Source organism: Budorcas taxicolor, chromosome 3 (genome assembly GCF_023091745.1).
Source record: "Budorcas taxicolor isolate Tak-1 chromosome 3, Takin1.1, whole genome shotgun sequence".
In the NCBI taxonomy this organism is placed as follows: domain Eukaryota; kingdom Metazoa; phylum Chordata; class Mammalia; order Artiodactyla; family Bovidae; genus Budorcas; species Budorcas taxicolor.
This window is the reverse complement of record NC_068912.1, coordinates 33602111-33669521: the sequence shown is the minus strand read 5'-3', so window position 1 is coordinate 33669521 and position 67411 is coordinate 33602111. Positions and strand designations below refer to the sequence as shown.

At 50.3% G+C, this 67411-nt stretch overlaps 1 protein-coding gene across 1 annotated transcript; it reads left to right on the top strand.

Annotated features, from left to right (window-relative positions):
• Nucleotides 1–13152: 13152 nt before the first annotated feature.
• Nucleotides 13153–65344, top strand: SLC6A17 (solute carrier family 6 member 17). The gene is made up of 12 exons (XM_052637379.1): nt 13153–13278; nt 29589–29962; nt 35034–35191; nt 36847–36973; nt 37944–38125; nt 39714–39824; nt 59117–59358; nt 59648–59840; nt 61718–61910; nt 62484–62643; nt 63869–64031; nt 64504–65344. Exons 2-12 carry the CDS (start codon nt 29677–29679, stop codon nt 64870–64872), a joined length of 2184 nt encoding a protein of 727 aa, XP_052493339.1. The 5' UTR covers nt 13153–13278; nt 29589–29676; the 3' UTR covers nt 64873–65344.
• The last annotated feature ends 2067 nt before the right edge of the window (nt 65345–67411 follow it).

Sequence of the window (67411 nt, the reverse complement as noted above, 5' to 3'; positions counted from 1 at the left end):
GGGGTGGGGCCAGGCAGACAGTGGCAGTCTGGAGGAGCAAGGAGAAATGCGTTTTGGTATTTAAATAAGCAAGTAAGACACGCCCATGGTCAAGAAAAATTAAAACGGAGCTCATAGGGCTCAGTGCCAAGTTTCTGATTCCAGGGCCCTCCAGCGCTCATTTTCCTTCCGTAAAGGCAGATTCAGATGTCCCCTTTCTAGAGACCTCAGATGCGTCACAGAGGCAGATATGGCTATACTGAATCGACATGGCACAGACATAAGGTATACCAAAATTCAAAAGATGAAAAGTAAATCTTTCTCCCATGCCTTCCCCCAGCCATGCTTGCCCTAGCATTATGCACTATTGTCAGTTTCTTATGTATCATTCCAGAAATATTTTATGCCTCTACAAGTATGTGCAGTATGTACAAACGGTCACACAGCCCTGCATCCTTTTTCATTTAACAACATATTTTGCAGATGTGTTCACATCAGAACATATAGAGCAGATTTGTTCATTTGCATGGCTGCAAAAAATTTGATTGTGTGGCGGTACCATAAATTATGTAAACAATTCCCTGTTGATAGACATCTAAACTGTTTCCATTTTTTAGTGACAAATACTGCTGAGGGAGTATCTTTGGATGATTGTCTTTAGACGAATGAGTGTGTGCCTTCGTAATTTTGACAGATATGGCCTAATGAGCCATGGGATGCACCTCTGCAATTTTTATAAATGCTGTCTAATTATCTTTTGCAGAGACTGTACGGTTTAACTCTTTTCCTACTAGCAACATGTGTTATCAGCCTTTTTTTTAAAGAAAAGTTATTTGTCAACATAATAGGTAAAATATGGTATCTCACTTGTCAATGTGCATTTCTTCTGCTGTGAACGAAACTAAACATCTTTTTATATGTGTAGGAGTTACTTGCATTTTCTATGAACTTTCTATTCATATCCTTTTATCTTTTTCTTACTGGTTTTTAGGAACTCTTTATATATTAAGGAAATACCTTCCCCACTTTCTGAACAGTCACTCCAGATAGCCCTCAACACCCATTATATGGCAGGACTGCCTTAGTCTCTATTCCAGGGAATACAGAGCTTGTCTGTCTTGTTGAGAGCAGACAGGAAGCAAACAAACATGATTGTGAATTGAGTGCCAGATGTGAAAAGTGATCTGGAGACCAATAAATAAAACAGGAGGAGGAACAGGAAGTGCCCGTGGTTGTATATCAGACTTAGAAAGGTCTTCCCCACCCAGGCTGTGACAATTGTTCTTCCATGCTTTCTTTTAGTACTTTTAGGTTTCATTTTTTTAAAAACTCAGACTTCTCAAAGGACAAACTTCTGACTTTGATGATCCTCTCAATTGTATATATGCTTTTCTAGTTTATCAACTGTACCAAAAAGATCTTCAAGACCAAGATAATCAGGATGGTGTGATCACTCACCTAGAGCCAGACATCCTGGAATGTGAAGTTAAGTGAGCCTTAGAAAGCATCACTGCGAACAAAGCTAGTGGAGGTGATGAAATTCCAGTTGAGCTGTTTCAAATCCTGAAAGATGATGCTGTGAAAGTGCTGCACTCAGTATGCCAGCAAATTTGGAAAACTCAGCAGTGGCCACAGGACTGGAAAAGGTCAGTTTTCATTCCAGTCCCAAAGAAAGGCAATGCCAAGGAATCCTCTAACTACCACACAATTGGACTCATCTCACATGCTAGTAAAGTAATGCTCAAAATTCTCGAAGTCAGGCTTCAGCAATATGTGAATCGCAAACTTCCAGATGTTCAAGCTGGTTTTAGAAAAGGCAGAGGAACCAGATATCAAATTGCCAACATCCACTGGATCATGGAAAAAGCAAGAGAGTTCCAGAAAAACATCTATTTCTGCTTTATTGACTATGGCAAAGCCTTTGACTGTGTGGATCACAATAAACTGTGGAAAATTCTGAAAGAGACGGGAATACCAGACCACATGACCTGCCTCTTGAGAAACCTATATGCAGGTCAGGAAGCAACAGTTAGAACAACAGACTGGTTCCAAATAGGAAAAGGAGTACGTCAAGTCTGTATATTGTCACCCTGCTTATTTAACTTATATGCAGAGTACATCATGAGAAACGCTGGGCTGGAAGAAGCACAAGCTGGAATCAAGATTGCTGGGAGAAATATCAATAACCTCAGATATGCACATGACACCACCCTTATGGCAGAAAGTGAAGAGGAACTAAAAAGCCTCTTGATGAAAGTGAAAGAGGAGAGTGAAAAAGTTGGCTTAAAGCTCAACATTCAGAAAATGAAGATCATGGGATCTGGTCCCATCACTTCATTGGAAATAGATGGGGAAACTGTGTCAGACTTTATTTTGTGGGGCTCCAAAATCACTGCAGATGGTGACTGCAGCCATGAAATTAAAAGACTCTTCCTCCTTGGAAGGAAAGTTATGACCAACCTAGATAGCACATTAAAAAGCAGAGACATTACTTTGCCAACAAAGGTCTGTCTAGTCAAGGCTATGGTTTTTCCAGTGGTCGTGTATGGATGTGAGAGTTGGACTGTGAAGAAAGCTGAGCACTGAAGAATTGATGCTTTTGAACTGTGGTGTTGGAGAAGACTCTTGAGAGTGCCTTGGACTGCAAGGAGATCCAACCAGTCCATTCTGAAGGAGATCAGCCCTGGGATTTCTTTGGAGGGAATGATGCTGAAGCTGAAACTCCAGTACTTTGGCCACCTCATGCGAAGAGTTGATTCATTGGAAAAGACTCTGATGCTGGGAGGGATTGGGGGCAGAAGGAGAAGGGGACAACAGAGGATGGGATGGCTGGATGGCATCACTGACTCGATGGACAGGAGTCTGAGTGAACTCCGGGAGTTGGTGATGAACAGGGAGGCCTGGCGTGCTGCGATTCATGGGGTCGCAAAGAGTCAGACACGACTGAGCCAGTGAACTGACTGACTGACTGACTGATCCTTCTAAGTACCACTTTTGATACTTTCTATGGCTTATTTTTTCTTTCATTTATTAATCTCAATACATCTACAATGTATACGGGTATAAGAATACTGTCGGTTCTATTAAAAATCCATCTTCCCCCTACTCATTTGAAGTGTAATCTTTATTGTATTCTAAATGACTGAATCTGGGTTTCTTTCTGGACTATATTCTGCTTCATGTCTTTCTCATAAGTAGGACTACATTAATTTAAACTCATAACTTCATACCATGCTTTATCACTTGGTAAATTCTCACACCATGCCCATTACTCTCCTTTATGATTTCCCTGAATATTTTTGCTGATTTCTTTTTCCAGATGAAGCTTAGTATCAGCTTGTTTAGTTAAAAATACAAATAAAATATTTTGTTATTTTCATGGAGGTCATTTTAAAACATAGATTGATTCAGAGAGAATTAACATGTTCATTGGGCTTCCTGGGTAGCTCACCTGGTAAAGGATTTGCCTGCAATGCAGGAGACCTCAGTTTGATTCCTGGGTCAGGAAGTTCCCCTGGAGAAGGGATAGACTACCCACTCCAGTATTCTTAGGCTTCCTTGGTGGCTCAGAAGGTAAAGAATCTGTCTGCAATGCACGAGACCTGGGTTCATTCCTTGGGTAGGGAAGATCCCCTGGAGGAGGGCATGGCAACCCACTCAAGTATTCTTGCCTGGAGAATCCCTATGGACAGAGAAGCCTAGCAGACTACAGTCCATGGGGCCACAAAGAGTCGGGCACAACTGAGCAACTAAGCACAGCACATTCATTATGTTTTGTCTTCCAGTCTAAGAACATGCTGTTTCTTATGCTCAAATGTCCTTTTGGAGCTCTCAGTGGCATTCAGGAATTTTCTACACATCTTTTAAAGTTTATTTCTATGTATTTTTCCTTTTTGTTATTGCTATTGTAGCTGAAGCATTTCTAATATCTTCTTACTGGTTGCTGTATATTTGAAGGTTATAGCTATCGTACATGTTAATTTTGCAACCAATCACTTACTGAATTGTATTAAGTTTTTTAGTGCTGAAGTTTTAAAATTTATTATTTATTTATTGGGCTGTGCTGGGTCTTAGTTGTGATATGTGGGATCTTTAATTGCAGTATGTGGGATCTAGTTCCCTGACCAGGGATAGAACCCAGGACCCATGCATTGAGATCAAAGAGCCTTAACCTCTGGACCACTAGGGTAGTCTGGTTGAGTTATTTTTTAAATGAAGTTTTCAACTTTTAAGGAAAAAAAGTACTTTATATTTTATAACATCCTAGGTAAATGGTTATGTAAACATTCAATGAATTAATATGTGTAAGGTGCTTAAAGTAGCATTGGGCACATCTTCAGAGCTAATAGCAACAGTGGGAACATTGCCTTGACTTTTGAAAAAAAAGGGTTTTATCTCATTTAATCCTTCCAACGACCCCATGAGGTTAGAGAACAGATTATTTCCATTTTCCAGATAAAGACTCTGAAGATCAGATATACTATGTGATTTCTCAAAGGTCATCTGGCAAGAGAGTGTGGGATTGGAACCTGAGTTTATCTGACCATATACATCTCACCATCTTGGAGGAAGAGAACATGGCAAGTCCTTTTGTCACGTGAAAGACCCTTAAGAATCACTCATCCCACAGGGGAGTTTTGATTTGTATTCTGGATGTTTGTGCAGGAGTGTGTTTAGTTGGGGCACCCACCTTGCTGGATAAAGGTCCTATGGAGTCAGATGCCCCAGCGCCAGCATTCCAGGGCACTGAGTCCCAATAAACAGAAGGTTGGGCTGTCTTTGGAGCTGGGCAGTGGGGCCTGGTCTGCCCTTGCGAGGTGCCTCTTGTTCCTGTGAAGAGCTGTCCATTCCTCTTTTCCAGCACCACAAGGACAACCTCAAGATGCTGATATCAGGTGAGGGTGGTGACGAACCAAGTGGTCCGTGGGCTCACCTGAGTCACACCTGGGGACAATGAGGTGGCTGCTGCTGCTACTGCTGCCAAGTCACTTCAGTCGTGTCCGACTCTGCACGACCCCATAGATGGCAGCCCACCGGGCTCCCCCATCCCTGGGATTCTCCAGGCAAGAACACTGGAGTGGGTTGCCATTTCCTTCGCCAATGCATGAAAGTGAAAAGTGAAAGTGAAGTCGCTCAGTCGTGTCTGACTCTCAGTGACCCCATGGACTGCAGCCCACCAGGCTCCTCTGTCCATGGGATTTTCCAGGCAAGAGTTCTGGAGTGGGGTGCCATTGCCTTCTCCGAATGAGGTGGCAGGTACAGGAAAATATCTGGAGGCCCCCTCTGGTCCTCTTGAACCTCTGACTTCTTGCTGTCTCTCTCTCTCTCCTGGCATTTCCCCAACTTGCTCACCACTGGGGTTCTCTCAGACATAAAAGTAAGGCTTCCATTTTTCAGCCTGGGGAGTTAAGGTCAAGAACAGAGAGACTCTCAGGGCTCCTGCAGGGTAGAACCTGGGTACAGAAATTGCTGTCTCCTCTCTGGGAGCAGAGATGCTTCTGAGGGACTCTGGGGTTGCCATCTCCCATTTAAGTCTAAATAGAAAGTCATCACTATAATGTCACTATCATACTCTAAAACTTTCAGTGACTCCCTATTACTTTCTGACATAATTAGAGGCATTTTAGTCTAGCATGTCAGGCCTCCACATTAGCAAATCCAACTTGCTTTCTGGCTTTATCTCTCATTTGTCTCCTAGAGCCACAACTACTAAATGGCCTGCCTGGCTGTATCCAGACCTAGGTCTGTGAGGCTGGGGACATGGTAAATTCCTTCACAAGCTTGTCCTTGATTGCTTTCTATTTCTTTAGAGTGAACCTCTAACTTCAGAGAGGAAGCTCAATAGACTGGTTACATCTATCCTTTCATTTGAAAATAATTCTATTAGTGAAACTCAAACTTACTTTAGCTCCTTTAGCAGAATTTCACGTTGCTGCTTCATATTTATAGCTTAAATTAAAATTCCAGTTATTTTTCCTATGAACTCTGATAGAACTGAGAAGGATAGATTTTGAGAAGAAACATAGAACAGAAATGTAATAGGGAATAAAATCATCTGTGCCGTTTTTACAAAGATTCTTACATGAATCATATATATATATATATATGGCACATACCTGCACAGAGAAAACTGGGGAGAAGATTCTCTTCTCCAAGCAACAGAACACTCAGAGCAAAACTGAACTGAACACAAACCCCTAGGTGCTAGCAAAGTCCCTTTTTCAGTGCTTCAGGAAGCATTTGCTTCCTCTTACAGACATAAGATAGAGTTCAGCCTTGACTTCTCCTATCTGGGGCTACTTTGGGGCTTTTGTTAGGCTCTGGCCAAGGCAGAGGAATGTTGTTTAGCTCCTAACACCTTCCAAGTTGTCCTTGACCTACTGTATAAACCCTGCCTCTGAATTCAGCCACAGACTATTGAGGTTAGCACAGTGCCTGACACAGACTGCTGCTGCTGCTAAGTCACTTCAGTCGTGTCCAACTCTGTGTGACCCCATAGATGGCAGCCCACCAGGCTCCCCCATCCCTGGGATGCTCCAGGCAAGAACACTGGAGTGGGTTGCCATTTCCTTCTCCAATACATGAAAGTGAAAAGTCAAAGTGAACTCGCTCAGTCGTGTCCGACTGTTAGCGACCCCATGGACTGCAGCCCACCAGCCTCCTCCATCCATGGGATTTTCCAGGCAAGAGTACTGGAGTGGGGTGCCATTGCCTTCTCTAGCTCTCCCCAAATAGATGTAGTTGGATTTGAAGTCCAGATCACTGCCTGTAGACAGGAGCAGGTGTGCTCAGAGCTGTATGAAGGGCTGCCGTCCTCTAAGGTTGGCACCAGGTGAGCTAGGAAAGAAGGGACTGCTGCCTGCAAGCCCAGGGAAGCCCCTTCCCCATTCAGGTTTCTGTTGCTCCCTCCTTAAAACATGACTCATTTGGACAGATGATCTCCTAGATGGCCTGATTTGCAAGGCAGAGTTCCAGGTGCTGTTCCATCTGCACGGGACCCCAGGACAAAGACCTCTGGCCTGAAGTCTCCCTTCCAAGCCCCTGGCCCAGCTCCTCACTATGTATCATCACCACCACCACCATCATCCTCATCACTACCACCATCATCATCACCACAGCAACAGTTACATGTACAAAGTCTTTACTGTACACCAGGCTGCTGTTAGAAAGGTAATACTTGGGGGGAAAAAACTCAATTATTCTCCCCATTGTGCAGATGAGAACAATTGGCCCTGAGGGTTCCTCAGTTCAGTTCAGTTCAGTCGCTCAGTCATGTCCAGCTCTTTGCGGCCCTATGGACTGCAGCACTTCGGGCTTCCTTGTCCATCACCAACTCCCAGAGCTTACTCAAACTCATGTCCATAGAATCGGTGATGCCATCCAACCATCTCATCCTCTGTTGTCCCCTTATCCTCCTGCCTTCTATCTTTCCCAGCATCAGGGTCTTCTCCAGTGAGTCAGTTCTTCGCATTAGGTGGCTAAAGTATTGGAGTTTCAGCTTTAGCATCAGTCCTTCCAATGAATATCCAGTCTGACTTCCTTTAGGATGGTCTGGTTGGATCTCCTTGCATCCAAGGTACTCTCAAGAGTCTTCTCCAACACCAGAGTTCTAAACCATCAATTCTTCAGCATTCAGCTTTCTTTTTAGTACAACCCTCACATCCATACATGACTACTGGAAAAACCATAGCCTTGACTAGACGGACCTTTGCCAGTAAAGTAATCTCTCTGCTTTTTAATATGCCGTATAGGTTAGTCATAACTTTTCTTCCAAGGAGCAAGCGTCTTTTAACTTCATGGCTACAGTTGCCATCTGCAGTGATTTTGGAGCCCAAGAAAATTAAGTCTGCCACTGTTTCCACTGTTTCCCCATCTATTTGCCTTGAAGTGATAGGACCGGATGCCATGATGTTAGTTTTCTGAATGTTGAGCTTTAAGCCGACTTTTTTACTCTCTTTCACTTTCATCAAGAGGCTTTTTAGTTCTTCTTTGCTTTCTGCCATAATGGTGGTGTCATCTGCATATCTGAGGTTATTGCTATTTCTCCCAACAATCTTGATTCCAGCTTTTGTTTCATCCATCCCAGCATTTCTCATGATGTACTCTGCATATAAGTTAAATAAGCAGGGTGACAATACACAGCTTTGATGTACTCCTTTCCCAATTTGGAACCAGTCTGTTGTTCCATGTCCAGTTCTAACTGTTGCTTCTTGACCTGCATACAGATTTCTCAGGAGGCAGGTCAGCTGGTCTGGTATTTCCAACTCATGAAGAATTTTCCACAGTTTGTTGTGATCCACATAGTCAAAGCTCTGGTATAGTCAATAAAACAGATATTTTTCTGGAACTCTTTTGCTTTTTTGATGATCCAATGGATGTTGGCAATTTCATGTCTCATTCCTCTGCCTTTTCTAAATCCAGCTTGAACATCTGGAAGTTCACGGTTTATGTACTGTTGAAGCCTGGCTTGGAGAATTTTGAGCATTACTTTGCTAGCGTGTGAGATAAGTGCAATTGTGTGGTAGTTTGAACAGTCTTTGGCATTGGAATGAAAACTGACCTTTTCCAGTCCTGTGGCCACTGCTGAGTTTTCCAAATTTGCTGGGATATTGAGTGCAACACTTTAACAGCATCATCTTTTACAATTTGAAATAGTTCAACTAGAATTCCATCATCCCCACTAGCTGTGTTTGTAGTGATGCTTCTTAAGGCCTACTTGACTTCACATTCCAGGATGTCTGGCTCTAGGTGAGTGACCACACCATCATGGTTATCTGGGTCATAAAGATCTCTTTTGTATAGTTCTTCTGTGTATTCTGGACTTCCCTGGTGGCTCAGATGGTAAAGTGTCTTCCTACAATGTGGGAGACCCGGCTTCAATCCTTGGGTTGGGAAGATCCCCTGGAGAAAGAAATGGCAACCCACTCCCGTATGCTTGCCTGGAAAATCCCACGGACAGAGGAGCCTAGCAGGCTACAGTCCATGGGGTGGGAAAGAGTTGGACATGACTGAGCTACTTCTCTTTCACTTTCTGTGTATTCTTGCCACCTCTTCTTAATATCTTCTGCTTCTGTTAGGCCCATACTATTTCTGTCCTTAATTGCGCCTATCTTTGCATAAAATGTTCCCTTGGTATCTCTAATTTTCTTAAAGAGATCTCTAGTCTTTCCCATTCTATTGTTTTCCTCTATTTCTTTGCATTAATCACTGAGGAAGGCTTTCTCATCTCTCCTTGCTATTCTTTGGAACTCTGCGTTCAAATGCATTTCTCCTTTGCCTTTGGCATCTTTTCTTTATCAGCTATTTGTAAGGCCTCCTCAGACAGCCATTTTGCCTTTTTGCATTTCTTTTTCTTGGGGATGGTCTACATCACTGCCTCCTGCACCATGTCTTCAGGCACTCTGTCAGATCTAATCCCTTGAATTTATCTGTCACTTCCACTGTATAATTGTAAGGGATTTGATTTAGGTCATACCTGAATGGTCTAATGGTTTTCCCTACTTTCTTCAATTTAAGTCTGAATTTGGCAATAAGAAGTTCATGATCTGAGCCACAGTCAGCTCCCGGTCTTGTTTTTGCTGACTGTATAGAGCTTCTTCATCTTTGACTGCAAAGAATATAATCAAGCTGATTTTGGTATTGACCATCTGGTGATGTCCATGTGTAGAGTCTTCTCTTGTGTTGTTGGAAGAGGGTTCCTAGGTTAGTCAAAATGGGGTGAATTATGAACACTGGCACCTCTACTGCAGGGGCCAATTTTTCCAGCTCAGATTTCGTTCTCCTGTGATAGGCATTGTCCTCTCACTCCTGACTTCTCTTTCTCTTCTATCTTCTTTCTTGACCCTCTTGTTCCTCCTGCCCCTTAGACGTAAGCAATGCCCTGCACCCCTCAGATTCTGTCTGATTGACTTTTATGTACTTCCTCTGCCATCGTTTCCTCCACTTAACGACCCCTTTTATGCTTATCACTCCCCAGTTGCATCTCCACCCTCTTTCCTGGACTTTATGCTCATATTTGAAATCACACCTTACCTTTTCAGCAAATCCTTATGGAGCGTCTACTCTGTGTTGAAGGTGGTCTCTGCTGCGTGGAGCTTACACCCAAGCCACGGAGACTGTGCCTCAGCCCCAGCCACACCAGCAGGCCCTCATTCACAAGCATGATGAGGGCCGCAAGGAAGAAGCTATGTCCACCTGGGAGATGCACTGGACTCTTCTCTAGGTCAGGAGAGGCTCGTGAGGAAGTAGGGTTTAAGTGAACTCTGTGAGGGAGTAGGTGGGGAACGGGGGAACAGGAGGAGACTTAGTGGCTTTGGGCAGAGAGGGCATAAGGCCTGGAGGCTGAGTCAGGAGAGAGTGGGTGAGCAGGAGAGCTGAGAAGGTTGTGGAGATAGTGGGCTGCAGAGAAGGCCGTGGGGAGAAGGGTGTGAAATAAGGCTGGAGATGACGAGGGGCCTTGAAGGACCTGTTAAAGATGTGGGCAAGAGTCTGCAAGCTGGCAATGAGGGTGAGCATATCTGTGCTTCTAAAAGATCACGCTCACTGCTGCGTGGAGAAAAGGGCACGGGACTGAAGTCAGAGTCAGGAGGTGAGAGTGAGAGTTAATGTGGCCAGTGATTATTGCCTGGCCTAGGGTTGTAGCAGCAGAGTTCAAGAGAACTGGCAAGATCCTAGAGGTATTTAGGAGAAAAAGTCTCCAGGATTTAGGGATAGATTTCGTGAGGGAGTGAGAAAGCAGCAGCAGGTCTCAAAGATCCCCAACAACGAAACCGTGTCTCTTACATCTACCTGCACTGGCAAGCAGGTTCTTTACTACTAGTGTCATATGGGAAATCTGCTTCATTCCCGACATGGCTTATTATCTCATGACTTTCTTCCCCAATGCTCCTCCAATCTGCTCCTGTTTCTAGATTCTTTACTGTGGTTAGTAACAATACAATTACCCAATAAATAATGCCACTAACAACTGTAATTTATTAAGCACATGTTTTATCAGATGTGATACCAGATATTTTAAAGGAATAATCTTCTCTGATCACCATAACAACTTTATGGGGTGTGTGTTATTCATTTTACAGATGGGGAAACTGAGGCTCAGAAAGGTTATGTAACTTCTTCAAGGTTTCTAGTAAATGGCAGCCATGATGAAAATGTCAGTCTGTACGACTGCAAAGTCCTTCTCCTTACCCCTCACCACACCACCTTCAAGTTCTCTGCCTTACAACCACCCTTCTCAGACTCTTTCCTTCCCTCTCCCACACCAGGTCAGTCATCACAGGTTTACCTTCTCCAGGGTCTGGGTTCCTTGGACGGGGGCTTCAGGAGGCTGCTCCCAGGCAGACCCCTCCCTCTCCTGGCCCACTCCGCCTACGTCTGCCATCAGAGGCCCCAGAACCTCGCAGTGACGCGGGGCTGTGCGTCAAGCCTGCTGTATCACTTGCTACTGCCTGCCATGCCCCTCCACCCCCTATGCATGGCTGGCTGGATCCACCAGAGTGGAAGCTCCAGGAGGGCAGGGATCATTATCTGTCTTGTTCTCTGCCTTATCCTCAGGGCCTAGAATGGAGTCAGGCAAACAGCAGGGTAGCACTAATTAGTGGTTGAGTGAAAAGATAAATGTCTATCAGAAGATAATTTATGGGGGACTCAAGTTTTCACAGGTCTCACGGGTAGAGGCACTGAAGGCTTTTTGTTCCAGATCATCTTTTTGGAGGAGATTCACACAGCAAACAGCCTTGAAAGGTAGAGATAGTGTCTCCCCCAGTGGAGGGCAGTTTTGTTTGTCCTCCAGTATAACAAATATAAGGTCTCCCTTGGGGGCAAAGATTGGCAGGTTTGCAGCTGATTGTAAAAGACTGGGGAGTCTTCACATTAGATCCAAGGGTAAAATCTCAGAACCCTCAGAATTCATGACAATGGTCCTATTGCCTTTCAGTAGAACAACTGATAACAGCCTCCACCTCCCATTACTCCCAGACACCTGCCTCTAGTGCCAACGTCCCCTTAGTGTCCTCTAGAGCTGAGTTAATTCATCCAGGCTGCCCACACAGCCTTCCAAGTCCCCGAGGAATGGCTCCCACCTCCCTAACTGCACCTGCTCTCAGCCCGCCCCTGCTCCATATCAGGCAGTCATCCCAACTGCATACCTTTTCCACTCCCTTGCATCTTTGCCCTTATCATGCTGTCCCCTCCACAAGGGTCATCCTTACCCCTTTCCACTGAAATCCTGTCACTGCTTGTGGCCAGGATCCTGTCTCATCTCCTCCATAAGTCCTCACTTTACTCATCTTGTCGGGTTCTCCCATCCTTCTGTCTTGAATTAAGGGTTCCTAGGTAAACCCCACTCTGTCTCTCCCAGAGGTTCCACACCCTCATCTCCCAGAGCAGTGATCTTCGCACCTCCTGCAGCCTCCCCCTTACATAGGAGCTCAGGAGATGAGTGACGTCTTGAGAAGCTGAACCACACACGGAAGGATCTTGAGGAGTGGTAAGATGGAAGGACAGTGGAGTGGGGAATTGACAAGAGAGTGAACAGAAGCATGGAGGTGGAAGTGGCCAGGACAAGGGAATAACCAGGTTTGGTTGGTGCTGAGTTCATACCAGACAGCCGAAAGAGATGGGCCTGGAAAGATGAAGGACGTGAGGCCCAGGCTCAGGAGGGCCTTGGCCATGGGGGTCCCATTTCTCTTTTAGGGCAGAATCTGGTACTGCTTCTCCAGGGTCTGGGTTCCTTGGCCGGGGGCTTCAGGAGGCTGCTCCCATGCAGACCCCTCCCTCTCCTGGCCCACTCCGCCTACGTCTGCCATCAGAGGCCCCAGAACCTCGCAGTGACGCGGTGCCGCGCGTGAGTCAAGCCTGCGTCACGGCGCCCCGCCGTCAGGGTGGCCTTTCGCAAAGCGAGGGAACAGTGCGCGCAGCGCTGCGCTCCGCCCCGCTCCGTTCCGCTCCGCAGAGCCGGCGCGGCCCGAGTGCAGGGAGGTTGGCACTGGGCTCCGGCGCCTGCAGCCTCACGCGCTCCCTCCGCCGCGGTACCTGGGTTCCCGGACCGCTCCCCCGAGGCCCGAGCACGCCGCGGGCGGGAGACCGACCGGGACCGGCGGCGAGGGAGGGAGCGAGGAGTGCTCAGAGTCGCGTGCGCCCGTGCGCGGCGCCGGGTCTCCTCCCAGCCCCGGCTGGGGCCCGTCGCCGCCACACTCGGACTGCTCGTGGGAGGGGCTGTGCGCCCGCCACCCGTCGGGGACCGAAGCTGCTCGGTCCGAGTGCAGGAGCCGAGACCGCGCTACGACCCACGCGGGACAGGTGAGTCGCTGTCCGCGCCCCGCCTGGCTTTATGGGACCAGCCGCCGCAACTTCAGCTGTTCCGGCCCCGCCCCAGCCCGGGAGGCCTAAGGACTGAGGTGCGAGGCGGCGCTGCCCGGGTATCCGCCTGGCTGTGCGAGGGCCCCAGCCACTTGATCCGCCGTTGCCTGGCGACGGAACCTTGAGGCCCGAGCTTCTCCGGCGCTTCGCGGGTGCCCTGCGCCCCGCTCACGGGGTGGACACCCGGCTTCACCTTCCCGGGCTCAGGAGGGCCGAAGAACTCCAGAGGTAATCGGGCAGAGCTGCCGAGGCAAGCGCGCGCGGAGGACCGGGGAGGAGGCCCGGCAAGAACCGCCGCCTAGAGCTGCGCGCCTAGGGTGCAGTTCTCACCGGGAGTCTCCTGCGCGGCTGGGGACCCCAGCCCCAGCCACTCGGCTTCAGGCCCATGACCTTGACAGTAACATTGGCAAGAGAAGCAGAGCGCTCGCGCCTGAGATAAATATTTAATTCCCAGTCTTGGGGCTGGTCCTGGCTGAAGTCGAAGCTAGATAGCGGAGAGCCCATGCTCCCTCCAGGGAAGCGCGTCTGGGAACAGAATGGCGGAGACGCGGACGTAGGTGCGCGAGGTGCAGGTCTGGAGGGGGCGCCGCTTCGGGAGCGAGGCCTCTGCCACGTTTATTCCTGTGCACACCGTGCTCTCCAGCGGCGCGCGATGCTTGTAGTGCTCCAGGGAGGATCGCTCCCGCAGGGGCGCGGCCACCTGCTCTTTCCTTTTAAGGCTCAGACAGCCCCATTAAGGCTGCAAGTGTTCAGAAATCCCGAGGCCACTCACCTTACAGAATCCAGTCGCTGTCAAGGAGAGTTAAAAAAAAAAAAATGTTCCCTTTCCTCTTTCGTTCTTTGAGAAAATTTTTATCGGATCGTTTAGATTAAGGAATTTCTAGCCGGAGCTACCTTTGGGCAATTCAACTGTGAACACGAGGCAAGTGGGTTTGGGTTAGGGAGATAGGTCAGGGGTGTAGAGAAGGAAGCTTGTTTTGAGGGCATTGCTCCTGTTAATGGGAACTTTCAGGAACCAAAAAAATCCTGAAATGCTCCCCCTGACCCAATTCAACCAAAACTTTAGTTATGCTGTATTGGACTGATGTCTGAAGAACAAGGTCAGAGTGAGTGGAGGTTAGCAGAGGGCTTCTTGTGTCTCATGCTGTGCTTGCATTATCGCCAGATAGGCTGAGGTGGACCTGGGCAGGAGGAGCTTTGAGGTCATACCTGCTTGTCCTTGGCCGTGGCCCATCCATGGGTACCATCAGAGGCTCAGCTCCTCTGCTGGCTTTTTCTCTAATGGAGCAGCTGTGGCTAAGTAGGTGGTGAGTTTCAGCAAATCCTTGCAGCTCAGCCTGGAGGGTGACTCAGTGCAGAAGGCAGATTGTGCCCACCAGCCTGATTGGAGTGAGTGTTTGGCCTGAGTCACATGCAGAGTTGTGTGTCAGCTATGTGTGAGTTGAATGAAGCTCTTTACTGGGACTTGTGAGTGACAAGGACCTGAGCTTCCAGTGTTTTGATGTCACCAACCGAAGGTGAGCAAGTCTCCAGAGTGAGCTAAGCAGAGATCTGGCTACTGGGCAAGTGTCCTGGAGCTGTGAGCCCGTGGGAAAGGTGAGCAGGGCCGGATTAGGTGGGGGGGAGAGTGGAGGAGAGGGTTGGGGTTTGGGGGGAGGAGACCCGGTGATTTCAGTGAGAACTGGGCCCAGTGCTCTGCCATGTGCCAGTGTGGGGTGACCTTGGGCAAGTCCCTCACCTCCCGAGGCTCGATCTCCTCCACTGTAGAGCAGGGAGGCCAGTAGTACCTTTTCTGCAGGCTTATTTTTAAGCCCAGTGCTAGACACCTAGCAGATGCTCATTAAATGTTAGTTCCGCACCCCTTTCCTCATGGATCTTAATCAGAAGTGAGTCTTTCTCTTCCTGTCCTTGTTTCTTGGTGTGAGAGGGATGAAAATGACAGGGCTTTCCATGTGGTTGAGAAGGACCTATAGTGCAGCTTCAAATTGACCTATTTCCAACCCTCAAGTGTCCCCTGGGAGATCTTGAGTGGGGAAGCCTGAGTAAGAGCAGGGCTGTGGAATGTGGAGTCGGGTGGGGGGAGGGTAGGGGGTGGGCAGAGCTGTGCTGGGGCCGCTGGGTGCTGACCTAAGATGTGTGCACCTCAAGAGCAAAGAAAATCAGGGGACCCCCCAGGACAGCAAGAAAGAAGCCATGCTGACTCAGGGAACTCTAGTTTGCGACTGGAAATGTATGTATGTGAGTGAGTGTGTGTGTGTATGTGCCCACGTGCATGTGCACGTGTGTGCATGCTCATGAGAGTGAGTGGTACATGCACCCTGGAATCACTGCCCTCCCAGTTGGATCTGGGAGCAAATTCCAAGGATGATATAATAAATACAGAGAGGAGAGGAGAGGAATCCTAAGAAGCAAGTTCTTTCTGTCTGTGCAGCTTCCTTTTCCTCGTGCTCCTTCCTGTCCAGATTTGCTGCAGCAGAACGATGCATCATTAATCCCTTCAAAGCTGCTAAGATAAGCAGCAGAACAGTTTAAAAGGAAGATGGATTTTGTCTTTTCCTAAACCAGGTCTGAGTTATTGCTCACTCTCAGGCTGGGCTGCAAGAAATCCTTACAAAAATTTCTGGAGCACCAGGATGGGGAAAAATTCTGTTATTATAGATTCCTTTTACATCAGCCTTCTTTAGTCTGGCATCCCCTCTGACTTCCAGAGGTCAGAAGCACAGTACCACGGGTAGCTCTGTGGTAGTGCATGCCCCGTGATCGCAGGTGGGATGGTCATCTGTGGGGAAATGCCTGCTTGGCCTGCTTTTAGGAGGGCTGAGTGCTGGATCTTTTCACTTTCATGCATTGGAGAAGGAAATGCCAACCCACTCCAGCGTTCTTGCCTGGAGAATCCCAGGGATGGTGGAGCCTGGTGGGCTGCCGTCGGACACGACTGAAGCGACTTAGCAGCAGCAGCAGCAGCAGCAGCAGCAGAGTGCTGGGTGCTTACCACACAGTGATAATATCTAAGTTTTTATTGAAGCTTCTGAGCTGTGCTAAATGCTTCATTCATATACTATCTCATTTAACCTTCATTACAGTCCCAGGAGGCATATTATTGCTCTCAGCAGTTTACAGATGTGGGGCGTGAATTCAGAGAGGTTAAATAATTTGCTCAAGGTCACATGGTAGTGGCTGGCAACCTGAGAATTTGCACTCAGGTCTGTTAGTTTCCAGACTTCATGTTCTTGATGTCTATGTGATGTGAATCCATAATAAGTTCTTAATAAATTTTTGCTGACAACATAGGTATTTACCCAAACAAGGTTGTCTAAACCTGTGAGTTTGTTTCTTTAAGCTGTTGCTCTGAGAAGAGGGACATGAGCCTCCACTAATGGGAAATTGATAGAGAAGGAGCATACCCCAGTTTCTAAGGGGGAATACAGTATGTGGTCCCAGGTTGGTTGGAATCCAGAAGAACATCCCAGGCGCTGTCTCGATGCTTTACTGTCCTGTCCACCTTTCTCTTCCTGATCGCTACCACCCCAACCTCATTCCTATAAAGTCTGTCCCAGTCTGGGGTTGTTTCTAGGAGCAGTGAAGGAAAAGTCAGAACAAATGTGAGGATGCCTGAGGATTTTTGCTTCTGCAGTACAAAGGGCAGCCAGTCACTGGTGGACTCTGATGTGTCAGGTCTCTCTGCTGGAGAGTGTGTGCCAGGGACCTGCAGCAGTTTCTGGTGAGGCCCCAGACCCCAGAGTGAAACTGCTAACCCTCCAAGGTCATTGGCAGCAGTGGCGGCAAGGGCTGCCCAGGGGGATGCTGCTTGCTTCCTGGTCCCGTCCCATGGAGCCTGTGCCCCTCACCCTTGGGGTCCTTGACTCTTCTGGGAAACTTGGTCTCTGATTCCTTCTGCTTCTCCATCTCTTCTCTCTCTGAGAAATCACCTGGAAGAATAGGTCCCTACTCTCCTAGCCTGCCTCGCATCTTTGAGCCCTCTTTGCTCACGATGGGGAAGTTTCTGAAAGTGAGGGTGAATTGTTGAAAGGTAAGTGCCCCCAGGGGACAAAGAAGTCTTCTTGGAAGCCCTTGCTCCATAGACAGCCATTTTGAGGAGATACAGTCTTTGGGTAATTCTCTCTCCCATCACCCATCCCCCATGAGTAATTTTAAAAATTAAGATATGGTCCATCTCTGGATAAATTCAGTTATTAAAAAATATAGTTAAATATTCACTGTGCACAGAAAATTCACATGTGAAAACGTGAGCTCAGGTGTAAGATGCATTACTGTACCAAATTATTCTCATGTTTAAAACCAGGTACGTTTTGTTAGAGATCAATCCTGTGTCAGATGAGGCTTGGGCAGCCTGAGTCCCCAGCTTGGGAGCTGAGACTGAAAATGCTTCTGCTCTGAGCCCACTTGTGGAGTGAGGATGGGGCAAGCGTGGGGCCAGAGGAAGTAACACCCCAGCTTCCAGGCCTGGAAGTCATTGAATCGACTGCATCTGACCCACTGAGTTGCCACTCTGTCTTCCACAGCCTACTCACAGTTCATTTGAAGATAAGTTTCCTTTTGCTGTATTCCATCATTTCTAATTACGGGTTTAATTGGAACTTCTGTTGGATTCTGTACACCACTAATTTGCCACCTATTATTTCACTTGCAAATAGAATCTATTGGTCCACACCCCAAATTCCTGCTGGCTGCATTTTCTCTTTAGTTATTGACTTCTGGGCTCCTGTGGTTTTAAATCCAACTCCAGGCCAGCAGTGCTGTTTGGTAAAGCTACCATTCAGGGGATGTGAACAGTCATCTGATGGGATGGCTCCAGCAGGTGCTGCCATGTGAGTGCTCAGGGAAGACATGGATCTCCTCTTCCTGGGGGTCTACAGGGAGGAGAGCATGCTCCTGTAACCGGCAGCCAGCGCTGGCTTTCAGAATGGCCTGATGGGTGCTGTCCACGGTCCTGGCACACCTCTGAGACAACCTGCCTGCTAGTAGTTTGGGGACTCCTTTAGAACCACTGGAAGGAATCTCCTTGACCAGTCCCCCAGTTTGCATTATGCTTTTAGCTTTGGGAATGGACCTGGCCAAGTGAGAAAGCTCCTGAACTCCAGGAGGAATGATGGTAGATGGACTTGTTCCATTGTTGACTTGCTGAATGAGATTCACGTGTGTCGCTTTGCAGTGTGGCACAGTGCATTGGAGAACTTCCTAACCAGGGCCCCAGATGGGGGGGCATGTGGCCCAGAGATAATGACACCTTCATCCCCTGAAATAGCCTTGAAGGGCCTAGGATGGAGAAGCCTCTCCATTTACCCAATGTGCCGTGGCAGTATTCTCTTCTCCGTGCGTCATCACGTGTGGAAGACTGGAAAGCACCAAAGTCTGGAAGAGTGCAGACTACTGAGTGAGGCGGACCACAGCTTGGATTGTCTCATCTGTTTCATGGCTGGGTAATCTAGTACATGGTAGCTATCTAGTATACGGTAGTTATCTTCCCTTAGCTTAGGCTTCTTCATCTGTAAAATGAGCATTCCATCTTACCCCAAGTTGGTTTGGAGATAAATAACATATGGAAGGACAGTAGGTCTTCAAACGTGTGCTCCCTCCGCTGCGATCTCAGGTGGCTGGTGACTTGCTCCTGATGGGGGTGCCTTTCTGCCCACCCCTCCGCAAAGCCGTGCTGAAGGCTGCTGGGGAAAGAGACACAAACGTTTCTGGTCCTCAGGAAGGAGACATCATGTTGGGACTGTAATTAAGAGTTTCTGATCACTATTCTTTCAAGTGCTCTTCGGCAGTCTGGTGGGTAATTTCGGTAATTGGACACCCGTGATTCCTTCTGTCTTTCTCTGGAACAAGAGGAAATAGTGGCTGTAAGAAAATCCAGCTCAGAGGATTAGGGCAGAGGTTGTAAGGACCCATCTGTTGCCACTGTGGGCCTCCCACAAATAAGAAAAGCAGGGAATCAGGCTTTTGCTTGTCACTCTTGGACTTTTTGTTTTCACAACTGACTTAAAAAATTTTTTTGTTCTAAATCAGGACATTTTCATGGGTCTTCTGTTCGGGGCCTGTGTACATTTCAGTACCCTGGGTCCTCTGTTTTCCTCTCTTTAAAACCTCAACCTTATCCAATAGCCTGGCCCAAGTCACTACCATCTCTAACCTACCTGCTTTTCTTGTTGAGATTTATGTAGTTGATGTGCAACACTGTGTTAATTTCTGCTGCATAGCAATGCGATTCAGTTATTCCTATGTATACATACTTTTTCATATTCTCTTCCGTTATGGTCTATCACGGGTTACTGAGCATAGTTCCCTGTGCTGTGCAGCAGAACCTTGCCATTTACGCATCCTATATGTGATAGTTTGCATCTGCTAATCCCAGACTCCTAACCCATGTGCTTTTTAACTTGTACTCTATCCATCCCTTTAAAAACAGTCTTCTGTTCGAGGGAAGACCCAAACTCCTTTCCATGGTTGATGAGTCCTGCCTGCTCAGGCTGCCAGCTAGTCTCCTGTCTCAGCATATCCTACTCTACCCTGGCGTAGGATGCTCTAAGCATAGGGCCTGTGTGGCTCCTGCCTTGGGACCTTTGCACTTTCTGGTCCCCCTGTCATGATTGCTTCCCCACGATACCCTGGCTTGTGCTCTCACATTTTCAGGTCTTTAGCAGAGTTGCTTTCCAATACCCCCTATACATTATAGCATCCCTACCTCACTCTATCCCCTGTATATATTTATTTGATGTCACTATGGATATAGTTTATGCCTATATACGATATTCCCTGGTAACTCAGCTGGTAAAGAATCCCCACCTGCAATACAGGGGACCCTGGTTCGATTCCTGGGTTGGGAAGATCTGCTGGAGAAGGGATAGACTACCCACTCCAGTATTCTTGGGCTTCCCTGGTGGCTTGGCTGGTAAAGAATCCACCTGCAAGGCGGGAGACCTGGGTTCAATCCCTGGGTTGGGAAGATCCCCTGGAGGAGGACATGGCAACCCACTCCAATATTATGACCTGGAGAATTCCATGGACTGTATAGTCCATGGGGTTGCAAAGAGTTGGATACGATGAGCGACTTTCACTTTTCATTTTCATGTGATATTAATTTGTATTATATATGATTTTTATTTGTCCTCTAAATCCCCCAGAGCAGGGACATTGTTTTCTCTGTTCTCTGCTATACTAGGACAGGGCTTGATGCTCAGTTACTGTTCAGTAAATATCTGTTGAAGGAAATAAAAGACAGGAAGGAGGGAAAGAGAGAGGGAAAATATAGAGAAGTTTTTAAATCCCATATTTCAGTAGTATCTCTAGTTCATCAGAGTCTCTGGGCTCCGTTCTCCTTCAGTTCAAGAGAGAAGTGGAAATAAGTTGGAGCTCCAAACACCTGCATCCCCCACTAGCCCCACACGTCCTCAGGTACCATGTGCTTGTTCCAGGCTGGTTCCTGGATGCTGCAAGCGCATGGGTGAACGGGCCTCTGGTTGAGCCCATTTCCCTCATGTGCGCATGTGGAGGGGCAGCTGATGGGGTTTATGGTGTGCTCCCTGTGCTATTTCATTTTATCCTCATGACAGTCCTACGAGGTCAGAGCCTCATCCCCTTCTTTTCAGGTCCAGAAGCTGAAACCAAAAGAGGCTGTAAACCCTCCCAAAGACTCATGACTTGCAGGTGGCTGCGGGACTCAGGCCCAGGTTTCCCTGACTCCAAATCCCATGATCTTCCTGGGACAGTGTGGTGGCTGAGAGATTCTGGAGTCACTTTATGTTGGTGGTTGGAACTCCAGGCCTCCACTTTTGGACTGTGTGCTATATTTCATCGATCCCAAGATGTGTAATTTTGCACAGTGTCACATCTTAAAATCAGAATGTGCAGTCAACAATGTCTCAGATGGGCTGTTGGTCAAGCGGAGTGGTGACCTAGTTGGGTGAAAACCTTCCAGGGACCCTTTCTGGTAAGTTCAAGAAAGTACCAGCACTGAAAAGTCTTAAGTTCAATGAAATTACAAGTAATGTATCCCCTCTGAGCCTCTACTTCTTCATCTGTAAAATGGGGATAAGAGTGGCACCAGCCTCATACAGCTTTTGGTTGGGTTAAAGGAAATAATGTCTATTCAACACAATGGCTGCTATGGATAGTCAGCCCTCAAGAAGGATAGCCAGCCCTCAAGAAGGATAGCCTATGTGCTGCTGGTCTTTTGAAAACTATTTATTTATTTATATGGTTGCGCTGGGTTTCAGCTGTGGCAGTCAGGGTCGTTGGTTGGGGCAGATGGGATCTAGTTCCCTGACCAGGGACCCACCTGGGCCCTGCATTGGGAGCATGGCGTCTTAGCCACTGGGCTCACGAGAGGAGTCCCCGTGCTGCTGCTGAAACTGTCATGATCACCACAGTCCACTTTGCCCTCAGCGCCTAAATTCTAGTGGGAGGCTCAGGCGTCTGGGGGGCAACCACGGTGCTGCTCTTGCTTTCACACTCACTGGGCGTGCATTCCCCCTCACATGACTTGGTAGAACTGAACCAAAAGCTTTTGTTGGCACTGGCCTCTCCCATATTTTCCAGTGCCAGTTCCTCCCCCCGTGGACCATCTGCCCCTTTTCTTGCTTTCCTTCCTCCTTGACTAAGAAAATAAAATATCAGCTGCAGAGAACCTGCTCAGTAAATGCAACAGGACGGTGAGACGAGGTGTAGAAGATTCCACTGGCTCCTTTGCCTGTGTGTTAGCCTCTGGAAGGCTCCACGCCAAGACCATGCCATCCAGTGATTACTTCTCTGTGGTATGGATGAATCCTGCCTGCAAAGTGGAGACAAGGAGGCACGGATCATAGCTCCTGTATGAAAGGCAAAATGTCTTTGAGCGATGGCCAGACTTCTTCTTAGTTTAGGTTAGCTTCAAACAGCTGCTTGGGGCATCACATGCTCCCGGGATCAGAGTATCATGTCAGAAGATGGGAAAATTTGAAGCTGAGAAATAACATCAGATTCTGGAAATTTTGAGGAGTTCAAAATACATCAACTCACTGATTTGCTCACTCAGTTCATTCATATCGTATTTATTGAGCACATGTAGTGGTTGGTCACCAGAATTTGGCCTTGGAGAAGCAATGATGCGGTCAGTTGGGATAACGACTGGGGACCACAGCACAAAGCTGGAAAATCTGTGAAATGGAGTCAGAAGTGGCCGTTCTGTTGACTCGATGTTTCAGGAAGCTTTTCTTTCTCTTTCTCCTTCTATCCATGTGATAACCAGATGCAGTTAGTAGGTAAGAGCTGTTCCCTATTTTCCAGAAGAGTCAGGGCTAGAAATCTGTCTTCCAAGGCCTAGGGTCCTCCCCACATGTGCTGCAAGGCTGCGTCAGATTAGAGCCCCTGGCTGGGCAGACGACTTCTGGTAGGTTTACCACGTCTCTGCTCAGAGCTGTTAGCTTTCCGCCGTCACATCTTTGTTTTGAAGTATAAGGCTGAAGTTCCGATTTAACATAGGAAGCAGGGAAGCATGCTGTTCCTGGAGGGTGTGCAGGCAGAGACCTCGGAGCATCTGTGAATACCATGTCCTGTCCTGTGTGCCAGGCCCTGCTGGGTGTGGGGCAATGGGGAGGGGCACAGAGCTGATCCATCTTGGGTCCTGCCCTCAGGGAGCCCTGTGGTTCAAAAAGGAATCAGGCCTTAAATAACTAGCTATACTGGAAAGCCAGATGGTAAAAGTAGCAAATAGTCTTATAAGAAGTGTGCTGAGGAAGGGAGAAAAGGGATGTTCTTTCTCACTAGACAGTTGTGGAAGGCGTCACGTCATTGCTGGGCTTTGAGCTGGACCTTCAAAGACTAGAAGGTCGAAGAGGCAGAGGATGAGGGGTGGTGAGTGGGCCAGGGAGGAGGGGGGAGCCAGGGCCAGGGAGGTGGAAGGGGGCCCGTGGGAGGAGCTGCCACGGTGATGCGACGGCAGTGGGTGTGGGGAGACATGGTATCTCCTCCAAAGGCCTGGAGAAGCTGTGAGCTGGGCGCCTGGTGCTGGCCTTCCATGGAGAGAAGGCCTGAGTTAGAGCACGAGGCTGGGAGAGGACAGATCTGAACCCACTGACGGGACTTTGCGATGTGGGGATGGAGGGTGGAGGAGGGAGAGGCCAGGAATGTGCTGGCGCCTGGCTGTGCCTCCTGGGCGAGAAAACCCAAGTTGAGTGGCCGCCCCAGGCCAGGGCCTGCCTGGAGCAGTGTGTATCAGTTGACTGCCAGAGGTTCCAATAAGATAGTTAAAAATAATTCGGAGGACAACTTGGGTCTCTTAACAGTCTGATCTGTATTGGGCTCAGTGGAAGCCCAGAGGCTCTGAGGTAATTAGGAAAAGTGTGTGGACCACCACGGCTTGTCACCTGGAAATCAGGGAGCTGTTAAGTTCCCTGTGAGGAAGGGACCTGACCTCGCTTCCTTCTCACCACTGCTTAGTCCTGAGTTGGCCTTGGCTGTATGGCCCAGGAAGCTGGGCGTTCTCCACTGCGCTTCTCTTCTGGGGGCCCACGGCTTCCCTGTGCTGTGGCGGTGGTTTAGTAGCCAAGTCATGTCCAACTCTTTGTGACCCCATGGACTGCAGTCTGCCAGGCTTCTCTGTTCATGGGAGCTTTCAGGCAAGAATACTGGAGTGGAATACGTTTCCTTCTACAGGGGATCTTCCTGATCCAGGGATCTAACCCAGGTCTCCTGTGTTGCAGGCGGATTCTTTACCACTGAGCCACCAGGAAGCCCTGTGATAGAGGTTTGCGTTTACAGACTTGTAAAACTCTCTCCAGAGTACCCACCCACCCAAGGCAGCAACACTGAGCACCCCCAGGGTTTCAGTGAAGTCAGTCCCCAGGGTCTGAGGTCCTCTTGGCTCCTCTTTCCCCAAGATAGCAGCTTGTCCACTCAGTTCACCTGGGAGGCTTAGGTTGAAACTGACTCCTTTGAGTTTGTCCATTGAGTTACCAGGTACCACCTTACTGACCTCAGGAGGCAGGTGCTCAGAGGGTCCCCCTTCCCCAGCTCCTGTGGGGTGGAGAGGCCCCTGGCTTGGCCTTGGTTGCAGGGTGAGCAGCCATCCCCCCGCCCAGCCCCCTTCCCAGGGGTAATTACTGAGTGAGTGCTGTGCTTGAAAGGTTGTTGTGGAGCCATCAGCCCTCTGGCCCCGAGATATTTTTACCTGTCTGCCTCCTAGTCACACTATTTTTTTCTCTTTTTAAGAAGATTCACAGTTCACTCTCCCGGCCTGCTTCTCTCACATGCGCTATTCTGAGCTGTAAGCTGCATCTGTTGCTAAGTGACAGATCTGGCAACCGATGGCTTTCTCGGCATCGTGTTTTAAGCAGCTGAGGCATCCTTCCGGGGTGTACCATGGCACTGCATCGTCTGATGTGCCTCTTGGGAAAGCACCTTTACAACCCACCCCATTTACTATGGGGGGCGGTGTTTTGAGAACAGAGGGCTGGTGGTCAAAGCATCATCACAGCACCCCAGTGAGCTCTCATCTGGAAGAGCGTGGCCTGACAGACAAGCCCAAGGGCCTGCAGTGTCTGGTCCCTGGGGCAGGTCACACCTTGCTCACATGCATGTGCGGGAGGAGCACTCCCTGGATATACGCAGAGCTGAAAGGGCCTCCGGGATCATCCAGACCTACCCATTGCACACATAGGGAAAGCAAGGTGCAGAGAGGTCAGGTAATGGTGCCACTTTGCACAGTTGGCTGGTGGTTGGTCAAGCAAGACCAGCACTGAATTGGCCTCCCATTGCCTGGATCACCTCTGGCTCCATGAGCAGCAAAGGCAGGGCAGAGAGGAATCTACCTGCCTGCACCTTCTCTGATCCTGGTGCTTGTCCCCGGCTGAGCTTCAAGGTCGCTGGGTACACGTCGGATTCCCGGGCCCTGGGCTCAAAGCTCACCTTTTGCGGCACAGGGTCTCCAGGCTTCAGGGACCTGGAGGGCTGTGGAGAGGGCAGGTTCTTTGAAGTCACTGCTGCTGCCTCCCCTTTAGACATGGAGAGAGCCCAGGAGTGAGGAGGCGTGGGTGCTGACAGCTGTGTGATGATGGCCATGCCCTGTCCCACCCGGGGGCACACCCCTGTGTCACAGAGCTGACATCTGTGAGCACTTGCTGGGGGCCAGGCCTGCTCCTGAGACCTGTACAACCTGTCCTCCCCTCGCCATTACCAGGTGGCCGTGCTCCATTCACTGGCACTGAGGGAATCAGCTCAGTGAGGGGAAGAACCTGGCCAGGCTGGTGGCTGGTGAGGAGGGAAACTGGGATTCGAACCCAGTCAGTTTGGCTTCGGAGCAGAATCACCACCTCATACTGGGCCCATGGACTGTCTAAAACATGTTTTTAAATGATTTCAAACTATTCCAAATATGAGCCATAGTTCTATTCATAATATTGCCAGGCTTTACTGTGAGGCCATGCTTTTTTTTTTTTTTTTTTAATCAGCAATAACATTGCTGATCTTCAGGCCTGGGGCCTGGCCCTGTATGGCCCTTACCTGCTTCCCTTTGACCCCGGGGCCAGGTGGGTGGGCCTGGACCTCGCAGGGTGCTGCCCCACCAGCTTCAGGGTGCTGCTACGTCTCGCTAGCGAAAGAGGACATCTCTGCTCTGGTGGTGCTTCACAACGCTCTCCGCCCTCTACCCAATTCCACCCACAAACTCATTTTGGCTTTTCCTGAGGAGAAACAGGGCATTTATGTAATGAAATATAAATAGGGGGACTTACATATTTTTAAATGAATTCATTTTAAATGAATAAAGACAAACAAGACCAGAATTCCAGATTGTGGCCTCCACCCTCGGGGTCCTTCCTAGCCCCAAGCCCCGTGTCAGGCACTCTGCGTACATCTGCTCATGGAATCCTCACACAGCCCTCCCTGGGACGCAGGAGCTGTCATCAGATAGAAGCTTTTCACCCAGCAAGGGCCCGACACTTGCATAATTCAAGCAAGGTGGCTGCCCACCTCTTTCAGGGCACCAGCCAGTGTCTTTAGAGTTGGCGGAGCAGGGGGGTGGGGAGGGGGTAGAGGGGTGGAGGTGAGAGGTGGGGGAGGAGTGGGGTGGAGGGCAGGGGCTTTGAAGTCACACAGGCACTTCATTCGCTCACTCAGGCACTTCACGTACCTTTCCTGAGTGCCTCTGCCCCAGTGTCCCCTCCTCAGGGATGCCTTTCCAGATCCTAACATTGCAGCCCTCCAGCTTGCCGGTGACCTCACTCTCCATCCCATGATATTTGTCATTGTAGTGAAAATCACCACTGGTTATTTTGTGTGTCTATTTCTTTGAGTGTCTGGCCTGTCTGCCAGAAACAGAACCTCCACAAGGGGAAGCTCTGGATTCTTTTGCTTGCTGCCGTATCCCTCACACTTAGAGTCTGCTACAGAGAAAATGAAAGTGTTAGTTGATCGGTTGTGTCCAACTCTTTGCGACCCCATAGACTGTAGCCCGCCAGGCTCCCCTGTCCATGGAATTTTCCAGGCAAGAATACTGGAGTGGGTAGCCATTCCCTTCTCTAGAGGTTCTTTCCAACCCAGGGATCGAACTCAGGTCTCCCTCATTGCAGGTAGATTCTTCGCTGTCTAAGCCACCAGAAGAAGGCACTTAGTAAATATTTGTCAACTCAATGGAATGAGTGAAATGGGCTCTCCAATCCAGGCCTTTCTGACTTCAAAGCCCCCAAAGAAGATACTGTCTTCCTCCTGTGTTCCACCCCGCTGCTGGGTCTGACCCAGTGGCTTTGGGCAATTATTTCTCTCTCTCTGGGCCTCAGTTTCCTCATATATAAAATGAGAATGTTCCTAGGATCCCTCAAACTTTAGTATTCCGAACATTGGACTCCTGTAATGCGAGCAGATTCGTGGATGCAGAAGGTTCCAGTCCTGATGGCAGCCTGGCCCAGTGTCTGAGCTTGCAAGTTTGCAGCAGCACTTTGCTAATGGCCCAGAGGACCCCAGGCCCCATCCTGTGGTGCAGGATGTTCATGCGCATCAGTGATGTCTTGGGAAGAAGGAAGAAGCTCATATTGAGCTGATGCCTGTGGTTTCCGTGATGCTGTTGTGGGTACCCTTCTCTGGATTTATTAGAATGTGCCAGTTTTGTCCTTGAGCCCTCTCAGTTTACAATGGTGCCTTATCCCCCTACCCCTCTTCTTGTGCTGGTGACCAGAGCTGCCACTCACTAATCTATTTATGGGAAAATGTGTTGTTGAATTGGCCAGCCTCAAGGTAAATTCTGCTGACTTGCAGGAATCCCTGTTTTCTCCAGTTGTGACAAGATGAACAGTATATCATATCTAATGCATTCCAGATTGTTCTGATCTAATACTGCTGCAGGCTGGGTACCTGCAGGGAGGCTCTGAGTTCAGGTGCCCTGGTGACTGCGCTCATAGGAAGGACCTGCCTGACCCTCCTCCCCAGCGCTAGCTTTTTATAAAACTCCTAAGGGAGCTGAGGAATGACGGACGAGTTGGACAAGCCGCCATCACGTGTGCCTTAGGTTTTGTTCTCCATTTGAGGGCCTGGGGACCACGATCTGATGACTGCGGAGAGGGAGGGGCTCATCCTGGCAGCCTAGGCAGGAACACAGGCCTCCCCCGGCACAACTCCTAGGGGTACCATTTGCTTCTGTAGCACAGGCACCATAGCAGCTTGCGGGGAGGCTGAGGGCTTGAGGGCCCACAGACATACAATCCCACCTTGGGGCACCCTCCAGGCCATGATGGAGTGTTCAGCTGACCCACTGTGAAGCAGAGTCCCAACCGAGAGCTGTGTTTCTTATAGGGAATTCTGAGGTCTTTCAGGCAGTCTGGCTCTGTCCCAAGACCCTGACTGTGCCTAGAGTAGAAGGGGACAGTCACTGCAGAATCACTGTCCCCCTTGGATGAAGAGGACAAGAAAGTGTCACTTGCTTGTGTGATCCAAAACCTGGCCTGGGGAGGGCTGGCTAGCCCGCAGACCAGGGAGGACAGTTGTCCCCACCTGCCAGGTCTCCTAGCTTCATTACATGTATAATAGGATTTGGCTGGCCAGGTCTCTGCAAAGGTCAGGTGCTGGGTGGAGTCAGCCAGGAGGTCTGGGTCAAGGCCAGCAGGAGGGGCAGGTGTGCACACTTCTGCTACACAGAGCTCTTGCCCGAGTGTTGAGATGGCGCATGCAGGGGGAACAGAGGCAGCCCCTTCGCTTCGTGGAGTAATGACAGAACAGGATGATTTACATCCCTAGAAAGATGCAAGGCAACTGCTGGCCGGGGTGTACGTGGTTTAATTTTAAATCCTCCAACCTTCCCTTAATGAGGAGGTGCTTTGATACAAGCAGAGTGTTGAGATCCTTCAAAGGACTCGTTTCCTTGGTGCTCTATTTGTTTAAGGGAAAGCAGGAAAGATGGATGGGGAATGGCAGAGGCAGGGGAGAGTTCTGCCTCCCCCGCCTGCCTTGTGCAGACATTATCTGCTGTAAAACTGTCACAGAAGGATGGAGAACTGGCTCTTGGCTGCGGTGGCCTTCAGATAATGTCACTGCTGAGCGATGACCCAGGATTTGTTGGCACTGAGCAAGCATCTCTAGGTCTCTGCTGCCAGAATCTTTAGCTGAGCCTGGTCAGTACTCTTGCCTGGGGAATGCTGGTGTCCAGGGCCTCCATGTAAGAGCGTTAGCCTTTTTTTTTTTTTTTTTTCTTTTTTGCAAACATGAATGTCCCTCTGAATCACTTGGAGTTTCTGTAGAAATACGTTATTCATTGGTCTGGGGTGGGACTGAGAGTTGTGTTACTGATGAGCATGTTGATGCCACTGGTCCCCAACTGCATTTGGAATGCAGGTGCTGGTTTCCCTGAGTCCCACCAGGTGGTTTGGCTACATAGAACACAAGAGGGCTAGGACTTGGCTCCACCTTGTGCTGCCCTAGGAGGGGAAGGCAGTGGAGCCCTCCAAATGTTCTTGAACATTCTAGGATCTATGATGGTGAAAGATGGCCATGTTGTGATGGATGACTTTATTTGGGTTTGGTGTATGGTGTTACCCTTTCCATCAGGCTTGCGTTTCTGATGATGCTCAGCTGAGAAGGCCCATGGGGAAACTGAGGGTGCAGACCTTGAGGCCCTCAGTGGCCCTCACTGGAGAAGAAGGCAAGCTTGAAGTTCAAGGCCACTGACCAGCTTCTGAGTGTGCGAGAGGGAGTTGATTGGGTCGTGTCCACTCGGGCTCCCCACCTGTCTGGTGTGGTCAGCAAACCCTCTCCTGCTCTTCTGGTTTCAGAGGTCCCTGGATGAGAAGGAGCTGACGGCAGCCAAGTCCCACCTTCTCCACGTGCTGGGAAGCAGGGCTGCGCCACCCAGGGGGCCCAATGCCGAAGAACAGCAAGGTGACCCAGCGCGAGCACAGCAATGAGCACGTCACGGAGTCGGTGGCCGACCTGCTGGCCCTGGAGGAGCCCGTGGACTACAAGCAGAGTGTTTTGAATGTGGCTGGCGAGGCAGGCGGCAAGCAGAAGGTGGCGGAGGAGGAGCTGGACGCGGAGGACCGGCCGGCCTGGAACAGCAAGCTGCAGTACATCCTGGCCCAGATTGGGTTCTCTGTGGGCCTTGGCAACATCTGGAGGTTCCCTTACCTGTGCCAGAAAAACGGAGGAGGTAAGGGGCAGCCCTGCTTGTCCCAGAGTGCCCTGCATGTGGGCTGGGCTGAGGGGAGAAAAAAAACATCCCTTTATGAGGCAGAGCCAAGGCCCCTGTAGCCTGGAACTCAGGACTCCACAGTGAGACTGAAACTCTTCCCCAGGAATGGCTAACAGCTCTCAAGAGGCTGCAGGAGAGAATGTGGGCTCTGGCCCTGGACAGCCTGGATTCAAGTCCCAGGGGGGCCAGTTGGCTCTGGGACCCTGTGCAAGTTGCTTCATTTCTCTGTGCCTCGCTATCCTGCATCTGTAAGATGAGAATAATAGTGGTTCCTGCCTCACAGGATAGTTGGGAGAATTAAATGAGCTTTATATTTATTAATAGAATGCTTACCATTATAGCTGACGGGGCTTCCCAGGTGGTGCTAGTGGTAAAGAATCCACCTGCTAATGCAGAAGACATAAGGGACGTGAGCTCAGTCCCTGGATCAGAAGGATCCCCTGGAGGAGGGCATGGCAGTTCACTCCAGTATTCTTGCCTGGAAAATCCCATGGCGGGAGGAGCCTGGTGGGCTACAGTCTATAGGGTTGTAGAGAGTTGGACACGACTGAAGTGACCGAGCACATATCTGACACACAGTAGTGAGCAGCTGTTGGCCATTACTATTAAATGCTTATAGATGCCAGGCACTGTGATAAGCTCTTCCTGGATATTAGGTTGAAATGCATGAAGCTGCATCTTGGAACAGCCAAAGCACCAATTTCATATGGTTCATACGGTATTGTCCCCAAAAACCTATGTGAGGTAACACGTAGGTTAACTCATATTAGAGGCTGTTACTTGAGGCACAGAGAGGTTAGATCACTTATTCAAGGTCACACAGCTGGTGATAAAGTCAGGATTCAAACCTGGACAGCTTGGCCCCAGAGCCTGAACCCTTAATCACTACACCTGCTGCCTCGCAGGTTGGAGAGGCCCTCGTGCTGCCCCTCCAGAGGGGGATTCACTCCCCGCAGAGGATCTTGCCCCTGGTTTCAGACCATTTCTACTCACTATTCTAGCTCCTGGGGTGGGTAGAAGCCCCCAGGCCTTATCCCTTAGCACCTCTGAGGTGGGCTGGAATGTTCCAAAGGCAATTTGCTTTGAAACCAGGGGGAAATGAACCAAAAATAAGCAAAAAAAAAAAAAAAAAAATACCCAATGGGCTTTGACAATTCCAAGCTCAGACCTCTGGTCCTGGGAAAGTGATGGAGCCAGCAAAGAACTTCCTTGCCCCTGGGTCCCTGTGCCCTGGGACTGCCACGCTCCAGCCTGAAGGTGTGGCCCCAGCTCTACAGGCATTTTAGCCCTGTCACTTCCCTCCCTGCCCCATGGATCTGCCATGTGGGCTCCCCCAGAGATGCAGCCCTATTCAGAGTCCCTCCCTCCCCTCCGGGATGCTTTCCCTGGTCCAGAAGGCAGAGCCTGGCTGGAGACTTCTCCTCCTTTGCCAGTTCTGTTGAAGGGCAGGGAGTGAGAATGCCCACCTGACTTAGGGCCAGAAACTTCCATCTTGCCACCAGGGCACAGTCTCTTCCTTCTGTACTCTCCTTGCTTTGAAGATCTTTATTTTTACTCAACCTAGTAAATAGCTGCGATCAGAGCTTTCAATCTGTATGGCATGCCGTGTTGTGCTCTGCTTAGTTGCTCAGTCGTGTCCAAATCTTTGCGACCCCATGGACTGTAACCCACCAGGCTCCTCTGTCCATGGGGATTCTCCAGGTAAGAACACTGGAGTGGGTTGCCCTGCCCTCCTCCAGGGGATCTTCTCAAACCAGGGATCGAACCAAGGTCTCCCACATTGCAGGAGAATTTTTACGGTCTGAGCCACCAGGGAAGCCCAAGAATACTGGAGTGGGTAGCCTATCCCTTCTCCAGGGGATCTTCCTGACCCAAGAATCGAACCAGAGTCTCCTGCATTGCAGACAGATTCTTTACCAGCTGAGCTACCAGGAAAGCCCCCTGTATGACAATGGCCAGGCCCAAGTCACTGAGTTGATATAAGGCCAGCCCGAAGCAACGTTACAAAGGGAAGTGTGTGATTCCCTCAAGTGCTGTGAGATGTTAAAAGCTCAAAGTACCCAAAATGACTTCATAGGGCACATTGCATTAGGGGCTCTGGCTGGCAGCCTCCAACCGCATCCCTCATGGCTGAGATAATCAGTCTGCCTGAGCATTCAGTGCTGAATCCCAGAGTCCTTCTCCCCGCCACACATTCCACCACCGCCCTGCCCCCAGGCTGCATTCTTGCCAAAGTCTGTTAGTTCCCAGTGTCGTCAGACCGTTGCCACGGCACTAGACATCACGAACAACCCCCGAAGAAAAGCATTATCAGGTCTCAGGACTCTGAGCTCCCCATGCCATGCTCCTGCCTTCATTTCCCATCCTTTCTAATTCCTGGAATCCTTCTTTATCTCTACCTTTAACTCCTACATTTTACTGGTTTTTATAGCCATCTTAAACATTTTAGTCATCTTAAATGTATTTTGGAAGGAGGCAGATTGTCATAGGAGATGGTTGGTCTGAGAGTCAAAACTCTGGTTTTGAGCCCTGAGTGATCCAGTGAGGACTGCTTAATTTTGAATGGAAACTCCAAAACTCCGCCTAGCTCCGCCAGATGTTGACAGTGTCTTTATTCCTCATCCTCGCAGTTTGCTTGTTTTTCCCTTTATTTTTGTGAGAAGTAGGCAAATGGTCACCAAGTGCTTACTGTGGGTAAGTCACTCATTTAATCCTCATGGCAGCCCTGTGCAATAGATGTACAGTGGAAGCATATGAACTGGGCATTTTAAGTAAAAAAGGATCGAATATCAGCAATTTCATATGATTCTACCTAATATTTTCATCCTCTACATAGATAAGAAAACAATGGCACAGAGAGATCAAGCAATTTGCCCAAAGTCACAGAACCAGTAAGTGGTGAAACCAGGACTCAGGCCCAGAAGGTCTGACTTCAGGGTCTGGATCTCAACCCCCCACTCAGCATGCATCTCAACAGGCTGAGATCAAGGTGGTCTTTCAAAGCCCACCTTGGGGCTTGCTATTAATAGCGAGACATGCTAGAGATCCAGGAAGCCTCAGAGATCCCAGAATCTAACTCTCTGTAGCCATGTTCTCCTAAATTTTATAACTCCCTGAACAGTGCTCCCAGCTGTTTAGACTGATGACCTGAGGCCCCGAAAGCCACTGAACCATCAAAGTAAATTCAGATGTGTCCCCACTTGTATTTTCTAAGGTAGAGGAGGGTGCATGTCCAAATGACTTTAATAAGGGTTGATATGAAAAAGCACCTGTGAACCCAGGCAGCATGCTGCTCATCCAGCCTGCAGTCCCCTGAGCCCTGTGGTTAGCTAGACCTCAGTGTGGTGAAGAAGCCTCCAGTCCAGTCAGAGTCCTGGGGCCTGAGTGGTGGCTGGTGGGGGCCAAGTCTTTGCAGCAGGACCTGTCTTTGGATAGCAATTACCTGGAGACTCTCCCTAGTTCCCTGGGAAGAGGAGAAAAGCATCCACAGAAGATGCCATCCTACTTCTCTGACCCTTGAGACCTGTCTCCCTGCACGTCTTCCCCGACCTGAGGACTCGTGGGTGAAATACAACACCAGGGAGCCTGTGTCCCTCTGCTGTCCTTCAGATCACTCCTCTCCTCTTCCGTTTCCCAGAGCTGGAGACCACGAGACAGAGCTGGGTTAAAAGACAGAACTGGGGGTCCTTCAGGTCCCTCTCCTTTTATAATATGATGCAGAGGCTCTTTAGTGACAAGTTAAATGTGTGCGTTCATGTGACCGTGTGCACGTGTGTGTTGCATGAATTAGATGCTCTTATATAAGTTGCAGGGGGTTGTTCCCTTGGGCGCCTTTTCTGACTAGCTCCATTGGACCCGTGGCCCTCTCTCAGCATGTATGTGCTCAGTTGATCGTGTGTGATGTGTGTGTGCATGCTGATAGTGCTCAGGTGAACCCGAGGGTCCCACCAGCTCTCCTGGGATAGTGTCTGTGCCTTCCGTGGCCCAGATAGCCCCACTGCACACCCTGGGATAGAATAGCTAACGATGGGCTGTTGCCAAGTGCCGAGTCGTGGGCCCCAGAGGTGCCTGACTCCTGGGTTTATTACACATGTTGGGATGTTGCATTATGGGGAACAAAGCAGTGTGGCTGGGGGGTCTTCTGGAGGCTCCCAGTTTGCAGGGCTTGGTCTGGGAATGGTGGGCACTGGAGACACCTTTAACAGACAGGCAGGGCTGTGCCAATAGCACTGCTCACAGGACTGGGTTGTTGGCACAGCTCGCCACCAGGGTCAATTGTCTGTGTCCAGACATAGCTTTAATTCCTCTGCTAAATGCCCTGTCACTTGGAATCGAGATTGTGTCTGCAGTGAGACCTGGGACAGCAAGCTAAATTTATTGTCTGGAATCTTTAGTGAGATCCATTCTATCCTTTCTGATCCTCCTGGCTATGCTTTCCTAAACTGCTAATTTCTCTTCCGTTCCTCCCAATTAGCTATAGATTAATGGCGATGCTTGTCAGACCCTGTGTCCCTGGAGAGCTTCCAAGCTCTGCTTCGCTGGAGCTGTCCAGTCTGCTGTGTCAGCATCTGGTCCCCCCAGACTTGGGGAGGATGGCGCCCCAGGGTCTGTGCCTCTGAGGGGCCAGTGGGTGGGGGCTGCTCCTCTGTGGGTGGGAGGGGGTGTGAACAGGTGTCCACAGAATGCGCAGGGAGGTGGGGCTGTCTGCCTCTGAATCCAGCCTTGTGAATAGTAGGCACTGACATCCATCTGGCTCCTCTCTTAGTGTTTTGGGTCAGTGGAGCCAAGGGGGAGAAGGAGGTCTGGGCAGCCAGTGTGTGGCAGGTTGCATGTGTAAGCCGGAGCATTCCTGGAGGAGCACAGGGCCTGGAGACAGTTTGAGGATGTTTGGAGATGTGGCTGAGGCTGTAGGACCTGGCTGCCACCCCTCCCTTCCCTGGCTGCCACCCCTCCCTTAGCTGGCTGCCACCCCTCCCTTACCTGGCTGCCATGCTCCAGACATCCTCTCACATCCCTGTCTCTTCCTCAGGTGCCTACCTGGTGCCCTACCTGGTGCTGCTGATCATCATCGGGATCCCGCTCTTCTTCCTGGAGCTGGCTGTGGGCCAGAGGATCCGCCGCGGCAGCATCGGCGTGTGGCACTATGTGTGCCCCCGCCTGGGCGGCATCGGCTTCTCCAGCTGCATAGTAAGTTGGGGGCTGGTGGCGGGCACAGGCCGGGAGGCAGAGGGGCTGCTCTGGGGCACAGGGCTTACAGCCCAGAGTCCTGGGAGGGGTGAAGGGCAGGGAGGGAGACCCTCATCCTGAGTATTGCATCCAGCTGGTGTCTCAGGACCACATACTTCCTAAACTGGAAATCGGCACCACTGCCTGAATGATGTAATATTTGAGACTGTTATGAAGGAGGAAAGGCCTGGGACATCTCAGCCAGAGTTCTCTGGGGACAAGTGGACCATCCCAGATACCCGCTCTGCTTACCAGCCCATCAGTACTCTGTGAGGGAGGTCCATCCTTTCTCCTGGGTTAGAGAGTATTTATTTGGGTGAGAAAAGGCAGCCTTGGGGTATGGTGTCTCCTTTCCAGTTTGCTGTGCACATGAATGGAGCTGAAGAAGGCCTCAGGGATCTGTGGCCGACCCAGGAGGGGTGTGGCTTTGGAGCAGTGGGAGATGGGGAGACCCCACTGGCCTGGTTGGGAATGCTCCATGAGGGTTACAGGCTGGTCCACAGGGCTGCAGATGAAGCCCTGCTTAGCTCTCCAGGTGGGGAAACCGAGCCTCACTTAAGAGCAAAGTCTGCAGGTGCCCATGCACACACCCAGGATAAAAACTGGAATCTGCCTCTGGAAGGATCTGTCAGACCTGGCAACAGGGCCAGCCCAAACCTGCCTCAGGCAGAGACTGGGAGAGATCACCTCTGCACAGGTTGACAGGACCGAATACAGCACCCTCTGCTGGGGCTGGCTGTGTATATGTGCATGAGTGTGAGTGGGGCCTCCTCCTTGGACTGTGAGCATTCCAGTAAAGGCAGTGGGTATGTCTCCCGCTATATTCCCACACATGTAAGGTATGCTATGGGAGTGTCTGCTCATGCATACCAGGGCTCAGACAAAATTGATGAAGCCAGGGTCTCTCAGCCTTCACACTGCCCAGCAGTGTCACATACATCAGATAGCCAGGCCCGTGGAAAGAGAGGGGGTCTCTGGCTATAGGCAGGGGTCTGCATCCCAAGTGGATGCAGAAAATCTCTACATGTAGAAGCATTGCTTTCAAAGGAAACCCCTTTGAGCCTCAGTCAGGATCCATGTGCTTTTGTTTTAAATACAGTTCTACCAAGGTTGGTTATCATGTTCCAAAAAATGAGAAGTCATGTCTTTCTAGAGGCAGGCTTCTGACAGTACCAAAGAGAAAGCAGCATCCTGAGAGAATGGAGGACATGGGAAGCCAATATGAAGCATCTACAGGACCTCAATAAGCACAGCTGTCTGGGGCCATTTACTGTGGCAGCGATAACTGGGCATGCCTCCATAGCCCCCCAGGGCAGTTCTGGAATTATAATCCTGAGTCATCAGGAAATGATGGGGAAGTGCTTCAAGCATCTTAGAGGAATTTCAAACTGGAAAGGATTAACATTTTAAGACTTCATTGCTTAAAGGAGAGAACTTTAATATCTGAAACATTCCTTTGTGGATTCCCCGAATAACAGATGAGTGGAGGATTAGGAGCAGGCCCTCTGCTACCACCGTCCCATCTCTCCTCTTCCTCCTTCAAGGCTGTGCATGGGGGAGGGGAGGGGGTGGAGCTGCCTGCAGCCTCTGTGATCTCCGTGGACCCCTGTCTGCAGGTCTGCCTCTTTGTGGGGCTGTACTATAATGTGATCATCGGGTGGAGCATCTTCTACTTCTTCAAGTCTTTCCAGTACCCACTGCCCTGGAGTGAGTGCCCTGTCTCCAGGAATGGGACCGTGGCAGGCAAGTATGGTTCTTCTAAGGAACCCACCTGGGGATTCCAGCTAGCTCTGTCCTAGGAAGGAATCCACAGAGCCTAAGAGGGGAGGCTTAGGCTGTTGATGCTACTTTCTCCGTTCATCCCACTCTCTCCTTCGCCCACTGTGTCCACAAATCCATTCTCCACATCTGAGTCTCCATTCCTTGCCTGCAGATTTTGGGATTTCGTTGACTTGCTGTGCCACCTTGGATAAGCCACCTACCCTCTCTGATCCTCATCTCTCCCACTTTCTTTTTCTTTCGGCCATGCAGCATGTGGGATCTGTTTCCCCACCCAGGGATTGAACCCTTTACCCCTGCATTGGAAGCATGGAGTCTTAACCATTAGACCACCGTGGAAGTCCCCTCATGTCCTCTTATGATGATCTCTTGCCAGCCCGTCCCACAGAGTTCTTATAGGGGTTGAATGAAATAGTGAGTGTAGGAGTAACTCTGGAAATTGTGAGTTTTGTTTAGTTATTATTAATTACCCTGTGTTACTCTAGCACTATTCTGTCTGGAAACAATCTATATTCACATGCCAGTCCTATAAAGGGCTGGGTGATTTATGCCTCCTCATAAATGGGTAAACTGAAGTTCAGAAACAACTCTCCCACGGTCACACCACTGATTTCTCTAAGGATCTAGGATGAGGACCCAGGGGTCTGGCTCCTAGGTCAGGACCTTTCCCAAGGAACTTGCGGCCAGTTCTGCCCAATCCTTCCTGCTCTCCATTGATGAACATGGGCAGGGGAATGGCATGAGCGGGAATTCAGTTAGATCAGTGTGTCCTAAAGCCTCCCAGGTCCCTCGGTGGCCCAGGAGTCCATCTGCCAGACCCTGGCTAACCCAGAACAATACAGTCCCTTCCTGCTACCATGCTCAGCTGCCCTGGATTGGGCTCCAGCCGGGGAGGTGGTCTCACGGGCCCCTGCGGCCTTTGCTGCCATTTCAGTGGTGGAGGCAGAGTGTGAGAAGAGCTCAGCCACTACCTACTTCTGGTACCGAGAGGCCTTGGACATCTCCAACTCCATCTCGGAGAGCGGGGGCCTCAACTGGAAGATGACTCTGTGCCTCCTCGTGGCCTGGAGCATCGTGGGCATGGCTGTTGTCAAGGGCATCCAGTCCTCGGGGAAGGTGAGTGGCCAGGGGGCGCCCACACTTACTCGGGGAGAGGGTGCTGCAGAAAGTGTGGACGGCAGGGGCGGAGAACTCTGGGCCGCCGTGAAAGGTCCGAGATGGGAGTGTCGCCGCTGTAGTGTTGGTCCCTGTGGACAGCCCACCAGGATGGGTTTGTGGAAGATCATTGCCATGACCCCAGCTGCCTCCATGCTCGGATAACTCAGGGCTGCTCTGCAAACTTTAAGGTTAAAAAAAAAAACCAGGAGTATTGAACTAGAATGTTTGGCTAGACACTTGCCCCTCAGCTTCCCTAGCAAGAATCCTAGAAGAGCCTGCTCAGCAATTTTTGGTGAAAACTAACAGTTCACTGTATATGTAACTAATGGGCTCTGTGAATAGGTGGGTGCTCTGAGTGAAGGGGACTTTGAGAGCCTCTGAGGATGCAGACCAGCATAACCCCACACACCTTCTCCCAGCAGGTCATTTTCCCTTCAAATAAGGACCCTTTCTTCTTTGTCATGTATCAATATTCATGGACTGCCAGGGCTGGAAAAGATGTTAGAAATCCTATAGCTCAATCTACCCATCTCACCCATGGTCAAACAGCCAGCAAGTCAACCCCAGGGCTCAAACCAGAACCTGGTTTGTCTGTCTGAGGCTCCAGGTTCTTTGGTGGATTTGATGAGCAGGGAAGCTAAGCCCTAGAAAGGTAGTGTGATCTCAGCCACCGCCTCTTCTGTCTGCAAAGGCCAGACTAGTAGCTAGCACTTCACGTCATGGATCACACACTGCCACATTTATGAGTTCGCATTTGGACCACAACAACCTTCGGAATCATTATACCCATTTTATAGATGAAGAAAAGGAGGCACCCCAAGGTTAAGTGAATAGCTCAAGGTCACATGGTTGGAAAATGGTAGAGCTGGGATCAGAGCTCAGGTGGTCTAACTCTGGAGATGCATGCTTTTAACCTTTACGCCATCCTCCCCAAACAGCCCTCTTGGTTTGTTTCAGCACAGTAAACTATTTGTAAGCATCTCCTTTGTGGGTGGCTCTGTGCCAGGCACATGGGGATATAGAAATGTTCAAGAAATGCATGTGCTAGAAAATAATATATACTTTATAATCACAAGAGGCAGGACCTTATTCTGATGCTTTTGTTTGGGAGCTGTGCCTGTACCCTCCTGGATGCTTTCTGTCAAAGGAGCTCCAAGGACAGGGGAGATCCTTAGGGAGTCCCCTGGAGTCAGGGACAGAAAAGCCGGCATGAAGACATAAAAAAAATGAAGAGGGAAGAGCAAAGGGTTCCTTGCCCCAGTGGCAGCCCTTGGGGGTGGGGAGGCTGCAGGCCCAGCCCCACCAACCCTTGAAGGAGAAAACAAGCCTCAGGCACAGCCACACTGACTCCAGCCTGTCTGTGTGCCTGCTTCTGCCGTGGCTCAGTGCCAGACGTGCGGTGGGTTTGGCAGCGTGCCCAGGGGGTCCTGGGGCTCTGCTTTCTACTGCCATCAGAGGTGGCCCGTGCACCCCAGCTGGGAGCAGGGAGGGGGGTGCCAGCTGCAGGAGGGGCTGGGCCCACAGTGGGTCCTTGTTTTCTCTGCAGGTGATGTACTTCAGCTCCCTCTTCCCCTACGTGGTGCTGGCCTGCTTCCTGGTCCGGGGGCTGCTGCTGCGGGGGGCCATTGACGGCATCCTACACATGTTCACTCCCAAGGTAAGGGTCACAGGCTCCTGGGGAACACGGACAGCTCTGCTGGGCCTCATGTGTTTCATGCAGTTTAACACTCGCTGAGGGCCTGCTGGGTGGCGGGCTCTGTGTTGGCTGGACGGAGGCACCAGGGAAGGGAGCACAGGCCCCGCATGCACGGTTCCAAGGAGAGAGGCAGCGCATCAGAGGCAGCGCATCAGTATGGGTGAAATCCGAAGCTTCAGGGAGGAGTGACATCTGAAACGGCCTCAGGGTGCAGATAGATTTCAGCGGAGCTATATGCGCAAGAGTGCGGAAAGGCACTGGACGCGCTTCAGGCCACAGTGGAAAGTCAGGTTTGGCCAGGCTGTGGGGGTGGGGGTGGGGGTTCATTGAGTGAATCTATGACAGTAGGAACCAAGAAGATGCCTAAAGAAAGCTCCCTGGGAATCCCAACTTGTACCCATATCAGGGGAATGGGGTTACTATTTTATTAAAGGTAAAAGACCGCGTGAATCATGATTTTACCCTTACTGAAGCCAGCCACATCTCTCATTTAATCCTCCCGATAGCCCAGTGAGGGAAGAGCAGGATTCTGGGGCATGGCTCCCAGGGCTGCCTCAGGGGCATAAGTGTCCTGAAAGTGGACACCCAATTTCCTAAGCACGGTCTCTGCCCACCAGGTGGCCCTGTCTCTCTGTTGCTCTTCAGACCGCTAGGCACAGCTGGCATGCACCAGTCCACTGAGGAATAAGAGAATTTCAAATGCACATTGGCGTGCCCTTCAAGGTAACCCTAGGCAAGAAGTACATTAGTCGCCCTGGTGGGCAGGCTAGAAAGTTCAGTTCCTAATGCCAGCTGATCAGTAGCAATATCAGGGGCCTGGTGAAGCTTCGGTCCGGCCTGGCAGGGTTCTGGCCCTGTGCCTGCAGACTGGACCTTGTCCAGTCCTGTGTCTTGACCTTGTCCCTTAATAGTGCTGTTTCACACATGTGTTTGAGTAAACGCACACACACATTAATGATTACACAGAAGGTCCAGACTCATGACACAAGGAGAAGAATCCAGATCTGGTGGAGTTTGAAAGCCCCATTCCCTCCCTGTTCCCCAGCTCTGCAGCTACAAACAGCTGATGCTTAGGGGTGGGTAACAAGGCGCAGGACACACACCCTTCCATATTCATCAGACAAGGATGATTGGCCCTCGGCATTCTTGGATGTAACATCTGGGATTTCTGTGTGGATGAGCACAGAGGTCTGCTCTATGAAGCACTTAGTGAATCTCCTGAGGCATGAATGTGACTCTGGAGCCACCTGGCTGGGGTATGTTGTTGTGAACATGTGATGTCTGACAAAGAAGAGAAAATTGCAAATGTTTTCTTTGGGGGGAAACAGCCGTAAGAAGAAAGTCAGTGGTTTTTATGAATGAATTCAACTGTATTTCTAGAATCGTGATCAATCTACTGTGTTCACTTGAGACTTTCCATTATACTTTGTTGAATTTTATGAGAAAATTATATACTCTAGAGATGATCATAAATGTGGAGATTCACACAAATCTAATGGGCCCCTGAGTGGTGTTAGGAGAGCCTGGGACTTAACTCCAGAAGCCAGTGGAACCAATTCATAAGATTAGCTACCAGGCCCAACACACACCATACTGTTCCCTTCTGATTCACTGATTTAGCACTCTTTAACACAGCTTTTTAAGTGAAACATCTCAGACATATAAACACACATATAATAATATAATCAACGTTCTTAAGAAATGAAATATTACAGATGCCATAAAAGTGCCCCTGGAGAAGGAAATAGCAACCCACTCCAGTATTCTTGCCTGGGAAGCCCCCTGGTGGGCAGCTGTCCATGGGATTGCAAAAGTGTCAGACACAACTTAGCAGCTATACAGCAACAATAGCAAGTATCCATTCTCTTCCCATTGATTTCCCTTTTCCTAAAATAACTACTATCTTGAATTTGGGGTTTATTCTACTAATTCATTTAAAAATTTTTATAATAAATATATATGTATCCTTAAATAATATAACATATGTACATACTTTAAATTTTTATATAAATGCATTATATGCAACCTTCTGCAGCTTGCTGTTATTTTTGCTAAATACTCTTTTTTGAGATTTTAGCTGTATTGATACATGTAACTCTAGTGCATCCATTTTCATGACTGTATTGTATTCCACTGTAATGAATTTATTCATTACGTGACCAGTTGATGGTCAAGCTAGAGGATGAATTTACTTATTCATCCTCTAGTTGATGGCCATTTAAGTTGTTTTCAATTCTCACCATTGCTACTAATGCTAATAAACATATGACACGGATGTTCATGAATACACATTTCTCTAGGGTGTATATGTTTTGCAATAGAATTGATGTCTCAGAGGGTATGCGTATCTTCAGTTTAACTAGATGTTGGCTGAATCACTGTCCAAAGTGGTTGCATCTATTATCACTCCCACCAGTTGTTTATGGGAGTCCTACTTGCTCCACGTTTGTTACACTGCAATTTTTGCCAGTTGCAGTGTACATCTGATTTTTGCCAATCAGATGGAAGCAAGAAGTTGATGTGCACTTTGAATAATAGGAGTGCTCCTTTCGCACACCTTTTCTTGGATACTCAGAGAACAGTGTCGTCCCACTTTAGCATTTGCAGAGCCCCAGAGTCTTCATGAGGCGAAGCTTAAAGAAATCAAATCTGAAAGGCTCAAGAGGAACCAGGTCAAGAACCAGCAGGTGTGGGACCTGGTCCATCTAGCTCTTGTGAGTTTCAAGTATGCACAGAACCTGGGGCGGGGGCTGGCGCATCTTGAGACCTTGAGCAGGAAGCTCCTACCTTTGACCCTGGAGGGATGAATTGAGCAGGGAAGGGGAGGCTTGAGGGCCTCAGAGGTCAAAGGATCAAGGATCTCCTTCAAAGTCTGTGTGTCATTTGTTTTAGGCAAGTGAGGCTCAGTGGTGATAGCTGGGGTGAAGTTCCTGTTTATTACAAAACTTTCCAACCATCTGCATAAAGTGTGGATCCACGCTCAGAGACAAATGTCTGTCTGTACGTGGCAAACTGCTGTTGCACATCTGGGGCTGTTTCAGCATGGGCCTGGTGAGATATGGGGAACTGGGAGGCATTTCAAGTCCTCGCTCTAGGAGAGTGCTATAGAAAGCCAGGGTGGCTGCACACGGGCGCCCCACCTGTGCACTGCTCCATTCAGATCGACCACAGTGTAAATGACATCACCATTTGGCAGTGGTGGGAGCGTCCAAGATTTCTGGCCAGGGCATTCAGAATCAACCTTAACAAAGCATAGGCCCTCCATGGGTGTACCGAATAATCAGGAAGATGCCCCCTCCTATACAGTCTTCCAACATGAGAAATAATCCAAGCTAGAGGACCTGAACTTTCAGTCTGTGTTTTCAAGCTGTTACTGGGTGTGATGAATGCAGTGTGGCCAGGATACCTTGATGACCCACTAGCACCTTTGATGGGACAGTCCCTTATGTTAGTGGCTAATAAACTTCTTGAACTCTTTGGGCTGCTTCTCTCCATCCAGTTATAAACCCAAGTCAGTATGGGGTACCGTACATTAAATGATGTGAGTTGCCCAATATACAATGGATTAGAATAGATTATCTAACCACCAAAAATTCCAGGGAAAGTTTATCAAAAGTACAGCTGTTCACTGAATTCCTGTTATGTTCTGGGCACTGTTGTGGGTCCCGGGATCCCTCAGTGAACAAAGCAGATAAACTTTCTGGCCCTGAAGTAGCTTATATTTTAGTGAAGGGAGACAACTAATATAAGATAAAGGAGTTGTTGGATGATGTTGCTAAGGAGGAAAAGAAAAAGCAGAGAAAGAGAGATTCAGGGCACTGGGGAGAGGGCTGCATAGCTAGTGTGCTCAAGGAGGGCCTCCCTGAGAAAGTGACATTTGAGTGAAGACCTGATGGAGGCGAGGGACCAGAGCACGTGGATATTTGCAAGGAGCACGTTCCATTCCAAAATAAAACAATGAATGAAAAGCCCTTGAGATTGGACAAGTCTGGCATTCTCAAGGAGGCTGCTGTGGCTGGAGTGGGAGGGGAGAGAGATAGGACCTGCAGTCAAGAGGGTAGTGAGGAGCCAGGCCAGGTGAGGACTCTGCCGTTTACTCAGGGTGTCGTGGGGCCTGTTGGAAATTTCCGAGCAGAGTAGTGACATGATCTGACTTCCATCTTCCTAGAGTCACTGTGGTCACCACAGACGTCTGAGGGGGCAACAGTAAAATAGGAAGACCTGCTAGAAGGCTCCATCCAGGTTCCAGAATTCATCCAGGTGGGAGGTGACTATGGAGGGAGCCCAGGTGACATCAGTGGAAGTGATGAGAAGTAGTCAGATTGAGGATATAGTTAGAAAGTAGAGTCGGCAGTGTTTGCTGCTGGATTGGATGTGAGGTGTGAGAGAGAGGGATGACAAGGAACTGCAGAGCCTTTTGTCTGACCAACTAGAAGGGTGGGGTTGACAGTTACAGAGATGAGGGAAGACGGTGGGGAGAGCAGGTTTGATGGGGAACTATGAGAGTACTTTGGAACATGGCAGAAGTATAAATTTGGGAGTTAGAGAGTTTAAAGCTGTGACTGGTTGTAGTAACTTAGAGAGTCAACACAGAGAAAAGGACTGAACACTGAACAGTGGGGTCCCAGCTTGTAGAGGCTAGGGGAGAGATAGTCAGTGAGGGAGATGGAGAAGAGAGGGAGATAGAGACACACAGAGAGAGAGAAATGGAGAGAATTCCATCCAAGTGGAGAAAGTGCTTTAAGAAGGAGGGTCAAGTCCAAAGCTGCTGAAAGGTCAGATGATGAGGACTGGGAAAGGGCCAAGGCATTTGGCCGCAGTAGGATCGCTAGTGCTTTGACAAGAGCTGTTTTGGTGGCATGTTGGGGGCAAAGTCTAGTAGCAGTGGGTTCAAGGGAAAATAGGAGGGGAGGAACTGGAGACAAGTAATAAAGACCATTTATTTTCAGGAGTTTTGCTGTAAGGGGAGCAGAGGAATGGAAAATGCGGTGGTAACCAGAAGAGAACTGTGAGATCAAAGGTGTTATTTCAGAATGTTATGAATTCTGATGATAAAAATAACCCCTCATATATTACTAGTGGGAATGTAAAATAGTGTGGCCGCTTTGGAAAACAGTCTGGCAGTTCCTCAGAAGGTTAGACAGAGTTAGCATGTGACCCAGCAATTCCATTCCTAGGCACATATCCAAGAGAACTGAAAACATATGTTCAAAAACTTGTGCACAAGTGTTTCTAGCAGCATTGTTCATAATAGCCAGAAGTAGACACCATCCAAATGTCCATCAACTGGTGAATGGAAAAATAAAAGGTAGTATGTTCATACAGTGGAATATTGGCTGGCCATGCAAAGGAGTGAAGTCCGTGCCACAACATGGATGATTTCATCCTTGAAGACATTACGCTGAGGGAAAGAAGCCAGTCGCAAAAGACCACTTATTATGTGAATCTGTTTGTATAAAATGTCCAGAATAGGGGACTCTGTAGAGACCGAAAACAGACAAGTGGTCAGGGAGGTTGGGGGGGGGGAAATGGGGAGCAGTGGTTAATGGGTATGGGCTTGCTTTTCGGAGTGATGATGTTCTCAAATTGATTGTGGGAATGGTTGTGCAGTCTTGTGATACACTAAAAACCATTGTATTATACACTTTTTTGAAAATAAAAAAAGGAGGGGTGAAATTGATGCTATGGGAGAAGAGGGAACAAAATCCTTGAATAAGCAGGAGAGATGGGACCCAGCGCCCGGGTGGAGGAGTTGGTCTTAGCTCAGAGCAGACATTGTCCCCCAGAAGCAGGAGTGACGGGCCGGCCAGCACAAAAAGCTATCAACTGAGAAGCGCTGGCCAGAAGCTTCTCAGTGTGGGAACTCTCTTTTCATTGGGTCATTTTTCGATGTGAAGTGGGCAGCAAGGTCGTCAGCTGAGAGTAGAGACGGTGGCGGGGCATGGGGTTGGAGGCCTAAGGAGGGGTGAGTGTGACGTAATTGCACACAAGATAGGGAGTGTGTTCACTCAGGGTGGGTGGGGGACGATGGAGGTTAAGGGTCGAACACCGCGGTGAAGACAGCAAGTGTGGTTCCAGTTCCACGGTGGACAGCTATTCACATTTTACCAGCTCTGAAGGCAGGCTGCTCCTACAGTGAAGCAGTTAAACCAATCATGTTTTCCAGCAGCCAGTATTTACTATGTGAGGCATCTTATGTATATTAAATCATTTAAATTCATAATGATTCTAGAAGTTTTATTGTGAAAAACATTTTTTTTTTTAATCTTTTTGCCTCATGACACAGCATGTGGGATCTGAGTTCCCTGACCAGGTATCAACCCCACTCCCCCCGCACCGGCAGTGTGGAGTTTTAACCATTGGACTGCTAGCAAGGTCCCGAAGTATTATTGTTATCCCCGTTTTCCAGCTGGAGAAACTGAAGCACAGAGAGGTAAATAATCAGTCCAAGGTCCCATGTGTCAGGGCCCAAGGTTTACATTGTGTCCAGCACTGCTGCCTGGGGACAGCCCAGAGTAGAGGGAGGCTGGACATCACCCGGGTCAGGAGCTTATCAAGGTGACAATGGAGAGATGGCTGGGCAGATGAGAGTGTGAGGAAGGAGTATGAAGAGGATGGACATTGACTAAGCCAGTGATGAAGGGAAGTTAGGATCCAAACAGGGTGAGGGGCAGTGAAATGGAGGGAGGCCAAAGGGCTGGAGTTCCCAGCAAAGCTGAAAAATGTTGTAGAGTCTAGATACTAGAGGTGAGCTAGAAAGTTGGGTGTTTTGGAAGATGGGATCTTTAAAATTAAGGTTTACTTGGAGCACAGCTCCTAGTCATGACAAAGGCCGTGGTGTGACTGTAGAAGTGGGGGGAAGGACAAGAGTGGGGGGAGGTTGCAGGAGAATGGGGTGTGAGAGGATGGTTATGTTCTAGTTCTCAGGTGAGTCCCTCTGATGGGCTACCAAGTTAGGGTTCTTGGCTTCCCTCAGGAAGGATTCAAGAATGAGCCATGAATGAATAAGTGGAAGCAGGTTTATTAAGATACACAAAGGTAGAATGCAGTCTGTCTCAGCAGGCAAAGCAGTCCCAGGGAATGGAAAGTTCAAGTGGCCCCCAAATATAGGGTGGTTAGTTTTTATGGGCTGGGTAATCTCATAGGCAACTGTTTTGGGGAAGAGGGTGGGGATTTCCAGAAATTAGGCTATCACCCACTTTTTGGTCTTTCGTGCTATCTGGGAACTGTCCTGGTGTCTGTGGATATACATCATGTAGCTCATATATTACAGTGGGCGTATAAGGAGGTTCAGGGTCCACTGAAAGTGGAATCTCCTGCCTTCTTGCTGTAATCGGCTCTAACCAGTTTCCGTCGTATCCTCAACAGCCCTGTCATTCTGTTAATGGCTGTGCCCTGCCCCCTTCCCTCCTGTCTCAGAAGGGAGAAGGAAAAGGGAGCCAGAGGCAGATTGTTGGAGGGGACATTGATGGAGATACGGAACTCAGACGACGATTCTCCTCACTCAGATGACGGCAGCAGTAGTGCTGGGAGGCGAGGCAGTGCCCAGGGGAATGTGGGGGAGTGGACTGGAGAGCGGGCAGCACCCTGTGCCCCCAGGCCCAGTGGTCCCACATGTGCGAGAAGACAGCCTTCACCTGAGAGGCTTCCGGGGCCACCTCGGCCTTAGGGTCATTTGCTCAGCCCTTCCCTGCGTATCAGGCTCCCCTGGGAGCTGCAAGAACCAGGAAAAGCTACCAGTGCTCAGGCCCACCCTGACTAACCAGAATCCAGCAAGCAGACTCATTGATCAGGATCGCTGGGGGTGGGGTCCAGATGGAAGCAGATTGTCAGAGCTCCCCAGATGATTCTACTGTGCAGCCAGGATGGTGAGCTGCTGAGTCACAGCAAGAGGGTGAAGAGAACATCCAGAGATGGGTTGCAGCAGTGGGGGATTGTGCTGATGACAGGGCCCAGTGGTAGGGTGCAGGCTGTTGGAGGGGGGCATGGAGGCTCTAGTCAGAGCAGGCTCAGACCTGGCCATCCTGGGGTTGAACTCTTTGTGAAGAATGACCCAGGAGTCATGGGCATCTTGCAGCAGCTGAGCTAAACTGGGCCCTGGGACCAAGAACCTGGCCTGGTGGTCTCTCAGTCTGACTGTGGAGATGAGGGTGTGAGCGGGCAGGGGTAGATGGGACAGCTTGTCAGGAGCCCTGGAACCCTGTGGATTCCCAACTTTGCAGGATAGGAGAGTGTTGAAATTTGAGGTGACATCTCCAGTGGACAGTAGGGAAAATATGGGGAGAAAAACAATAAATATACACGTGTGTGTGTGTGATGTGTGTGTGTGATGAGTGTGTGTGTGATGAGTGTGTGTGTGATGTGTGTGTGGTGTGTGTGTGTGATGTGTGTGTGTGATGTGTGTGTGATTGTGTGTGTATGATGTGTGTGTGATTGTGTGTGTGATGTGTGTGATTGTGTGTGTGATGTGTGTGTGATGTGTGTGTGATGTGTATGCTTGTGTGTGTATGATGTGTGTGATGTGTGTGTGATGTGTGTGTGTGATGTGTGTGTGATGTGTGTGTGTGATGTGTGATTGTGTGTGTGTGATGTGTGTGTGGTGTGTGTGTGATGTATGTGTGTGATGTGTGTGTGTGTGGTGTGTGTGATGTGTGTGTGTGGTGTGTGTGTGTGTATAATATTTATGGTGGTGGTAGTGTAGTCTCTAAGTTGTGTCTGACACTTTGGGACTGTAACCTGCCAGGCTCCTCTGTCCATGGATTCTCCAGGCAAGAATACTATAGTGGGTTGCCATTTCCTTCTCCAGAGGATCTTCCCAACCCAGGGATTGAACCTGAGTCTCCTGCATTGCAGGTGGATTCTTTACTGCTGACCCACCAGGAAGCCCCTTAATAGTTAGACAAAAGTTCATTTGGCTTTTTCCATAACATCTTTATCAAAAAAACCTGAATGAATTTTTTGGCCAACTCAATATATATCATTGATATACATATGAAATATCACTGGAAGGTTAGGCAAGAGACTGGTACCATGGTTACATCTAGGGAAGAGGAATTGAGTGTCTGGCATACAGGGGTGAATACCTCTCTGTCCTTTTCAGTTTCAAGCCACCTGACCCCTTTACTATTAACCAGCCGTGACAGAAGCCACACCAGCTTTTCAGGGCTGTAGCCCGGCACAACCTGAGCCGGGCAGGAGCTTCGGACACCCGCTTTGTGGCCTCTGGAGGAGACCAGTGAACGGTTCTGCCTGATGAGGACGGGCCTCAGGGTCAAGGGTGTATGGTAACCCCTAGAGAAGAGAAGTGGGTTCCCTGCAAAGGCTCAGGCATAGCGGTTTGTGGAGGAACTTTGTGATCCCCACAATCAGAGTCAGGCTTCTTGAGCAGGATGGAAAGGCAGCCTTGCTCCCAGGGGTAGGCTCTGGAGTCGGACAGTCTGGTTCCAAGCCCAGCTTATCAGTCAGTCATGGGAAGACTAGTTCTTTGTCCGCTTGGGGCCTCAGTTTCCTCAGCTGCAAGATAGGGGGATCCATGGCAGCTTGCTCATAGCACCGCCAGGAGAGCATGTAGGACTGTCCTGGGGTGCAGAGACGGCGTGGTGAGCGTTAGCTAGTATTTCTTCTCATCCATCGTGAAGGTGACACTGTTCTTGGGCATCGGGAACCCAGTGCCTCCGTACCATCTGGTGTCTATGGGCCCATCTGTGCTGAAGCAAGGGCACGCACTTCTGTTTTGCACCAGTCCAGGCTAGGGCTCATCAGCTGCTTGTCGATTCAAAAAGCATCTTCATGCCGCTGAGTCAAAAGCCGTGGAACACCTTGCTCGCTGCGTCAGGAAGTGACTCAGCTGTGTGCCTAGCAAATGGCAGGAAGCTGCCGCTCTGTTTCAGGGAGGGCACCCAGAAGCAGGTTCGAGCCTTGACTTCAGTGAGGAAAGCCCATTTCCCACCTCTCCTCTTGCAGTCACATCCTGACGTCTGGAAAGGACACTGTGCTTTCTGAGATCTGGCTGTGGGCTCATCCTCTGAACAGTATGATCAGGATCTTGTTGAAATCAGGCACCATGATCCCTAAAATCCTGCAAGAGCACCTTTAAATTCAAGGAACACAGGCATTCAATGGTGAAGGTGCCTGTTTATCCCCAGATGAGCACTGGGCATCTGGTCATTTCCACTGTCAAGAGTGCACCTCCATGCTGCAGGCTGGAAGCAGGGATGCCCAGGAACCACTCACACAAAGGCCCAGCTTTGGCTCTCTCGGCTGCTTTCCTGGGGGGCTTATTAATGTCAGATGTGGATCCACTACTGTACTTCAGAGTAACTAGAGGTGGGAGGGGGAGGAGAGAGAGTTGGGATACAGAGGAAGCAGGAGTGGCCATGTGTTGATAATTGCTAAAGCTGGGTGATAGGTACATAGGGGTTCATGACACTATCCTTTCCACTTTTGTACATTATATAAGCAATGTCTCATAGTTTTTAAAAATAGAACAAGAACAGCAAATAGATACAATCTTAATATACAAACAAACACAAACCAGTTTTGGTTTCCATCCAAAATCCTTGCCTGTAAGACAGTCCTACCCCGTGTGTGTGCGTGTCAGTCACGTCCGACTCTGCGGCCCGATAGACTGCAGCCTGCCGTGCTCCTCCGTCCACGGGATTCTCCAGGCAAGAATACTGGAGTGGGTTGCCATTCCCTCCTCCAGGGCATCTTCCCCACCCAGGGGTCGAACCCGCACCTCTTGTGTCTCCTGCACTGGCAGACAGTTTCTTTATACCTCCTCCGAGAAACCCCACACACCATAGAGCCAGCTCTGTTGGTAGTTTGGGATGATGGTGTCCTCCCCTAGGTGGCTGCCTCCCTTTTTGAGATTTGGCCCTGATGGTGGCCTAGGAATTTACCCACATCTTAGTTTTAGGCTTAGGGAATGGTGAAAATCCTAATGATGATGTGTGTTTAGGTCTCACACATGGCCCAGACCTTTTTGTAAAAACTTTAGTAATGACTTGTTGTTCAGTTGCTAAATCTTGTCCATCTCTTTGCGACCCCATGGACTGTAGCCCTTCAGGCTCCTCTGTCCATAGGATTCTCCAGGCAAAAATACTGGAGTGGGTTGCCATTCCCTCCTCCAGGGGATCTTCCCAACCCAGGGATCAAACCCGAGTCTCCTGAGTTAGCAGGCAGATTCTTTACTGCTGGGCCACCAGGGAAGCCTGGTAATGACTGACCTAGATCAAAAAGGAAAGAGTTACTTTAGAAAGAGAGAGAGAGAAAAGAGAATGAAAGGAAGCCAGCTTGGAAATAGCCTTGTTTTATAGAGTAGAAATTTAAATCCTAAGGATCTTCTTGTCCTAGAAGACTGGATCTTAGCACAAAAGGGCTGGCATGTCATAGCCCCTGATCTGGCCCTTCCTGCTCAGCTCACCTCCAGGACACAGGTCAGACACTGTCTGTCTCTTTCTTACCCTCCATCACTTTTCCCTTCTCTCCCGTGTGCCAGGCACTGCTCACACAAAGATGAACAGGAGATGTGCTCCACCCCTAAGAAGCACAGAGTGTGAAAAGAAAGACAGACACATAAAGCCTGTCATGAGGCTATTGACAAGAGCTGTGAGAGCCCAGGGACCACGACTAGCTCTGCCAGAGGCAGTCAGGAAAAGCTTAAAGAGCAGGTGATATTCGTACTGGGTTTCGAGAAATAAGTATGTGTTCACAGAAAGTGAATAGGTGCAAGGGAATTCCAGGCAGAGGAAACAGCCTGGGCGAAGACCAGACTGTAAGGTCATGGTGCTTTGGAAGAGTAGTTGGGGTGTTCAGGACATGGGCTGGAAACAGATTTTCCAGCAGACGGTGCTGCTGCTCAGTCGCTCAGTTATGTCCAGCTCTTTGCGACTCCATGGACTGTAGCCCGCCGGGCTCCTCTGTCCATGGGGTTTTTCAGGCTAGAATACTGGAGCGGGCTGCCATGCCCTCTTCCAGAGGATCTTCCTGATCCAGGGATCGAACCCTCATCTCCCACATCTCCTGCATTGCAGGTGGATTCTTTACCCAATGAGCCACCAAGAAAACCCCAGCAGATAGTGGGGAACCATCAGAGAGACTTCAGCATGCAAATGATGTGACCAGAGCTGTGTCTGTCTCACCTGGTCCTATCTTACAACATTTTGCGCTCCTTCCTGGTTGGAACTCTCCGAACTACCCAGAGCCCTCCCGCTATGTCTAGGCTTCTAGCCTGAGGTTCGAGCAGCTTGGTAGGACAGTCATGACTGACATCCACGAACTTAGACGGCATGCCTTTTAAGCGTAGATAATCCACCCACCGGGCTTCCCTGGTGGCTTAGATGGTAAAGAATCTGCCTGTGACCCAGGTTCAGACGCTGGGTCAGGAGGATCCCCTGGAGAAGGGAGTAGCTACCCACTCCAGTATCCTTGCCTGAAGGAATCCCATGGATGGAGGAGCCTGGCAGACTACAGTCCATGGGGTTGCAAAGAGTCAGACTGAGAGGATCATTAAAAAAAAAAAAAGCCATTCAGGAGAAGGGAGGTACCGACACTCCTTCCCACTGAGACTATGATTATGTTATTTTAAAAATAATCTCCAAATTTCTGTTAGGACCATGTATAGGTCCCTAAAACTTTATTCACAATGCCAAAATCTGAATTGCCCTGAAATACAGAAAAAAATGTTTATTCTTTCTCCCATAACTCATTTGGCAGTAAATGACCTGAACAGATGTGAGGCTATTTATAGTCTTTACTTGCTTGGTGTGAATTTTCATATTCTGCTTCAGAAATACAAATGTATCTGATTAAGGGTGCTGCCCCAAACCCTACAGGGGGTGTCATGCAATTATGTGGTATACGCACCATATTACCCTTCTAAAATAAAATTAGAAGCAAAGCCTGGTTTCCAAAACCAGTCTGGCCTTAAGGTTTTTAGATGAGAAGATGCAGGTCTGTACTACCTTTGTAAAGAAGATGAGCCGGCAAGCAGAGCAGGCCCTCAGCAGTGTGGGATGACCCTGTGCCATTTCTCTGGCCATCTTTCTCTCCCGGGTTCCATGGCAAACATTTTAAACCGCTTCCACTGTCTGAACCTTCTGACCTCTCTTCCCAGCACACCTCACCCGCAAAAGATGATTTGGCCTCCTGCTTTATAGGAAAAACAGGGGCCACCAAGACAGCAACTCCCTTAGATGAGAGAGATAGAAACGGGATATACAAGCTTATCCACAGCTGCCCCATGCTGTCCTCCTTCCCTCGTTTCCTATGGATGACAGCTCCCCTTCTCTCCTCTAGATCCCCTGCTCTCAATCAGCTGTCAAGTCACTGCATTAAAAACAAAAATGAAACAAGTCTAAAAGCGATCCTCCAGTGATTTCTTAGCCTTCCCCCAATACTGCCCTGTCTTTCATTCCTAGCCTAACTTCCCCACCGAGTGTCCACCTTTTCTTCCCCTCTGTCTTTCAACTCTCCTCATTCCTACTTGTCTTCTGGCCTCAGGACTCCCTGAACATCTCCAGCTAAGCTCACCCGTGCTCTCGTGGCTACAGCATCCTTCACCCCGTGGCGTGGGTCCCCCTCCTCCCTGGTGGGCTCTCTTCGCACGGCCTCCGTGACCCTCTGCCGCTTTTCCTCCTGCCGCCGCTGCTGCTGCTCCTCTCCCTCCCTTGTCTGAGCTTCTTCCCTGCTTGCTCTTTCGGCTACACTAGTTGCGGTGAGCAGGGGCTACTCCCGAGTTGCGGTGCGTGGGCTTCTCATAGCGGTGGCTTCTCTTGTAACAGAGCACAGGCTCAGTGGCTGCGGCACACAGCTTTAGTTGCCCCGTGTCACGTGGGATCTTCCCAGACCAGGAACTGAACCCGTGTCCCCTGCACTGGCAGGTAATTCCTGACTCCTGGACCAGGAAAGCCCCCTCCTTCCTGCTTTAAACTTGCAGACCTTGACTTGGCCCCGGCTCTTGCCTCTTCTCACTCTACCCACAGCCTCAGCTGCAGTCCCTGCTGGTCCATCTGCTTCTCACACATCATACCTCCAGCTCTGTGCTCCCCTCGAAGCTCCAGACTCATCTGTCTGACTGCTGGCTTGACATCTCCTTGTAGAGATCTTAAGGACACATTAAACTCAACATCTCTAGAAGGGATGTTTGGACCTCCCCTGTTCAAACCCCATCGAATCCTGCCCCTCATCCACTGTTTCCATCTCCACCCACTAGGGTCTGCAGGCCAGAGGTGTGGCCGTCACCCTGGCATCTCTCCCTCCAGCGCCCCCCCGCCCCCCGTCAGCAGTCCATCGCTAAAGCAGGCTCGGGTTTTCCCGCCATAGTCTCTCCATCTGTACCTCCCTGACCCCAGGCAATGCCACCCTTATCGCCCGCCTGGGCCCCAGAAAGTGTTTCCTTGCTGGTCTGCTGCATTCACTGGCTTCTTATAGGAATGCCCACCCGACTGTTTCCCTCTTCTTTCACACCCCTTACACCTTTCCCTGTTCAGTGCTTTTTTAGGATCAAGACAGGATCCTCGTGCTCGTCTGCTCAGGCTCCTCTGACTCTCCCAGCCTCTCCTGTTCCACTCCGGCCTGTCCTCAGCACGCCAGTCAGGCTGGCCTCCTCTACTTCCCTTCTTCCACACACCCCGTGTGAAAAGGGTGTCCTTCCTTTTCCCCCTCAGGGCCTCTGCACACACTGTTTCCTCTGTCTGAGTCCTCTTCCCTCCCTTTAGTGTGGGCAGCTCAAACAACCCTTCCTGGACTCCCTGGTGGCACAGTGGTAAGACTCTGTCTGCCAATGCAGGAGACACGCGTTCAATCCCTGGTCTGGGTGGATTGCACATGCCGCCATGCGCCACAGCTACTGACCCTGCGTGCTGCAGCTACTGAGACCTGTGCACATAGAGCCCATGCTTCACAGCCAGAGAGGCCGCCGCAGTGAGAAAGCCTGTGCACTGCTACAAAGAGAAACCCCCCACTTGCTGCAACTCGAGGAAGCCCAAGGGCAGCAATGAAGCCCCAGTGCAACCAAAAATAAAAAAATTAAAAAAAAAGATTTCTTCCTCTGGAAGCTTTCCCTGATCTGACTCAACTCAATTCCCCTATCACACTCTCTCCTAGAATTAGGTACCTGGCTTTCTCAGCCCTTGTCACTTTTGGAACTTAGCATTTGTTTATAGGCTCGTCTGACCAATGTCCATCTGTCCAACTAGAACGTCAGCTCCATGAGAGCTGGGACCTTACCTGCTGTGGACCAGGCCTGTCCACAGGGTTTGGTGAGCGAGTGGCTGCATGTCGTATCCACAGGGAGCCCCCAGCACGTTACAGCTGTTGAGAGTATAGTGAGGGAGAGAGGGTGGGAGGATGCAAGGGGCTCTTGGCTCCTTAAGGTCTGCACTTTGGGCTTTCTTGGTGGGCCAAAGATGGGTTTATCTCTTCTGCACGGGGTGGGGGACTGTAATCTCCCTGGAATTCGAATACTAGCCAGCCAGGCAGTGCTCCTAGGCCTCTACCTGTGTACAGGACCCGAAGCCAGAAGGCTCTGCTGTCACCTTCCTCCTTTTCCTCTTCCTCCTCCTCCTCCCTGAGCCCATCATTCTGCCAGCCTCCAAGCATGCCACCACCTCCTCAGCTGGGGAGTGACTCCTGGTGCTCAGACATGCCTGGGAAGCTGCTGAGATGCTGAGCTTCTGCCCTCAGTGTTAGGGCTGAAATATCAGAGCTGGAAGAGCCCAAGCCCATCACTTTACTGTGCACACAAGGAGCAGACTCCTTCACAGGCACGCAGCAAGGGGCAGCCATCCTGGGACCATGTGGGGCTGTCCCCACAGGGGAGGCAGATTTTCTAGTTCACTCCTTGCCTTCCTCATCTGTCTGGAGTGAAGTCACTTTGGTTGGCCTCAGCAGCAAAGGTCCGAGGGGAAAGTGGTCAGAGGAGGGTAGCTGCAGGCCAGCTGTGTCAGGAGATGGAGCTGGGAGGATGCCACTGCCCAGTGTCGGACAGTCTGTATTTAGTAACTCCTGAGTCTCAGTGGGCTGGCTCCAGTACTTTGAGTGAGTTATTTCATCTTTGGTCTTAGTTTACTCTTTCCAAATATGAATAACAATTCCTTGCCCTCCACCAAAAAAATTCCCCCCAAACACCCGCAAAAACCAAAAGCCCACCGCTGGCCTGACCTGGTCAGAGGCATTTTGTCAAGATTAAAGGATCCTGTGCACAAGGCACTGCTTGAGACCGTGCATTTGGTCTTCACAATCACTTTGGGAGGGAGTTGTTCAGTCGCTAAGTCGTGTCCAGCTCTGCAACCCTATGGACTGCAGCAGGCCAGGCTTCCCTGTCCGTCACTGTGTCCTGGAGTTTGCTCAGACTCGTGTCCATTGAGTCGGTGATGCCATCCAACCATCTCATCATCTGTCATCCCCTTTCCTCCTGCCTACATTCTTTCCCAGCATCAGGGTCTTTTCCATTGAGTCATCTCTTCACATCAGGTGGCCAAAGTGAAGCTTGGAGCTTCAGCTTCAGCATCAGTCCTTCCAACAAATATTCAGGTTTGATTTTCTTTAAGATGGACTGGTTTGGTCTCCTAGCTGTCCAAGGGACTCTCAGGAGTCTTCTCTAACCCCACAGTTCGAAAGCATCAATTCTTTGGCACTCAGCCTTCTTTATGGTCTAACTCTCACATCCGTACATGCCTAATGGAAAAACCATAGCTTTGACTATATGGACCTTTGTCAGCAAAGTAGTGTCTCTGCTTTTTAACATGCTGTCTAGGTTTGTCATAGCTTTTCTTCTAAGGAGCAAGTGTGTTTTAATTTCATGGCTGCAGTCATTGTCCACAGTGATTTTGGAGCCCAGGAAAATAAAATCTGCCACTGTTTCCACTTTTCCCCCATCTGTTTGCAGTGTAGTGATGGGACCAGATGCCATGATCTTTGTTTTATGAATGTTAAGTTTTAAGCCAGCTTTTTCACTCTCCTCTTTCACCCTCATCAAGAGGCTCTTTAGTTCCTCTCTGCTTTCTGCCAGAAGAGTGGTATCATCTGCATATCTGAGGTTGTTGATATTTCTCCCAGCAATCTTGATTCCAACTTATGACTCATCCAGCCCGGCATTTCACATGATATACTCTGCATATAAGTTAAATAACAGGTGACAATATACGCCTTGACGATTCCTTTCCCAACTTTGAACCAGTCTCTTGTTTCATGTCTCGTTCTCACTGTTGCTCTGTGGCCTGCATACCCTTTTCTCAGGAGACAGGTAAGGTGATCTGGTATTCCCATCTCTCTAAGAACTTTCCACAGTTTGTTGTGATCAACACAGTCAAAAGCTGTAGCATAGTAATGAAGCAGAAGTGGATGTTTTTGTGGAATCCCCTTGCTTTTTCTATGATCCCACAGACGTTGGCAATTTGGTCTCTGGTTCCTCTGCCTTTTTGAAATCCAGCTTGTACATCTGGAAGTTCCTGGCTTATGTACTGTTAAAGCCTAACTTGAAGGATTTTGAGCATTACCTTGGTAGCATGTGAAATGAGTGCAATTGTGTAGTAGAACATTCTTTGGCCTTTTGGGGGGAAGACTTTATTATTATTCCCATTTTTCAGCTGAGAAAACAGAAGCTCATGAAACAGGCACTGTCATTTGCCTAAGCCTTCACAACAGTTTCAAGAGGGAGTCAGACTTAGATCTGGGTCTGTCTGATTCTACAATCCTATGCTGGGCCCAGGCCCTAGTCCCTGCCTTGAGGAACAAACAGTATAAGGAAAACAGACATGAAAATGTTTGGAAGTTACCCCATGCCCTCTACATGCTGTGGAGGTCCTGGCTCTTCTCACATCCGAGGACAGGTGGAGGGTCTGGCAAGGGGTCCCCTCTCTAAGAAGTGTCTGAGTTCTGTGCTTCAAGTTGGGTGAGCTGAGGGGGTGGTTCTTCTGTGATCTAGGGCGTGTGCAAATGAACTTTAGGTCTTTTTCTTTTTTGGAAAAGGGAGTTTGGGTGAGCAAGAGGGAGGAGTTGGTGTCTTTCTTGTGGTTGGATGAGGTATCAGGGAGATATTGGTGTTCTTACTTGTCTTGTACTGTTGTGCAGGCCATATACTGCATGGCTCCAGGAGGCACCATTCACACTGTAGTCTAAGCGAATGACACTCCCTGGAGTTTGCCCTACACATCATTGCTGATAGCCTTGAAGATGTTCCTTGATATGATAGCTCCGTGGTAAGCAGTGATAGCAGTTAAAATTAACCTGGAATTACTATTTAAGCACACAGCATTTATTTTAACTTACCTAGGTCTCACAACAATCATCTGAAGTTGATACAATTTTTTTTTATTAAAGTATAGTTGATGTACAGACTTCCCAGGTGGCGCAGTGGTTAAGAATCTGCCTCCCGACGCAGAAGATGCAAGAGATGCGAGATCAATCCTGGGTCAGGAAGATCCCCTGGAGGAGGAAATGGCCACCTGCTCCAGTATTCTTGCCTGGAAAATTCCATGGACAGAGGAGCCTGGCAGGCTACGGTCCATGGGGTCACAAAGAGTTGGACACGACTGAGCGCACACATGTGCACACACACATATGCACACAAACGTGCAAACACGTGCATACACACATGCACACACATAGTTTTCGTACAATATTATTACAATTACAGGTGTACAATATAGTGACTCACAATGTTTACAGGTTATACTCCGTTTATAGTTATTATAAGACATTGGCTGTATTCCCTGTGAGGTAGAATATATCCTCGCAGTTTATTTGAAGCCCAATAGTTTGTGCCCCTTGATCCCCTGCTCCTGTGTTGCCCCTCCCCACCTCCTTCTCCCCGCTGGTAACCACTGCTTTGTTTTCTGTATCTGTGAGTCTGTTTCTTTTTTGTAATATTCACCAGTTCATTGTACGTTTTAGATTCCTGATACTCTTGATTTCTGCATTTTACCTGTGGGGAACCTGAGGCTCAGGGGGCTAGGGGAATTGCCCGGGGTCACACAACCACAGTTCTTTACCACTGTGCCGCGCTGCCTCTGTGAGGCTGAGGAAAGAGGGTGTGGTGGAAATTCTACTGCAGGTGAATAAAGCTCTTTTTTGTTGTTGGCTGCCCCACGTGGCTTGTGGGATCTTAGTTCCCCCATCAGGAATGGAAACCAGGCCACCGCAGTGGAGGTGCTGAGTCCTAATCACTGGACTGCCAGGGAATTCGCTAAAGCCGCTATCTCTGTGTCTCTTTTCTTCGCCCTGCCATGGCTGCCCCTCCCCTACTGTAGCTGGACAAGATGTTGGACCCCCAGGTATGGCGGGAGGCAGCCACACAGGTCTTCTTCGCTCTGGGGCTGGGCTTCGGGGGCGTCATAGCCTTCTCCAGCTACAACAAGCAGGACAACAACTGCCACTTTGATGCTGCCCTGGTGTCCTTCATCAACTTCTTCACCTCGGTGCTGGCCACCCTCGTGGTGTTCGCTGTGCTGGGCTTCAAGGCCAACATCATGAACGAGAAGTGTGTGGTCGAGTAGGTGGCCCTTCTCCTCCTGTCCTCTCTTCTCCAGTCTGCCTTCCCCTGGGAGAGCCCCCCTCCACCGGGGCTGGGGGATGGAGGTCAGAGCAGCTCTCTGTCCTCAGCCCTGGACCACAGGGCCAGCTTCAGAGATGTCTGTGTCCATGGTCTTCATTGACCTTCCTGGGTGTCTGCAAGGTACCCCTGGATGGTGCCCAGTCCTGCCTTTTTACCTTCACTTTTTTAAAAAACCTTATTTAAAAAAAAAAAAAATTTTTACTTTGCTGTGTCTTTTGTGCTGCAGGAATGCTGAGAAAATCCTGGGGTACCTCAACAACGATGTCCTGAGCCGGGCCCTCATCCCTCCCCACGTCAACTTCTCCCACCTCACCACCAAGGACTATGCAGAGATGTACAAGGTCATCAAGACCGTGAAGGAGGACCATTTCTCAGCCCTGGGCCTCGATCCCTGCCTTCTGGAGGACGAGCTAGATAAGGTATGGGGGAAGCTGTCCTTCCAGGACGGGCAGGAAGGCAGATGTGGGAGTGCAGGGCCCAGAGATAGGCTATGGGTGGCTGGAGCTTGGGTGCAGAAAGCCTCCAGGGACTCATTCATTGGCTTGATAAGCGAGGATCTACTATGTGCCCGGAGAGAAAGGTACTGGCCAAAACCCCTGCCCTGAGGTAGGCTGAGTCTCACCGAGAAGACAAGACAGACACACACATCCCGGAAATCACAGGGAGCCGGACAGCTCTCCCGTTTCTTGAGCGGGTTTCCTGTGCACCCATCACTGCCATGTGTGATGCCCTGGGAACTGTGCCTTAGACATGGCACGCAGAATGTGAGTGTTTACATTAGCATCTGCCCTTTGCTGCCTGTCCCTCCGGGCCCTCAGGACAGCGCTGAGAGCTGAGTGTTAACGTTGTCTCCTGTTTTACAGGCAAGCAGCCTTTAAGTTGGGAGCCTGCTCAGGATCTCACAGCTAGGAAGTTGGAGAGCCAGGGTTCAAGTCTTGATGCTTCTGCCCCTCCCCCACTCACAGGGCCACAATGACCTTTAGCCCCTGGGGAGGGCAGGGATATGCTGCCCTTCATTGACAAGCAGGCCCAAGCTTAGACACTCTGCTTCTGTCCCCGTTTGCACAGCCAGAGACTTTCAATGTGACTGTTCTGTGAGGAGGGGTAACAGGAGACAGACATGCCCATGGGGTCCTGGGATCCAGCTCATGCCAGGGCTCACTGGGGGCTGCGCCAGCTCCCATCTGTCAGCCTCTGCCAACCCTGCCCTTCTCCATGGAGCCAGGGATGGTGAAGCTTTCCCTGCTTGTTAAAAAGTCATTGTTCAATTGCTCAGTCACATCTGACTCTTTGCAACCCCGTGGACTACAACACGCCGGGCTTCCCTGTCCTTCACTATCTCCGGGAGTTTGTTCAAACATCAGGAACCCCATGAATAGTTGAAAAGTTAGCTGCGTTCTACTGGCACCAACCTAATGCTCAGGGACTGAGTCCCCTTCACCTCTTCCCATGTGATCAAGAGCTAAAAGGCCTTGTCTCAGCTCCCCCGCCCTGGTTTCTTCCCCTGACAGTATAAAGGACGGTCCCCTTCCTTGAGACCCTGCCCCATTCTCACAGGTGGGGCCTGGTCCTCTGGACAGAAGTAGGATTTTTTAAATATAATACAATCTTGATAACAACCAAATGACAAGCACTACTCTCACACAGTTGGGGTGGGTGTTCCCTGACCAAACCCTGACACTGTGAGGAGGGTGCAGAAGTGATGTCAGTGGACAGTGTGTGGTCAGTTCCCCACGAGCAGGGGCCCCAACATTGCAGCAGTGGTTCTCCACCTTGGCTGCCCATCAGAGTCCCCTGGGGGCTTTATAAAACCTTAATATCCAGCTCTTCCCCTAAGCCAAGCAGATCATTGTCCTTGGGGAGAGACTCAGGCATCAGTGTTTTTTAAAGGCTCCAATGTGAGTCCATCGGGCGGCAGAGGCTGAGACCGCTATGGTAAGGTCTGGAACTCAGAGCTGGGTATGGCTGCACTGCTCAGAGGAGGAGAGTCTTGAGCTGGTTGTGTCTCTAAAAGAGAGCATCTTCATGTGAATCGCTGGGGGTCCTTGGACAATGCGTAGATTCCAGGTCTCACAGGTGAAGTCCTGAATTAGTGCTTTACTCCCTGGGGTGTATTCTGATGCCCACTCAAGTTTGAGACCCACTGGCCAGAAACAAGAGAATTTAGGTAGGGGCAGGGATCACTGGGAAAGAGGGAACAGTTACTCCTAAAGCTCCAAGGGCAGAGAGAAGGAAGCAGGAGGCTCCCAGGTGGGCATGGCCCCCACTGAGCCCCACCCTCTGCCCCCACCCTCAGTCTGTGCAGGGCACAGGCCTGGCCTTCATCGCTTTCACCGAGGCCATGACGCACTTCCCTGCCTCCCCGTTCTGGTCTGTCATGTTCTTCCTGATGCTCATCAACCTGGGCCTGGGCAGTATGATCGGCACCATGGCAGGCATCACCACACCCATTATCGACACTTTCAAGGTGCCCAAGGAGATGTTCACAGGTAACTCCTCCCAGCGGTCCCCACTGGCCTTGTGGGCTGCCCCGGGAGGGCGGGGAAAGCGATCAGGTGGTGGCTTTGACTTTAGGAAGATTGGGTTCCTACTGGGTTATTCATGACTCCATACTTAGAAAGCTTCCCTACTCCTACCCAACCCGGGACGCATCTGGAACCACCTCAAAAAGAGCACTTGAGAGCCAGAAGGGAGAAGGCTATTTGGGAATCTGTGCCAAACCTGGGCTGGGAGATAGGCCTCTTTCTTGGTTCACTTGCCCCTCTCCCCAAGGGCCTGCTGAGGTGTCTGGGCAGGATGGCCTCCCTCCTTGCCAACCCTGCACCCTGTTTCATCCTGATACTCCCAGCTCCAGGATGCTCCCCACCTAGTAGAGTGGGAGCTCAGAACCTGGGCATCTGGACCCCTGCCCCACTCCATGCAGGGCTGGGCCTTCTGGAGGGTGAGCTGCAGGCCTGCTGGGGGGAAGGCTGGGATGGGAGGAACCTGGGGGCCCTGAAGACACCCCAGGCCCCACCCACCCTGCACCTTTGCCCCCACACTGGCCTCCCGGCTCTCTGTAGTGGGCTGCTGTGTCTTTGCATTCTTCGTGGGGCTGTTGTTCGTCCAGCGCTCTGGAAACTATTTCGTCACCATGTTTGATGACTACTCGGCCACCCTGCCGCTCACCGTCATCGTCATCCTCGAGAATGTCGCGGTGGCCTGGATCTATGGGACCAAGAAGTAAGGGGTGGGGGTGTGTGGGGAGAGGTAGGGAACAGGAGGAGAGGTCCGTCGCCTCATGACTCCCCAGAGAGTGCTGTGTTTCCAGGGCTGCTTGTGATTTAGGCAGGAGGTCACAGTCAGAATGTTAGCCAGAAAATGGCCCCCTACAGATCATTTAGGGAAAGCAAGTCTCCGAGAGAGGACACAACTGCCCCAGGCCGCTGGGCGGGAGTGAGGACTGCTCTCAGGTTGCGGTGCAGGGGCTTCCCATTGCAGTGGCTTCTGCTGCTGCAGGCATGGGCTCGAGGCACGCGGGCTCAGTGGCTGTGGTTCTCAGGCTCTAGGGCACAGGCTCACTGGCTGTGCAGCACGGGCTTAGTTGCCCTGAGGCATGCAGGATCTTCCCGGACCAGGGACCGAACTCGTGTCTCCTGGATTGGCAGGCGGATTCTTAATCACTGAGCCACCAGGGAAGCCCTAGAATTTATCCTGAATATTAGCGGAATAATGTTTTAAATCTGTGATATAGCAATAATACACGTGTGCTTTATTCTTACTGCATTAAGTTACAAGATCTAGCTATGGGTCTAATAACAATGGTTATTTCTAAGTAGTGATGAGCATAAATGACATTTGTAGGTATCTCAATTGTAATGTGATAAAATATCTGTGATTTAATCAATTCCTTACAGCCTCATGGGTACTGATAATACTGCTGTCATTGCTTGCACTTGTAATAGAAAGAAACACAAGATTTCAGTTAGGTGTTACTGAGGTAAAGATGATTTTTTAATTGCCATTCATGTACATACTCTGCCAGTGTCCCGAATTCCACCCATAGGCCCAATGGTTAGAAACCTGAGTCAGGGCAGCCTTCTGCCTTTGGACGCCAGGGACAGGCACTTCTGCCTCTCTTCCAGCAGGGGGAGTCTAGAGCCAGGTCAGTGTGAGTGGGGTTGGGTGCCGGGGAAAGCCCTGTGGAGCCTATCCAGGTGCCCAGGGCGTGCCCTGTGGCCTGTACCCCTTCCCTGGGTGAGATGTGATGTGACATAGAGTAAGTTAGAGGAGGTTAGCAGAGGCTTTTCAGAGGCCATCAGGGCCACAGACTAATGTACTGAATGTGAAGAGTGGAAGAGCCTGGACAGAAGGGACTGGTGAGGGAAGGCTTTGCAGGAGGAGTCTGGGGGCATTGGGCAAGTGCAGTGGGGGTGCCAACTTCTGGACTCTCTGCTGCTCCTGGCAGGTTCATGCAGGAGCTGACGGAGATGCTGGGCTTCCAGCCCTACCGCTTCTATTTCTACATGTGGAAGTTCGTGTCTCCGCTATGCATGGCTGTGCTCACCACGGCCAGCATCATCCAGCTTGGGGTCACGCCCCCGGGCTACAGCGCCTGGATCAGGGAGGAGGTGAGAGTGAGGGCCTGAAACCCCAGGGATCTGGGGTGGCATCTTCCCAGGCTTTTAATACAACAGGTAATAGAGATAAACCCTTACATGCCGGGCCCCACCAGGGGCTCTGTACATCTGATCTGTAACTTTTTCAGCAACCCAAAGAGAGAGATGGTTTTATTGCTATCACACACATGGGAAAACAGGCAGAAAGCTGAATGCACTTGTCTAGTCTTTCTAACCCATGCTTCCCTTCTCTGTGGATGACTCTGTGACCAGCCCAACTTTACACAAGTATAGAAAATGAGACCTGGGGAGGCTCAGCCCTTAGCCAAGGGGACCAGCTGACCCGAGGGTCAGCGCCTGATGACCCCAACTCTGCCAGTGCCTGGGCAGTGTGGGAGGGATGGGAGTGGGCAGGAGGAGTCTGAGAGGGTGAGGCTGCTGCAGAGCGAGGCAGGCAGCAGCGCTCACCTGTGTGCACCCCTAGGCTGCCGAGCGCTACCTGTATTTCCCCAACTGGGCCATGGCCATCCTGATCACGCTCATTGTCGTGGCCGTCCTGCCCATCCCTGTGGTGTTCGTCCTGCGGCACTTCCACCTGCTCTCCGACGGCTCCAACACCCTCTCCGTGTCCTACAAGAAGGGCCGCATGATGAAGGACATCTCCAACCTGGAGGAGAACGACGAGACCCGCTTCATCCTCAGCAAGGTGCCCAGCGAGGCGCCCTCCCCCATGCCCACTCACCGCTCCTATCTAGGGCCTGGCAGTACATCACCCTTGGAGACCAGCGGCAACCCCAATGGACGCTATGGAAGTGGCTACCTCCTGGCTGGCACCCCTGAGTCGGAGCTGTGACCACTGCCCTGCCCTGCCCACCTCACCCCCACCCCCAACACACACACACACCCAGCCAGCCCACGTGTTCCCATCTGGCCTCGCCTTCCAGGCCAGGCCCTCGGCGCAAGGAGTGGGGCTCTGCCCTGTCTCACCCCCCACCCCTGTCCCAGCCGACTTGTGTTCCCTAGATCTGAGTGGGGCCTGGGAGAAGCTCTGTCCCCCAAGCTAAGCCCCCACCCCAGCTAACCTGAGATCGTCTTACCAAATTGCCGCTGAGTAGCTGGAACCACCCAGAAGTCTCGACTCCTGGCACAGGGGAGTCTCCAAGCGGCTGCTCTCGAGTTCATCCCTCCCTCCCTCTTCTGCTGGTGCCTGCAGCTCTTAGGTCTTGGGACCCTTAGGTCTGTGCTGCCAGGTGGCGGCTGTGGCGAGGGTCATCGGGAGGGGTTAGGCAGGGTGTCCTGGCCGAGAGGTGCCCAACTGCAGGTTAGTGATGGGACAGAGGTGCCAGGACTCAGGGCTCTGATTTGGGGATGGAGTCTGCAGAAATCCCCAGGCTCAGCTTGGTGAGGCAAATGGCTTCCGCTGGTTTGAGCATGAGCCACAGCAGCAGAGATGGTGAGATGAGGGGGCTCCTTAGCACCTTAGCACCCAGCTCAAGACAGACCCTCCAGGACCTCGGCCTTGCCTGGGGTGGGTGGGGAGTGCTCCCACCCACCTGAGAGGGCGATGACTGGCCCCAGAACCATTCCCACCTCCCTTAGGGCTGAGCCTGCCTGCCCTCCTCCCACCCCTGTTGTGGAGGCCAGAGCGGTGCCTCTGTCTCTGCCCTCGGAGAGGAAAGGTTTCCAGAACACACCTGATGGTTCCCAGCACAATTCAGATTTGGAGCACAATTGTGAAGCACACCCCCTCCCCTCTCACCCAGGGCCTGACTTTCTCGCTAGTGGCAGCTTCTCTCCTGGAACAGGGGCCCCTGGTGTTCAGGGGCTCACACCTGGAGAAAGTGGTAATTTCACTGCCCCTTTGGGCCACCGCCAGTCTCCTTGGATAAGCACAGCCACCTGGTGTGCACGGCGTGTGTGGACACCTCAGAAACCTTTCCCAGGCTGCCTAGCCAGTGGTAGGGAGGGCCGCATGCAGCGCTGGGTACACCGAAGCTGCCCAGGGCAAGGGCCGGGACTCTGTCCTGGGTCCCAGCCTTGAAGCATCCCCACCCATGCTTACCTTCACGCCCCCAGGATAGGGTTGTAGGTTAAGAGGATTAGGATCTGATCAGAGGTCAGAAGTGTGCAGAGCGATGAATGGACTGATGAAAGGATGCAAGGATGGATGGATGGAAGGAAGGGGAGAAGGGACCGAGGGAGGGAGCAAGACTGGCTGGGACAGCCAACCTCCATCTTGGAGAGCTGTGGTGGGCACGGCAGGAACAGGCCACGGTGCTTGGCCTGACGCCCCTCACAGAGGGTCCTGAGTCACTTTTGTGCCTCTGAGTGCTCTCAGCACTGGCAGGGGCACAGTAGCCCCAGATCCTCTTCTTCACCCCTTAGTCCCTTGGCTTCCCCCACCCAACTTGGGGTCCGCTCGCCATCTCTCTTCCTCATCCCTCCCCTGCACCTGCTCCATTGCCAGCCTTCTCAGCCCCGCCTGTCCCTCCTGAGTGTATGAGGGGAGGGGGGTCCACATCCACACACAGACATGAGCTTTTGGGGCACAGCATCCCGGCATAGGCACCCCTCCACCTGACAGCGCCTCCTGCCTGGCCCTGTGCCTAATCCCGAGCAGAAATAGCAACAGGAAAAGCAAGGCCCCAGGAGAGACACTACTATATATACTCTTCTATATATTCTATTTCTATTGTGTATTCAATCTGTACATGTGGGTGTAAATGCTGTTAAATGACAAACCCAATATTATACTGTGGCTGGTGGACTATTTTCATCCTCAGTGCTGTACAGATCTATTTTCATTGTATATTTGATATATTTTTAATTTTGTAGCGTGTGGCTGGACCAGGCCCTATCGTGCCAGCCTGTGACAGGGTGGCTGAGCTGCGGCCGTCTGCTTGGTCCTGTGGGCTTGGTAGCGCTTATAGCTGCTGCTGTAGTCTGGGCCCATCCCGTTGTGTCTCTGCCGTTAGGCATAGGGCCCAGAGCTTGGTGTGTGTGTGTGTGTGTGTGTGCGCACATATGTGGGTGTGCGTAGGGTGCTGATCTATGACTCCTAGTGTGGACGTTCCTGAAGACCATGCTGCCTCCTCCTCTCAGCTGTGTTGGGCAAGGCCTCAGGGTAGAGTCTTGTGGGAAGGCTGTGAGAAAAGCATATGCCTCTTGCTGGTGACTTACTGCCTTCACACCATCAGGCTTGCCAGAAACAGGAAATGAGGGGTCTTAAGGGGTGGGAGAAGTCTGCACATTTATTTTCCAGCCAGACTTCCGGCTGTGCCCACTGGCGTCACAAGCTCTTCATCCCCGGGGAAAGTGCTGGGTTTCTGAAGATGCTGAGGCCCCAAGAGGGCCTCATCTCAGAGTGCCTCTGTCCGGCGTTTGTCCTTGAG

Coding starts and splice junctions, on each gene's coding strand:
- SLC6A17 (XM_052637379.1), top strand. CDS start 29,677: ATGCCGAAGAACAGCAAGGTGACCCAGCGCGAGCACAGCAATGAGCAC. Junction 36,974..37,943: donor CAGGAATGGGACCGTGGCAG/GCAAGTATGGTT, acceptor CTGCCATTTCAG/TGGTGGAGGCAGAGTGTGAG. Junction 64,032..64,503: donor GCGCCTGGATCAGGGAGGAG/GTGAGAGTGAGG, acceptor GTGCACCCCTAG/GCTGCCGAGCGCTACCTGTA.